At 38.3% G+C, this 70,347-nt stretch overlaps 7 protein-coding genes and 3 non-coding genes across 14 annotated transcripts; 3 read left to right on the plus strand and 7 right to left on the minus strand.

Annotated features, from left to right (window-relative positions):
* Window positions 1-16,010: 16,010 nt before the first annotated feature.
* LOC144709184 (protein EARLY FLOWERING 3-like) lies at window positions 16,011-19,736 on the plus strand. The gene is made up of 4 exons (XM_078582624.1): window positions 16,011-17,060; window positions 17,698-18,296; window positions 18,691-18,742; window positions 18,839-19,736. The coding sequence occupies exons 1-4, from the start codon at window positions 16,833-16,835 to the stop codon at window positions 19,451-19,453; spliced, it is 1,494 nt and encodes a 497-aa protein (XP_078438750.1). The 5' UTR covers window positions 16,011-16,832; the 3' UTR covers window positions 19,454-19,736.
* A 2,548-nt stretch (window positions 19,737-22,284) lies between these two features.
* LOC144709854 (small ribosomal subunit protein eS30z/eS30y/eS30x) lies at window positions 22,285-23,787 on the plus strand. Its single transcript, XM_078583505.1, has 3 exons — window positions 22,285-22,352; window positions 22,461-22,598; window positions 23,591-23,787. The coding sequence occupies exons 1-3, from the start codon at window positions 22,349-22,351 to the stop codon at window positions 23,635-23,637; spliced, it is 189 nt and encodes a 62-aa protein (XP_078439631.1). The 5' UTR covers window positions 22,285-22,348; the 3' UTR covers window positions 23,638-23,787.
* A 5,107-nt stretch (window positions 23,788-28,894) lies between these two features.
* LOC144709165 (IAA-amino acid hydrolase ILR1-like 1) lies at window positions 28,895-40,916 on the plus strand. Its single transcript, XM_078582594.1, has 5 exons — window positions 28,895-29,357; window positions 31,460-31,585; window positions 32,839-33,153; window positions 39,805-39,933; window positions 40,408-40,916. Exons 1-5 carry the CDS (start codon window positions 29,025-29,027, stop codon window positions 40,813-40,815), a joined length of 1,311 nt encoding a protein of 436 aa, XP_078438720.1. The 5' UTR covers window positions 28,895-29,024; the 3' UTR covers window positions 40,816-40,916.
* Window positions 36,741-43,722, minus strand: LOC144709166 (transcription factor IIIB). 4 transcript variants are annotated; one of them, XM_078582595.1, is made up of 5 exons: window positions 43,658-43,722; window positions 43,287-43,461; window positions 42,719-42,829; window positions 41,921-42,150; window positions 36,741-37,017 (listed from the first exon to the last, which is right to left on the minus strand). In XM_078582595.1, the coding sequence occupies exons 2-5, from the start codon at window positions 43,419-43,421 to the stop codon at window positions 37,005-37,007; spliced, it is 489 nt and encodes a 162-aa protein (XP_078438721.1). In that variant the 5' UTR covers window positions 43,422-43,461; window positions 43,658-43,722; the 3' UTR covers window positions 36,741-37,004. The 4 variants fall into 4 exon arrangements, with proteins under 4 accessions (XP_078438721.1, XP_078438722.1, XP_078438724.1 ...); XM_078582596.1 differs by having other exon boundaries at window positions 36,742-37,017; window positions 43,287-43,456; window positions 43,658-43,712; XM_078582598.1 differs by having other exon boundaries at window positions 36,747-37,017; window positions 43,305-43,461.
* A 4,988-nt stretch (window positions 43,723-48,710) lies between these two features.
* Window positions 48,711-50,916, minus strand: LOC144709512 (Ribosomal L28e protein family). The gene is made up of 4 exons (XM_078583087.1): window positions 50,836-50,916; window positions 50,466-50,627; window positions 50,217-50,380; window positions 48,711-49,015 (listed from the first exon to the last, which is right to left on the minus strand). Exons 2-4 carry the CDS (start codon window positions 50,611-50,613, stop codon window positions 48,881-48,883), a joined length of 447 nt encoding a protein of 148 aa, XP_078439213.1. The 5' UTR covers window positions 50,614-50,627; window positions 50,836-50,916; the 3' UTR covers window positions 48,711-48,880.
* LOC144709958 (small nucleolar RNA R24) lies at window positions 49,299-49,390 on the minus strand. Its single transcript, XR_013583172.1, has one exon. It is a non-coding gene; the product is annotated as a small nucleolar RNA R24 (small nucleolar RNA).
* On the minus strand, window positions 49,634-49,725 carry LOC144709957 (small nucleolar RNA R24). Its single transcript, XR_013583171.1, has one exon. It is a non-coding gene; the product is annotated as a small nucleolar RNA R24 (small nucleolar RNA).
* On the minus strand, window positions 49,955-50,043 carry LOC144709959 (small nucleolar RNA R24). The gene has a single exon (XR_013583173.1). It is a non-coding gene; the product is annotated as a small nucleolar RNA R24 (small nucleolar RNA).
* Window positions 50,917-64,283: 13,367 nt separating the features above from the next.
* On the minus strand, window positions 64,284-66,802 carry LOC144709497 (deoxyhypusine synthase-like). Of its 2 annotated transcripts, none has more exons than XM_078583069.1 (8): window positions 66,764-66,802; window positions 66,471-66,684; window positions 66,210-66,377; window positions 65,921-66,139; window positions 65,162-65,248; window positions 64,984-65,092; window positions 64,671-64,906; window positions 64,284-64,596 (listed from the first exon to the last, which is right to left on the minus strand). In XM_078583069.1, the coding sequence occupies exons 1-8, from the start codon at window positions 66,793-66,795 to the stop codon at window positions 64,513-64,515; spliced, it is 1,149 nt and encodes a 382-aa protein (XP_078439195.1). In that variant the 5' UTR covers window positions 66,796-66,802; the 3' UTR covers window positions 64,284-64,512. The 2 variants fall into 2 exon arrangements, with proteins under 2 accessions (XP_078439195.1, XP_078439196.1); XM_078583070.1 differs by having other exon boundaries at window positions 66,580-66,684; window positions 66,764-66,786.
* On the minus strand, window positions 66,645-69,654 carry LOC144709498 (deoxyhypusine synthase-like). Its single transcript, XM_078583071.1, has 8 exons — window positions 69,287-69,654; window positions 69,030-69,140; window positions 68,579-68,797; window positions 68,099-68,185; window positions 67,890-67,995; window positions 67,481-67,720; window positions 66,764-66,858; window positions 66,645-66,684 (listed from the first exon to the last, which is right to left on the minus strand). Exons 1-7 carry the CDS (start codon window positions 69,500-69,502, stop codon window positions 66,848-66,850), a joined length of 990 nt encoding a protein of 329 aa, XP_078439197.1. The 5' UTR covers window positions 69,503-69,654; the 3' UTR covers window positions 66,645-66,684; window positions 66,764-66,847.
* Between the last annotated feature and the right edge of the window lie 693 nt (window positions 69,655-70,347).

A 70,347-nucleotide genomic window follows, 5' to 3' on the forward strand; every position in this document is an offset into this window, starting at 1 on the left:
TATCAATTAGAATATAAATTTCATTATCAACCACATGATTAGAGATCTCAACACATTTTGCTTGTATTACGTTCAACCAAATCTTCTTCAAAGTATTCCTCATCTGATTCTTCACAATTATATGAATATGGTTTAGCAAAACAAATATCCATTTTTATCTTTTTCATTTTTCTTATGAAATAAAATTTCTCAATATCACTACATTCTTCAAACAATCTCGGCAATAAAGAATCAACATCTTGTAAAAAAATTCATAATTTTTTGATAATACTCTCCTTTATCATAAATGTTAATTTCAGGAAATATATTTTTAACCATATTATGAAGTACTCTCATTCCAAAATACATTTATATTTGAATTCCTCATTGTAATTCGTAAAATACTCTATTAAATATTGATCACTTGCATACGAATCATCAAGTTGTGAAATTTTATTTTGAATCGACGCATAATCACTATGCCTACTTTTAGAATATTCATGCATTTGGCTATTATGACAAGATTGAAGATGATGACTATAAGAAGCTTAATGATTTTTAAAATAACTAGGGACATCAATAAATTTTTCTAGAGAGGATTGAAAATCAAAATGGAAAGGTTTGCATAAATGTGGATCAAAATTTCTCTCATATCTCCTCTCATAAATTCATATTTCCTTTAGGAAGATTTGAAATCATAATATGGTATCTAACATAAATTTATAAAAAGACATATAAGAGTTATTTTCAGCATTAGGAAGAAAAAATTTCATACCTGAGAATGATGATTTCCTCCTCCTTGGCATACTTATACCCTTAGAAAATATTAGTATACGTGAAAAAAATCACTAGAAAGAAATAAATCCCTAATGGCCATCGTTCCCCGACAACGGCGCTAATTGATAAAATCAAATTTAGGGGTTTTAATTCATCATTGGTAATTGAGATTATTCAATAAAAATATATTTAACCGTACTTCCTTAAGAATATTTAGTTAGCGATGAGTACGGATCGTCTCCATAGGGAACGATGATTAAGGATTTGTTTTTCTCACTATAGTGATTATCAGTACGAGAATGATAAGTACGAGAACATAATAGGCGCGATAGTGATATCAAAGAAATATAAGTAGAATGATGTGAAGTGTTAGGAGAATAAGATAGAGGGCATGACAGATACAATAGTGATCGAATACGTGAACGGTATGATGGTAAAGATAGAGATGAGATAATGGGGACATAAGTAAGTGAAATGATAAATGAAAAGATGATAAAAAATTATAATTATGATAGTGATGATGTCGTGAGAGAAACAACGTAAGGCGATGACACTTACTTTAGTTCCTTATGTTTTTCCAGGATCATGGCGATTTAGGAGTGGCATTAAGCTCCCCCTCTTCTCTAATACTTCTTCCCACACACCCAAGACACCAAGAACACATTTGATGGATCTCAAAACTCACTATCTTTCAATCAACCCACAAAACTAGGAAGCAAGTTCAAGATGAATTTCACAATGATCCAGGCCTCTATTTGTAGATCAAAGGGTATGGATGGAGAGAGGAGGGGAAGACAAAGCAATGCTGAAAATTTCAGCCCAATCGCTGTTTGAAGTTGAGCTAATCCTAGCCCTTGTTTCCTTCTCTATCCTTGTTAGCGTCCTCGGTTTCCATTTTCGTTAAAACGTCACGTCGCATAATATTTTGCATCTCCTCGCCTTCTGTGCGTGCACTTTTTGGAGTCCACGTGTACCTATGAAAGGAAAAAGAAAAAAGAAAAATAAAGGAGAACTGTTTCTCGAGCCTGTTGTGGCATCACGTCAACGCGCGCCACGTCACCCTCTTTCTTCTTTTTTTTTCTTTTTTTTTAAATCAGTGGACACGAGCGTGCCACATAGCTCGTGCCATTTCAAAGAAAAAGAAAATCAAAAAGTATGTTTTTTGTATTTTTGTGCCTCCGTCTATGCATCATTTATTGCAACATCAGCCCTTTTTTAATTGGGCCACATCACCCTACGCAAAAAAAACTAAAAAAATTTGGGTCAGTCATAAGTGCAATCATCGCTTCACAAATCCCAAAGCAATGAATGCCTCACTAATGATTGGCTGACGCCAATCATTAACCTAGCTAATGATTGGTTGTCACCAACCATTAGTGATCACTACGATTTGTTGACGTTCAACGAATCGAATGACAACACATGGCGGCGCAAATAAAAGGGCTATAAATATAGTTAAAATTTTGTATTAATTAACATAGAAGCCCAAAAATACATATAAATATAAATGTATATATTTGGACTTAGAAAATTCATATATTTCTAAATTTAATGTCAAAAAATTCCAAAAAATCATAATAAGTCTCAAAAATTATATTATTTCAGAATATGTTGTCAGAAAATTCTAAAACAATATAAAAAAAGTTTAGAAAAGTCATAAAATCATTCTAAAAATAGATATAATAATTTTAGGCTTGATAACATGCAAATATGAGTGATTTAATGCAAATAGACATGTAAATGTGATCTTATCAAAGTACTAAATATACATGTTTCAAGCACATGCTACAGGCGACTCTGGCAAGTGGTGGGTGATGGCACAAGTGACAGGCGACATTGGCAGGTGGTGGGCGATGGCGTTGGGCAGCGTGCAACGCTATCATGCGGCGTGAGACGACGGTGTGTGGTGAGCATTAAGTAGTGAGGGTTGGCAAGGATGGAGGCAAAACAGACTTCCATTTTATAAATTACATGTTTTCAAAAAGATGATTTATTTCATCATCCATATGTTGGTCATCAGTTCCTTTTTTCGTGGTGGATGAATGACCAAAAGGGACTGATGACGGAATTGTGATGATGAAACACGAATGGATGAAAAAATGAAAAAACTAAAATGATGTGGACGAATGACTGAATGAAAGTCTATTCAATCACATTCTGTCTATCTGAGAACATCATTTGGCATTCGTCCAATAAGCCTAGACCTTTTATAGGCCACAAAAGGTGCAGGTTCGTTGACTAACTCACATTTAGGGTTAAATTACATCATTGTTCATTTTTGTTTAATCCATAAAATTTATAACCAATAGTCATTAAATAATTCTAGTTAGTGGATATGGATGGTCTCCACAGGGAACAGATATTGGGGTTTTGAACATACCTCTAGATAGTGATTCGGATAGGATGAGAAGGGATACACATAGTCTAAAAGGTAGCATTGTCACTGTTAATGTAGAAGTATTCGGATAGGGAGACATGAATAGAATGGATGTAAATGATGGAGTAAGATGGGAAAAGACATAAGGAGAAGATGTTGGATGTAGGGGATGCGTGAGGAATGAGATGGAGGAAGATAGTTATTTAGTGTTTATTAGGCAAATAGAGGGGAAAACATGGGATGAGATTGTAATGGCATAGATATATTATGTAGGGGGTAAATGAGGATGGATGGGAATGGATGATGGTGGCTGGTGATTATGAAATGGATATGATATACCTAAATGAATGTGTTGAAGATGGATCAATGTAAGGCTAAACTTATATACATATGTTCTGTTAGAATCAAGGCATTTCCTAATGCAAATCAGTCTCCCTACTTCTTGTTTGACCTTCTCCAAGCATTCAAGATTCCAAGAACACCCTTGATGGACCTTCAAAACCTCATTCTCCTTCAATCTGCCTCTCTAGGAGAAAATTAGTTTAAATATGTTTCTTAAAAGATTGGGGGCTCAATTTATATATCCCATTGTACGAATAGATAAAGGAGACAAAGACAAAGTTGGCCTCAATATTCTGTTCAATTAGACTTTTGGATCAACAGATATCAAGCCTGTAAGTTGGATGGTTCATAGGCATTGATTTAATCCAAAGATATCTCTCTCCTCCTTCTCGTCAACACTATAATCTCATTTTTAGGGTTTTTTCTTTCTCATGTTATTAAACGTAATGATTGGCCCAAATTCACCTGCATCATCCACGATTGACAGCTCTTGACGTGACATGTGTTGTTTCTTGAAAGAGATGAAATAAAGGAATAATGGTATATTGACATAATAATAATACTAAATAAAGGGGTGTGTGTGTAATGAAAACATAAGTGTGGTCGGCAAGCCAATCACACATTTTATATATCATTTATGTTCACTAATACAATGTACTCATTAAAAGCATGTGTGATGCTTATAATGAAGTCCGTGAATTCATGATCGGATGTAGTGAATTATGATAAGATTATAATATGCAGATCAATAATCTTTAATCATGTGTTCAAAATATTTTTATTTGAATTATCCTCAAGAAGAACATTGAAGCAACTGAATAGAACTCTCTAGCCTAACTCATATGATGAGCATGGTTGGTCTCGTAGCCATTCGTGTGGAGACGCTATGGATAGATAGTGGGTGTCTTTTAGTAGAAACAGTTCACTGAATTGATATTTATGAATCATTTAATAGTATTATACCAAATTGATAATCAAGTTGATTCAATTCAAGGTTGTGTAAGTGATCCTTAGGCTTGAGACACTACAGAGGTCTTGTGGATGGACGATTGTATTTTGGCTATGGCATATGAGTTCTTTATTGTGGAGTTATAAATAGTTTTCTTAAGCTCTCAATATGAGATCATCTACCCTCAATATATGAGGAGACAAGTCAAGGAAGATGATGCAATGAAGTCCTTGGACAAGGCACTAAAATATCAGAGAAGGGATCTTAAATAATTTTTGAATGCATTAGTACAAACTCTAATGACCAATTATAGCTTGACATTTAACCATACCCAAAGTAATCCTAGGAGAACAAGGTGTAGCTTGGCACCCCATGGGCTAGAGACTCTACCTATCGATTGGGTTAAGTTTATCTGACATTAATGAATCTATATGATGATACAGTTAATTAATTTGGAACACAAATAAAGGTTATTGGGACGTTAGAGTTGTTTACTATATTGATACAGGGGCCTAGAGGGTCATACACAAATGGTCTTTTGGACGTCAAAAGATATACTTCAAGTTTGGAATTTCTTATAAAAAATACCCATTTAGTGCAAATTGGGAAGGCCGTGAACAAGGCCAGAACTATCCAGGGCTCTTCCCTTCCTCTCCCTTCTCCCCTTTGCTTTACTTTGTTCTTGATGTGATTGAAATGACGTAACGACGATGATGGAGTGTAAACGCAATATGTCATGGTGAAGGAGGAGATCTGGTGTGCGATGGACCATATGGATATGTCTAGAGGTGACACACATGAGCAACTCAATATGACTTACTTGACGATCCAAGAAATCATATATATGATTCATGCCCAAGTGATTTGTTTTGTTATTTTAGTGATGTCATTTTGATGCCATCATTAGTCTTCAGTTGTGAATTGTATTACATTTCCATCCAGATCAAGACCCTAAAACCCAACAGTGTGACATGGTGGTGCATCATTGTGTGTTATCTCAGCACTCTTTTGTAAGATCTCCAATTAGTGAGTTACACATCGGCGCCACGTGTACACGTGCGTGCCATGTGTGCCATGATATGTCTTCCGGCAAAGCTATTATTGACTAGTCAAAGGAGAGACTAATATTAAAATAAAGAATATTTAAATTTCTGTTCCTCAATATTTGCATTAAAATTATTGAAAAAAATAATTCCTTTTATTGGGCCACACCATCATTTACAGTAAAAAAAGTTAGCAATAAATACCACTATGGAATTGTTTATCGTGATGCCAGAACAATATCTTTCTAATGATTTAATGAAGCCAATCATAAATGTGTTTTAATGATTCGTTGTTGCATATCATGAACAGCGATCATCTACTAGTCACCGTTCAACACATGGCATGATCAGGTTAAAACTCAAAATTACATAAATAATTCATGTAAAATTTGATATAAAACCTCAAAATATAGAGAATATATATTATCAGACTAAGAACAATCAAAAAATCATATATTAATGGACATAATGTCAAAAAATTCAGGAAAAATCATATTTTGACTCACAAAAATATTTTTTTCTGAATATGATGTCAGAAATACTTTAAATTCACAAAATTAAATATCATTATACAAAATGGATTTAATCAGTTTAGGCTTGATAACATATAAAACCAATTTGTTGTGAATAAACATCTAAATATCATCGTATTAACCTATTAATGTTGTGTGTTATTATTTTTCCACCTATGAAAAGATAACTCAAAATATTGGGGAAAACAACTCTAACAAGATAAAACATAAGATATGAATCCTAATCACATTAGTAGAGATATTTTTGTAGGTTCTTGGGGTCGTAGAATCTGTCAGAAGATATTGTGTGGCTCAAGAAAATCCTGACAGGACAAAACAAAAGATATACAACTCTAAAAAGTTGTATATAAGAGATATTATGTTGATTCATACATAAGATGAATATCTTAGAGGATTCTGTTAGAGGATTTTCTAGGTCTCTAGGTATTTTTCTACCTAAACTGTCAACTTCGAGAAGGATATCCGTCTTGAGCTACCAGTTCCTAATGGACCTTAAAAAGTGGGCTTGAAAAGGAGGGGATCTCTTGCAGCTGAAAGTTGGCTTATTCTTATCACAATTTAAGGATCTAGGGTAAATTTCCTCCACTTATGTTGTTATCTAATTATGAACACCCATTTGTCCTTCTCCATCCTTATAACAAATATATAAATTTATATACATTAATTATCACACTATTTCTATTATTCATCACCATTTCATCTCATCATATTTCTTATCTCATAAATATATCTTTTCATCCCATAATCACCATTTAAAAGGTCATACATGCATACATTAATGCATAAATACTTACATGCATACATAAAACAAAAGTAAAGGGTTGCTGACACAAATTTGCATATGCATTTACAACACTTAAGACGTCCTCATCCATGGATTTTTAGCATATTTTTTTATTATACTTTGACAGTTTTTTTAAGAAAATCAATAATACCTTCGTGGAAAAAGTGGGCATGGAATTTTACATTTATTAAAATAAGAATCTTTCACCAATTGTATTAGTTCAATGATTGCACATAATTTGACTACATATTAGAGGAGAATAATGTGAGTTGTGAGGCCAAAACAAGAGAGAGAGAGAGAGAGAGGGAGAGGGAGAGGGGGAGAGAGAAATAAATAGATTAGATTGATAGATAGAGGGGGAGAGAGGGCTTGTGTGGAAGTGGATCTATCACAACCAATCCCTGAATTTGTTCTAATCCAGAATGGGTCCCTGGATGTTATTCAACAAAGGATAGATAATTATTGAAAAAATCCTATGTTCTGTTCACATTTTCATATGGTTGGACACAACATGGATACGTGTACGAAAACATATAAGTTTGGTAAACCAAAATTTTATATAATTATTAGAAATAAACAAAACTCAATGTAGATGGGAAAGTATCATCCTTCTAACAATTATACGTCTAGGGAGAAATTCCAATGGATTCTCAAAGTTATTACCACATTTAAAATAGAAAATGACATGGGAAAGAACAGAACTTCAACCTGACAAACCACACTTCCCAGTATAAAAAACATACAACACAAAAATTCAAAATTCCTTTTCCACACTAGAAATCCCATCTAGTATCATCACTTATAGGAAAACAATATTTACTATAGCTACCCACTAGTCGGTCAAATTCCTCAGGTAACTTAACTGAAGAAACAAAAACTCTGCAAATAGGTAATGATCTTAGAGAGGTATCAATTTAAGGTTGACCCAAATGCAGTTGGCAAGATCCAGAGATTTAAATCCTTGGACATTCTTCCTGGGAAAACATTTTGAAGTGTTGATGAGTATTTAGAGAGCATCAGATCAGATGAAGAAGAAACCCCAAGTACCATAGGCACCTTATAAAATTCCTGTTAAAACTCTTTGGTAACAACTCAAAATAATTGTTATTTCAATGAACCTACTCAATTAGCATCCAAAAGCCGCTTAGAGGAGAAGAGGCCCCATACACAAATTAATTTATGATAAATAAACTCATCTGTAATAGTAGGTGTATACCTAAGGCAGAAACCCATTAAGTATTACACAAATGATTTTCTAGTATAAGATCAGCATTGTAGGAATTATTGAGCAGATAGCTGGTAGGGAGCGTATTGAAAGATATAGAGTAAATATTGGATTAGATAGTTGTTTGGCATAATTTAATGGAAAGCTATGGCTTTTTTGGACAAATGAGACTAATTTACAAGTTATAGATGAATGCTCCCAAAGTGATATTGCATCAATCCAGAGGCATGGATATTCTATGATGCTTACAATCATATATGCGTCGTATCGCCCTAAGGTGAGAGTAGAATTGTGGGAAAATGTAGTCAGTAAATTTATTAATGTGCCTATACAATGGATGATAGGAGGTAATTATAGGCAAATTTTGCTCTTTTCAATATTATCAGGCATGGGAGATAAAAGAAAAGAGCAGATGTTCCTAACACTCGAGATATGTATGAGTTCAATAATATTATTGTTTAAGCCCCCCGATGAAGGAAACCAATTATCTTGGTGCAATGGTTTTATGGGGATACTTAGGATATATGAGAGGCTTGATCGAATACTAATGAATATTCATATGCATTTGGCATTATGGCAAAGAACAAGAAGAAAACTAAAGGAGAAATTTGTCCAATTGTAACAAAAGGTGCCTCCACAGGTTGACATCTGATCAAACCTAGTAGTAAGTGATCCGCCAAAATCAACCAAAATATTCCTTGATGAATCGGGCAAAAACTTGAACTACTTTCATACAAACTTTTAAAAAATGTAAAGCCAACAGACATCGAAACTGGTGCTATTGCGCTTACACCTCCCAATTTGTCAGGTATACTGCAAAGAATGGCATAGATCTGTAGGAAATACCATTCTGGCACAATATGAGGTGGGGTGGAAATCGGATTAGCAGGTATATAATTTTCGGGATACCCCAAAACATTAGGACCACAAAAAATCCAAATAGAAAAAAAGATAGCAAAAGCTACCCAACCTACTAGATCCTTTACCTAAAAATAAGGGTAAGAAGCTATTTTATCCATCTCCGAATGTACACCGAAATCTTCCAGCATACGACATTAACTATCTTCCAAAAAAAATTTCAGACCATGCCCCAATGATTATCAGATTTCAAAAAGTTCCAACCACAATACGAAAACCACCATTCCAATTTCAGGCTGTAGACTAGACATTAATGAAATTGTCGCTAACAAGTGGGGTACGGTAGGTCATTCTGAGCCCATGGAGAATTTAATTTTAAAACTTATATTTTTAAAAAGGGTGCCGAAGCAATGAAATAAAACAAGCTTTGGAAATATTTACAATGAAAAAGAGAAATTGAAAAACAAAATAGATATGCTGGAAATAGACCTACAAAATTGCTGGGATAAAATTAAGCACACTCTTTGGAACACATTGAAAAATAGTTGGCACTAAGAGAGGAGCAATATGAAATGTTCTTGAAACAAAAGGCAAATCAAAAATGGCTTTTATTAGGGGATAAAAATACGAATTACTTTCATTCCGTCGTAAATGCAAGGCCAAAAGTAGATTACTATAAGCATATTCGTAGAAATTATAACAACCCAAAACAATTGGAAGAAGGTGCGATGGAATTTTATAAACATAGGCTAACATCACAACCTATATGTAGTGATCCTACTTTGTTTGAGGTGATTCCAGGTGACGTGAGTCTAATGGATAATGAAATACTTTGTAGCACACCAACTACATTTGAAATTCTAGACATATTGAAATCAATGAATACCGATAGTGCTCCTGGACTAGATGACTTCGCACCACGATTTTTGATTGATTGCTTGGAAATTATTCAGATAGATGTTTATACTGCAATTCAAGCCTTTTCCACTCGAAGTATTTACCAAGATCATGGAAAGCTACAATCATAGCACTGATTCCCAAAAGTAAGACACTAAATTCCTTCTTTGATCTTATACTCATAAGTTTATGTAATGTTACATATCGAATCATTACAAAGCTGCTCAACCAGAGATTAAATTACTTCAAATATTAATTTCAGCGGAAAAATTTTGTTTTATAAAAGGAAAATCCATTCACGAGAGTGTTAGTTAAGTCCAAGAAGTTACCCAATCCATAAATAATAAAATTCCAGGACAAAATATAATTCTGAAGTTAAAAGAAATTGGTTTTTGTGAATCATGGATTGAGATGATTCATGTGTGTGGAACATAACACATTCTCGGTGCTTGTGGATGGAAATTCTTCCCCATTCTTCCAGGCATCTCGAGGTCTTAGACAAGGAGATCCGATCTCCCCCAGCTTATTCATTTTAGCAGAGGAAATACTTTGTAGATGTATAAAGAACTATATTGTAAATAGACATGTAGGGACTTATTTTACTAATTGCGGAGCTCCAATCTTATCACATGGTTTATTTACAGATGATACAATTATATTTCTAAATGGGAAAAAAACCCTCAAGAACATGATGAAACTACTATAGAGATATGAAATGGTGTCAGGTCAAAAAATAAATAATACTAAAAGTGCATTTTACATGTCTGCAAAAATGCCTACACATAAGAAAACCAAAATTAAATATTATACAAATATCCATGTCGGATTGTTTCCATTTACATAATCATGATACAACTATGTATTTTGATGGACTTCTTATGAAGATTAGATGGAAATTAGAAGGATGGAAGGGTAAAATTTTGTAGAGGACGACTAACATTGATTAAGCGTGTTTTAAATAGTATACCCATTCATGTTCTATCAATTTCTGATATACCACAAAATGTTTCTACATCAATTAACAAGATATTAGCACAGTTTTTTTATGGGCCAATAGTAGAGACCAAAAACACCATCATTGGACATCTTGGTAAAATATTTGGTTTCCTAAAGATGAGAATGCTTTGGGGATTCAAAATCTGGATGAGATTATGAAAGTCTTCGTATGAAAACAGCTTGGCATTTTCATACAAAAGACACCCTTTGGACTAGATTGCTTAGAGTCAAAGTTGGAAGCTGGATTTGAATGACATAAACAGGAGGATGCCTAAAAGAATTCAAAATCTCAAGTCCATATGGCAAGAAATGAATGAGGTTATTCAATGGAAGGTTGGGAAGGGCCAAATCAATGGTTGGTCAACAAATTGGACTTGTTTAGGATACCTAGAGAATTTCCCTGGCACCGCATGTCCAGATCCCCACTTAACTGTACAAAATTTATTACACCAAGATTGGGGAGAATACCTTGGGGATTGTGGTTTTTTAGAGATGATCATTACAGAGATTAGATATAGGAATATTAACCTTGCAAAGGAAAATGACAGCATGATATGGAGTTTTACAATCCACATTATTTTCACAACCAAATCTGCATGGAAATATTTTCATATCAAGAAACCAAAATATTCATTTAACTGACGTAATGCGGAAAATGAAGCTACCTATTAAAATCCAATTTTGATGTGGAGATTGTTAAGGAATACATTAGCGTTGGATACATATGTTAAGAAATTAGGAATTCATACGGCATCCAAATGCTTTTGTTGCCTTAGGAAGCCACAAATTGAGGATCGTGAACATCTATTTTTCAAAGTAGAACGGGCCACACATACTTGGAGATGGGTGCTTAAAGCTTGGGAAATTCCAAACAGGTCAGAATTCTCAATCTTGCATTGGATTCAATATTTCTATAATACTCTAAGAGAGAAATCAAAGCCACTATTCTTAAACGCTATACTTGTGAATTTTTTTTGTGGGAGATATGGAAGAAAAGGAATTCACAAAAGTGGGAAAACACAAATAGAGGATATTGGTCCATCATCGAATCTGTAAAGGTATGGATTAAGACTATGGATGAGATTATCAAACCTTTGAAGGTCACTTCTGAGACACAGATGGTAGGATTACTGAATTGGAATCTTCCCATTGGTCATATCAAGTATATTCATTAAGTTAATTTTATTTATTGGGTTCCACGTATTATGTCCATGTACAATTTAAATGTAGATAGGGCATCCAAAGGTAACCCAGGGGTAAGTCCAGGGTGGGATATTTTACGAGATTGTAGTCATCATATGATTTTTGCTTTCTCACACTATTACTCTTCAAGAACAAATATGGCAGCACAATTTTGGGCTCTTTTAGATGGCATGATCATTTGTGATCAAATGGGAATTGAGCATATTATTGTAGAAACAGATTTGGCAGCTTTACCCCATATGATTAGTAAGCGAGCCTTTAAATCATGGAAATTACAATCGTGGTGGGTCAAAATGATTTCTTATCTTTACAAAAATATTTTGCATTGAACATATATTTTGTGAAGGGAATTCCATAGCTGGTGCCTTAGGTAATCATGCGATTAGACAAGGAAATCAATTTTTTTCAGTTTATTGGAATTACCGCCCAATGTAAGAGGAAGCTATCGTATGTAGAATATGGGGATGCCGTACATAAAGTGTACTAAAATATTGCCCTCTACATTGCTGCTGCATTAACAAGCTTAATCGGACTCAAAACCAGAATACTTGACATACCAAGGTGCTATCGTTTCATGCAAAGATCTTTTTTCTGTGCATATGTTAGATGTCATTATAACATGAATTCTTTATTCAATATACAGAACTATTATATAATTTTCATGATACATTATGATTGAATTACATGTATTATTTTTTCATTATTATGAAGCATCCGAATAATGACATCATCTTGTATTCTCTAATAAACATCTGGTAGTCAACTTCAATGGATGTTTCCTTACTAGCCCTACTGATCAAGTATCCAATTGAAGAGATTTGAGATCATTGGAGTTTTCTCATGAAAGTGTGGAATAAATTGCCTTGTTTTTAAAAGTGGTACACCATTTTCTGTAGTGTTCGCTATATATAGTGTAAGCTTCTACTCATAGAGTTTTTTATTAGGGCAGCTGAAGGCGACCGGGGAAACCAACATATCAGGCTTGAGGGAAAGGGAGTAGCTAGTTGATAAAGAAAAAATGAGCAATATGAAACAAAAAAATAGCATCCAAAAAAAAGAGAGAAATCCCACAAGACAATGAGGTACCAAATAGCATAATGAATGCAGCCAAAGAAAAGAATACAATCAAGCTAATGCATAAATACCTCAGTGAGCCTCTAGCACAATGGCCAATATGCAAGCCATCCAAAAATGTTCAAGCTTATTTCTCAATATTCAGGTTCTCTTTACCTTTAGGCATGGTTGATGCTAACCCTCGTCAACTTCAGTTGTACCTGGAGCTGAATTTGGGGGAACAAGAGTTTACTGCATACAGCTAATTGGTGCATATCATGTTGTATCGCTCGGATTGCAGGTTTCAACTTATATCCATAGTGGCATGATTGATATCCATTTATCTCCATTCACTTCACACTGATTACAAATATCATAGGGCTAGCAGTACGTCTTAAGTAATTTGATTCAAATGGGCAATCACGTCAAATTGGAATAATATTATCATTCTAAAAATCATTATCATTTGCAACATATCATTGCACTAGTTATCAGTATGTTATTAATTGTTTAACATCATACAATAAATATTTCTTATGTATGAAAGATTTTTACCAATTATAAAGTTGTTGGAAGGGCTTCAACAAACTAATCAGTCAAAAATATAGCGAAAGCAACTCATCCCCAACTGCAATAGGTGAACCATGGGAAAATTATTGCGCAAACTGGCATCAAATGAGGAATCCCGTAAACTGTCATTTTAGCTAAATTCATTTCACCAACCCCGGAGAGTATTTGAGTTAATGTAAAACACCCATCTCCTTCTACACTCTTGTCCGCAAGATGGTTGCCCAAAAGGCATTTCATATTCTATAATTAACCGTTCATATCAATGTGAAAAGTAATTTTATATAAAAAAAAGAAGATACATAGACAGACAGACAGACAAACAGATAGATAGATAGATAGATAGATAGATAGATAGATAGATAGATAGATAGACAGATAGATAGCTAGATAGATAGATAGAAAGATAGATATATAGATAGATAGATAGAAATAATGGAAACAATTTATTTAAATGACAAACATTCCATTTTTTTAATGGAAATAATTTATTTCAATGAACAAATTATCATTGGTCCATGAAATTATTATCATGTCAACACTTACCAATCAAATAAAGCCTCAACAATGATCATACCAAAATGCAATCAGATCAGCCAAAACTATGTCAAATGAAGCTTAAAGCTCTGATTAAAACATGACAGATCTATATGATTGAGACTTCAACATATAATATTTTTATAGATCTAGGTGATTGAAATTATGAATGTATTAGCCATAATCTGTCTTCTATATTTCTAAAGTGTCATAGGGAGAGAAGAAGGGAGGGGAGAGATAGGAGGAGAGGAAGAGAGAGAACACAGATAGAGAGGGAGAGAGAGAGAAGAGAGAGAGAACACAGAGAGAGCCAGGGCAAGAAAAAACACAGATAGAGAGGAAGGGGGAGAGAGAGAAGAGAGATAGAGAGGCATGGAGAGGTGTAGAGGCATGGAGATATAGAGAGAGGAGAGAGAGAGAGAGAAAGTGACAGGTAGAGAGATAAGAGAGATGAAGAGGCAAAGAGAGAAGATAGAAGAAAGGGAGGGAGAGAGAGACAGGGATAGCAATAAGAGAGATGAAGATATAGAGAGAGAAAGAGAGAAGATAGAAGAGAGAGAAAGTCAGAAGATAGAAGAGAGAGAAGATAGAAGAGAGGGAAAGACAGAAAATAGAAGAGAGAGAAGATAGAAGATAGAGAAGATAGAGGAGAGAGAATATAGAAGAGAGAGAAAGACAGAAGATAGAAGAGAGAGAAAGACAGAAGATAGAAGAGAGAGAAAGGCAGAAGATAGAAGATAGAGAAGATAGAAGAGAGAGAAAGACAGAAGATAGAAGATAGAGAAGATAGAAGAGAGAGAAAGTCAGAAGATAGAAAAGAGAGAGAAGATAGAAGAGAGAGAAAGAGAGAAGATAGAAAAGTGAGAAAGACAGAAGATAGAGAGTATAGAAGAAAGAGAAAGAGAGAAGATAGAAGAAAGAGAAAGAGAGAAGATAGAAGAGAGAGAAAGAGAGAATATAGAAGAAAGAGAAAGAGAGAATATAGAAGAAAGAGAAAGAGAGAAGATAGAAGAGAGAGAAAGAGAGAATATAGAAGAGAGAGAAAGAGAGAATATAGAAGAAAGAGAAAGAGAGAAGATAGAAGAGAGAAAGAGAGAAGATAGATGAGAGAGAAAGAGAGAAGATAGAAGAGAGAGAAGTGAGATGAAGAGGCAGAGAGAGAAGATAGACGAAAGAGAAAAATAGATGCTGAGTGAGAGAGAAGATGAGTAAAGAGAAAGATAGATTCTGAGCGAGAGAGAAGATAGAAGAAAGAGAAAAATAGATGCGGAGTGAGAGAGAAGATAGAGGAAAGTAAGAGAGAGAGAGCCAGGGAGAGAGAGAATAAGGAGGAAAGTGAGAGAGAGAGAGACAGGGAGAGAGAGGAAGACAGAAGAAAGAGAGGGAGAGTGAGAGAAGATAGAAGAAAGAGAGAAGTCAGGGAGAGAGAAGATAGAAGAAAGAGAAAGAGAGAAGTCAGGGAGAGAGAAGATAGAAGAAAGAGAAAGAGTCAGGGAGAGAGAAAAGATAGAAGAAAGAGAAAGAGATAGAGTCAGGGAGAGAGAAAAGATAGAAGAAAGAGAAAGAGTCAGGGAGAGAGAAAAGATAGAAGAAAGAGAAAGAGATAAGAGTCAGGGAGAGAGAGAAGATAGAAGAAAGAGAAAGAGATAGAGTCAGGGAGAGAGAGAAGATAGAAGAAAGAGAAAGGGATAAGAGTCATGGAGGGAGAAGATAGAAGAGAGAGAGAGAGAGCCAGGGAGAGAGAGATGACAGACGAAATAGAGAGAGAGAAGAGAGATATAGAGAGAGAGGCAGAGGGAGAGAGAGAGAAAGAGAGAAGATAGCAACTCCCTCAAAGTTATTTAGAAATCCTAAAGGTATGAATAAGAGGTCCCTCCCCGGCCCAAACTCCCCCAATTCGCCACCCAATCGGCACCTCCCCTCCGTGGATGGGCATCTCCTTCTCTCTCTAAACTCCCTGCCTTTCTCTCTCTATGACTCGGCAAACCAGACGTGTGGTGTCTAGAGAGACGGCGCGAAGATTGCACTTTACGGAGGGGTCTATCCTTTGCGGCGACCCCACATTTCAGCCCTAAGATATTTCGATCTCCGCTCCCTTCTTTGTTCTTGATTCGATTCACCCATCTCTCCAATCGCGATTTCCCCTTTTGGGTTCTCTTTTAATCCGAATTTCTTGGCGAAATTTTTCTTGGGTTGCGCCGATCCGCTGGAAAAAACGGATATTTTCTCAGTTCTAGCGCGGCGGATGAGCTCGATTTGCTTTACCCACTTCTCCAATCGCGGGTTCTCCTTCTGGGTTTTCTTTTAATCCCAATTTCCTGGCGAAATCTTTCTTGGGTTGCCCCAATCGGCTACAAAAATTGGAGATTTTCTCAGTTCTAGCGCGGAGGATGAGCTCGATTCGGTTCACCCACTTCTCCAATCGCGGTTTCCCCCTCTGGGTTTTCTTTTAATCCCAATTTCCTGGCGAAATCTTTGTTGGGTTGCCCCAATCGGCTACAAAAATTGGAGATTTTCTCAGTTCTAGCGCGGAGGATGAGCTCGATTTGATTCACCCACTTCTCCCATCACGGTTTCTCCTTCTGGGTTTTCCTTTAATCCAAATTTCCTGTTGAAATCTTTCTCGGGTTGCCTCAATCGGCTGCAAAATTTGGAGATTTTCTCAGTTTTAGCGCTGAGGATGAGCTGCTGTAGGAATTAGGGTTTCCGGAGATGATGAAGAGGGGAAGAGAGGAGGAGAAGTTCAGCGGTCCGTTGTTTCCGAGGCTTCATGTTAATGATGCTGACAAAGGGGGGCCTAGAGCACCGCCGAGAAACAAGATGGCTTTATATGAGGAGTTCAGCATCCCTTCCCAGCGATTCAAGCCTGGATCTTCCTCTACTATGCCGTTTGCTTCTCATCATGGTAGCAGCTTGGTCTCTTCAATTTCCTCTAGCCAGGTCAGTGGATTGAAGAACTACGATTATAAAGTCTTTATCTCAGAAAATGAGTTGTGATTGTTTTTACTCTTTCTTTCCAAAAAAAATTGTTTTTATTCTCCTCTTTTGGTGAAATCATTTACTGACTCACGTTCATGAACTTTTGGGGAATAATCTTTATGTACTTCTGATTAAAACTGTAATTTAAGAAATATGCCTGTTTTCATTCTCTGCTTATAGTCAATGCTCGAAAGAGAAACAGTGCGAAAATTTCAGTCGATGAATTTTGGGGGAAAACATTTACAGATTCTTTATATCTCGATATGAACTAGAATTGAAGGACTATTGCTGTTTTCATTCTGCTCTCTAGTTGTAGTCGGAAGAGAAAGAGTTTCGGATGTAAGATCTCTTTTATACTATAGCCCATTCGATGAAACAATTAAGTATTGCATAAGACATGATCAGGATCTCATTTTCTTCGATGTTATCGTTATCCCCTGAAAAAGTAGGATTTATTTTCTGTGATAACCACTCAGAAGAAGCACATTAACTGCCGCGTAAAGAATGATTAAAATGTCATTTTTTATTTTGTAGAACATGTTTAAAATGGTGCAATTATGATTTTACCATCATGATCTAAAACATTTATTTGATTCAGGGTTATGGTCATGAGAGGAGTGGGTCTTCTTCCTTCTACATGCGTTCCCAGATTCCTTCCTCTCTATCCTCTGATAAACTTAAGAAGAAGCCCTTCAAGCCAGTGTCACAAAGGGCAACGAGTGTGGAGTGCAGCTCTCCACTGCCACGTGTCATTCCCACAGAGAAGCAACCTCCCAAAGAGAAATCAGAAGAGGAGCAGTTCCACGTACCCGTCTATTCTCAGCAAAGATCTGAGCTGGCATCTGACCCGGATCGACATGTGGTAGAAGGACCTCGGAGTTCCTGCATCTCCATGAACAAAACCCAGAATGGAGAGGGCATTTCAGATCATGATGCTGGAAATTTGAGTGAAGTAGATCGCGATCTGGGAAGATCTTCTGATGATGCCGAGCCGTGCGATGAAGATAAATGTGGATCGTCCGGGTCGACGGGGAAGACCAGCTCATCAGCCGATGGCACTATGGATCGTGCAGTCGCCGATGATCGATCTGAGAATTGGATGTTGGAATCCGGAGAAGGAAGGGATGTAACTCCTGACAGCGTAGTCGGGTTGATCGGGCCAAAGCATTTTTGGAAAGCCAGGAGGGCCATCATCAAGTAAGTCGCTTTCTTTTGGGTCCTGCTTTAATTTTGATTTATTTCTCTATTTCCATGTTGCTCGCCTTAACATTGAATTACCTCCGATGAAAAATTGGGACTTAGAATTTGTAATTCTTTGAAGACTAGTGAAGAAATTTTGCTCCAACTATTGAGGGCATTTCTCTTCTCTTATTTTTTGTAGGTTTGAAATCAACTACAAAATCATCGAACATGTATTCTGAAAATAGTGTTGCATATCTAAATTTATGAATTATTCCAACCAGAAGAGTCATATCTTACACCAAATGACTGGGTGATAAATTATTTCCCCCCAAAATAAATGTAGAAACAGTAGCTGTCGTGGAGAGTCATTATGCAGAGTCTCTTATTTATCTGTTGTGAATGATTTCAGCCAGCAGAGGGTGTTTGCTTTGCAAGTATTTGAACTGCACAGGTTGATGAACGTGAGCTGTTTTTCCCCAAAAGAATATATATTTATCTTTATGCCCCTGCAAACTCTGCCCAGACCGTTCTGAGCCATCCATTCTCTTTGTGTATAGGTCCAGAAACTGCTCGCCGGATCTCCCAATCTGCTCCTCGAAGATGCCTCATCGTTCCATGGTCCTAAACCTCAACCCACCGAGTCGATAACCCCCCGCGTAGACGAAACAGAGGAACCCACCAAGGTCAGAGACGACGATGAGGAAAAAGACTTGCCGTCTCCATCTCCACCTTCGGACCCACCAAAGTCAGAGGCGAAGCCAGGGCCGTGGTGCATCCACGTGGCGGGTGACCATTGGCTGGTTCCGGTGATGTCGCAGACAGAAGGTCTCGTCTACAAGCCATTCACCGCCGGCAACTCCAACCCGGGCGGGCCGCCTGTCGCCCCGTTATATAATCCTCAGAGCATGGTTCTACCCCCGGGTTACATGCCGCCGTACAATATCCGGCCGCCGCCAGTGGGATCGGTGGCAGAGCAGGGGAGCTTCCTCTCAGGCAGAAACAAGTCGAACCCGAGAGAGAGCGAGCTACAGTCAAGCACAGGAAGCAGCGCCGCAGAGAGCTCGGCCCGGGTCATCAGAGTTGTGCCCCACAACCGGAAGACGGCATCGGCTTCAGCGGTAAGAATCTTCCAGTCTATTCAGAAAGAGAGGCAGGGGTTTGATCCTGCTTAGATCTCCACTTGGTAGCGCTTGTTTGGTATCTTGATTGATCCTCAGGTCTTATGATAGTCTTACTCTCACTTTGATCTTCCCATCATCATCATCATCTGTAAGATACGAATCTTCCGCAGAGTTTTGAATACCCTGCTTTTGTGTTCATGTGATTGATCCATCCGTCATGCAACTGGGGAAACTGATTATTTCTGTACGAGGAAATGATATCCTGCCCAGTGGTTTGTAATTCTGTGAAATATTGATGTCATTTTGCTTAGTCATTGACCATTTTGTTCCATAATGTCATTATGTTTTTCCATTTCTTTATTTATGGTGTCAATAAATAAAGAAATTTAGTGAATCGTCTTGCTAAAGCTGTTGGAATATGGTTTATTCAGACCTTTAGAGGGGTAATTGATTGATGATGAGGAGCATAATTGCTACCATCATTCAAGCTACAATTGACTAGACCTCATACAATTTTCTCTTAATTTAATAAAATCTAGTTCAGCGTATAATCACTTTATGTTTGTGGTGTCGTGCAGCTATTTAAAGGGCGCTGAAACATTTCTTTCATGTTCTTCTCTTTCTAGATTTGATGATATAAAGTCAGAATATCACACTGAAAATATATTTAGTCCGTTGGGCTTGATCATAAGCCAAAATAATGTACTTTTGATTTTAATGATGATATTTTATGCTAGCTCATAACGATGATTCTCACCAGCAACGATTGGAATAATTAAGTTAAACAATTATTTAATCAAATGTCCACTTCATTGTTACTGTTAATTTATTCCTTTAATAGATAATACTTTAAGTACCAAAAAAATGGATAACTGAAAAAAAGACACATTTTTTATATTAATATGTTTATCAGTTCATCTGTACCTATATCTGGACACCATTGTATGGTACCCTGAAGTGACATCCTATGGAGTCCACATGATGATGATATCTGGACTGATGAAATTCATTATAGAACATCCGCCGTATGTTGTATATAGACTTCTAGATCTGTTCTAACTTTTCCAGATATCTGATATCAGATATCAAATTTCAATAGGGTCACAATCCAATAGTGGGATGGATATGTTGGAAAACCTACTCTTATTTTGACGACTAAAGTATAAGTTGGTTGTCCAGACCAATACAAAATGAAGACTGTAGTTTAGTTGATGGTGGAGGTTAAAATCAGCTCAGTTAAATTGACCAGAGTTCCACTGTGATAAACTAATGCATTATTTGTGGTATGACCAACCCTTCTAAACAGACTGAAGTGGATATAATTTGCCAACAATGAACATTAAATGAACAAATGGAGCAAGACAGGCCTTGTAATTTCAATATATTTGCAACAAATACTTATCTAACTATTACCCTCTCCCATCATTTAGATATGTTAGACATTAAATATAGAATAATCCATGCCAGAAAATAGCTATTCAAGCAGAAATTGATTCGATTAATTAAATCATTCAAATGACTTGGGGTCCTTGATAATGCAATGTTCGTAAATATCAAATCAGTACGGAAATCAACATAAAATAAACAAATGGAGCAATGCAGGCCTTACAATGTTTATTACATTTTCGAGAAATATGAACATACCTATTCCCTCCCTCCCACAAAAAAATGATATATAAAATATACATATTGTCAGAATATATATTGTAGAAATTAACTGAAGTAATTGGATTATTCAACCTCAGATAATGCAACACACTGAAAAAGCAAATCAATACCAAACCAGCACAAAATAAACAAATTGACCACTCCGGGCATCGGAATATTCAGTATATTTTCAAGAAATGTGTATATACCTATTCCCAAAATTTTGATAGGTCGACCACGAAATATAATACTTTAAGTAATTAAATTATTGAATTGTGGTGAAGTATGCAACTCTTTTAAATATAGAATCAACTTCAAAATCAACACAAAATAGACGCATTCAGAAATCCAGTCTTTGGAATATTCAAAATACTTGCAAGAAATACGTATATATTCAAAATACTTGCAAGATTTTCCACATGTCAACCATGAAATATAACAATTAAAGCAATTCAATTATTTAACTACGCTGGAGAATACAACACGTTAAAGTTCAAAACTATACCAAAATAAACATAAAATGACCGAATTGAGCAATGCAGGCCTTGAAAATTTTAAAGAAAATACTATATACTTATTTTCCCCCGAAATTTTGATATGTCAACCACGGAATATTATAATTTCACTTATTGAATTATATAACTACGTTGGAGAAGGCAACACTTTTGAAGGTTAAATCAGAACCACAATCAACATAAAAAAACAATATTTGTAAGAAATAAGTATATGCCCATTGCCCCCAGATTATTTTTATGTTTACATGAAATATTATATATACTTTCATGTCATAATATGTCTAGAAAAGTAGAAATTACCTCAAGTAATTGAATTATTCAATTTCTCTGGAAAATGCAACACTTTAAGCTTCAAATCAATATTAAAATAAACATAAATTAAACGAATTGAGCAATCCAGGCCTTGAAATATTCAATATATTTCAAAGAAAATACTAAATACCTATTTTCCCCCAAATTTTTTATACGTTAACATGAAATATTATATACTTCCACGCTAAAATATATCTTCTCAAATTGAAATTATCTCAAACATTCAACAATTTTTAAGATAAAATCAGCCATAAAAAACAACATAAAATAAACGATTTAAGTGACGCATTTCTTGAAAATATTCAATATTCTTTGTAAGGAAAATACCTAGATTTCCATTTTCCCCAATTTTTGGATGTTCTAACAAAAAATATATTTATTATTTTTGCGCTGCATATAAATACGGATAGAAACAGTCGCCGCCTTCAATCTCGAAGAAGCTCTCGGAATAAACCCTAGAATCCAATCCGCCATGGGTGAGTTCATTCTGTACATTCATATGTGAGATTCATAAGTGAGATTTGATGATCAAGAGTTTTTTCTAATTTGCTTATATCGGATTTGTTGAATTGTTCGATATTCAGGGAAGGTGCACGGATCTTTAGCGCGAGCTGGCAAGGTTAGAGGCCAGACGCCGAAGGTGGCCAAGCAGGACAAGAAGAAGAAGCCGCGCGGGAGAGCGCACAAGCGGATGCAGTACAATCGCCGATTCGTCACCGCAGGTATTTTTCTCTCTCGAGTTCTTATTTTATCATTGTTTGTTATTTCTGATTTTGATCTTATTTCACGTTTTGTTTGGTTGAAACTGTATGTATTTGCACCAATCAAGGAATTACCTTTTTCAATTCCAGTGTTCTTTGTTGCTTTAAGATCATGATCTGATTCATGGCATTATTGTATTCGCAATGGAACGCACGGTTTGATTCTGTGTTATTTGCAACAGATTTCCTTTTCTATTTCATCATATTATGTTATCTCAAATTACTGTCCGATCCACGTCATTCTTTTATCCCGAGTGGAAAACAATTTATGTTTGACTGATTGTGTATATTTGCACTAATCGACGGTTTTATTTTTTAATATAATGATTTTTGTTATCTCAGATCATATTGTTTTTGAATAAGAGAGGAAGTTTACCGCAGATTGGTGATCATCCCGAAATCTCAGATCATGATATGATTCAACGAGTGTTTGGTTCCGAGTGCAACTCAGGCTCCATGTTTCATTGATGTTGTATGCATCTACGTTGGTCAACGGTTTTTTTTTACTCTGTTTCTGTATGTTTATCTTGTATTATGATTTGATCCATGACATTCATTTAATCCTATCGGAACACACGATTTACGTGTGATTGATTCGGTATATATCTTCATTCTTCACTGATCAGCGAATTTTGTTTCCTATTTTATCAATATACGTTATCTCAGATCACAATTATCGCCAACGTAACACACGATTATATCTGATCGACGATGTATTTAATTTCCCTCCCATCAATTAATTTTTTTTATTTTATCAATTTATGTAATCTCAGATCATGATCTTATTTGCGGCATTATTTTATTTCTAATGTTAAACACGATTTATGTTTGTTTGATGGCGTATGTACTTGCATCAAACAATGATTTTTTTTAATTTCTAATGAATCATATGATTTATGTTCTATTGAAACTGATAACTTTGTACTGATCATCAATTTTTCTTTTTACTGCAGTTGTCGGATTTGGGAAGAAGAGAGGTCCCAACTCATCAGAGAAGTAGGCGAAATTAGGCATGTTTTTTTGTTTTTCCTTTCTTGATTTTATATTCTATCCTTCGATTATTCAGACGAAGGAAAAAACTAGTTTCGATTAACTTATATGAACCAGAAACTATACCAGCCTTAGTATCATTTGATTTTGTTCCTGATCATTTGGAATTGACTCCTTGACTGGGTGATGACTCAGAAAATCCTGAAATTTTCACGTGTCTCAGTAAAAAACAAATCACTTGCTACAAACTACGTACCAGTATGATCTTGAAGAACATGTTCCGAAGAACTACTTTGAAATAGGGATCTTCGATTGATCAAAATCTTAATATGATTCTATGGTATCGGATTGTTCCCATCATGATCCTGTGATCATGAAGAAAATTTGGATTGATCAAAACTGATTGGTTCAATGTGACGCACCCTTAGTACAGGAACGGTGTAGGAATATGACTTGAGTCCACAAGCTTTGCTCTACTTGAAGTAGCTAAGTTCTGAATTCACAGAACTAGCTTCTCCAACCCTTGAGTCTACAAGGGGTGGTACTTGAATCCACAAGCACACAAGCACTCTCTAACAAAGAGAACACTCAGAGGGGAGAAACAATAGTTTCAACAAGACAATAAATTTTAATGATGCCTCAGTCAGGGGTACATGGGGTCCTTATAAAGGCCACAAGGAGTGCAAGGTCGTCCTTAATGACTGTACCCATGACAAGACAAGTCAAAACATTGAGAAAACAAATTTGATAAGCTAAAACAGAAGATAAGCAGCTTGTCAGGCCTGAGCAGAGATATCTTGCAGATTCTGGGACCTATAGAAGCTGTCATGAGATATTTGTGTGGCTCAAAAAGATCTGATGGGACAAAACAAAAGATTTGCAGATCTGACAAGTTAGAGCAGAGATCTTGGCAAAAGAAGAATCTAGCAGAAGATACGGTCAGAAGATCTTGTTAGAGGAAATTCTGTCAGAGATAATCCTGTCAGAAGATCTTGTCAGAGAAAACCTTGTCAGAGGATTTTAAGGGGCTCTAGGTATATTTCTGCAGATTCTGTCAATTCTAGAAGAATCTCCTTGGGCCACAGTTTGCTAATGGGCCTCAGAAAATGGGCTTCTGGGCTACATCACAATGTCATGTTCTGATGAACTACTTTGAAACAGGGGTGAATGATGGATCAACCAATCAACAACAAGATCAAGATCGGACGTCGTCGGATTGCTCATAACTTTGCTCTTATCATGATCCCGCGATCATGAAGAAAATTTGGATTGATCGAAATTGATTCGTTCAATGTCATGTTCTGATGAACTACTTTGAAACATGGGGTGAGTGATGGATCAACCAATCAACAAGATCAAGATCTGACGTCGTCGGATTGCTCAAAACTTTGCTCTCATCATGATCCCGCGATCATGAAGAAAATTTGGATTGATCGGAATCGATTGGTTCAATGTCATGTTCTGATGAACTACTTTGAAACAAGGGTGAGTGATGGATCAACCAATCAACCAATCAAATTGATTGCTCAAAACTTGGCTCTCATCATGATCCTGTGATCATGAAGAAAATTTGGATTGGTTCAACTACTTTGAAACGAGGGTGGGTGATTGAATCGAAATCTAGATTGGACCAATCAACTAGATCACAATTCGACGTCGTCGGATTGCTCAAAACTTTGCTCTCATCATTATCTCTTAAGGGCAGTTGCATCTTTTTGCTTCTTCATATTCCCTTTAAATAGGTCATTCTCCCCATAGGAGGGTAGCCGGAAAAGTATCTTGTTATTGGAAGCACTCGTCCATTCTCCCCTCTTCATCCTAATCCTGTCTCGTCCTCTCCAATCCCCGTCGCTGTGGCGGCCCATCCTTAGTCGATCCCTGCCTCCTCCGTTCGGCCTCTCCCTCGACCATTCTCGTTCTACTCTTCGTCCCGTGAAGTCTCGCGCCGCTTTCCATCTCGTGTCCCGTGAAGTCCCGTGAAGTCCTGTGAAGTCTCGCTCTCTATCTCGTGTCTAGCCCGGGCTGCATTCCATCTTTATTGAATTGATGGGTTTTCATCTTTAATATTACCTTGAGAGGAACATATAAAAGTTTAGGATTGATCAGTTTAATATCTCTCTTTCTCTCTCCATCTCCACCTTAAGCCCTAAGGGCATTTTTGTCTTTTATCAATCTCTTGTTTGTCCCTTTAAGATATTCAGCCTAGTCTCAGACCTACATTATTCACATGGGATTAGTAGATAATGCGTCTTTCTGTATTTGCATGGTTTGAGCTTGATATAGTTTCTTAAATACAGCTTACTCTTTGTGTTTTATTTTTTTGACATTACAGTTCTCCTTTTGTTAAATAACTGTTCTTCATAAACTAGATTGTTTATGCTAGGAAACGAGTAGAGAAGAAGAAATACCTTAAAAACATGCACACATATCATCCCTTAACACCAAACTTAATATATAAGTGATTAACATTCAAAATGTGTTCTTAATATAGTTATATCCGTCGATTAGATGTATACTGCAATTAGAAGCAGAACTAGCTTGGTAGATTCTTGCATTAACGAGAGTTAATGATTTCTTTTTAAACATTGTCCAAATAGTTTAACCCATTCCAATTTCCATGCACATGAACTTGATTTTGTTCTAAAACATCAAAACATGGGTGGCATTGATTTATAATTTGTGAATTTGTAACTTCATGCTAAGTTCTTGAACTTGATTTGGTTTATTTATTGTAGCAGTGAGAGAGAGATTGAAGTTTATAACATAAAATCCTATTTCACACATTCTAATTTTTCATAAAGATGGTGTATAGTGATCACTAAGAAAGTATGCTTGAAATGAGGAAACATTACTTGTAAAGCTAATTTAATGTTAGTTTTAATTTGTCTGCAAACTTGCAAACATAAGTTAGAAAACAAACTGCTTCAACCTTGTTTTTTATAATACCATTCTTACTATTATCAATTATATCATGTGAATGAAAAATTAGAATGGTTTTAATTGGATTGTATATTCTAAAAATTAGTATAGTTTTGTCAGCAATTGGATTATATAAACCAATTGGATTATAGAATAGTTTTGTCATTAAATCATATGTTAGAAATAGATGGCACTCATGTTTTGGTATTATAGAACTCTCGTACTTCTCACTCAACCGAGTTCTCTGTAAATTTTATCATGTCTGAGAAAATCCCATGCACCTAGGTTTCAAAACCTATTTGTTTAAATTATCAAGGAATTAATGAAATAAATTTTCTTCTTAAGAAGTTTCCTGGTTGGGAGAAACCAACATATTAAATAATTTATTACTTCGTCGTTAAAAAAAAGATGAAATAAGAGAATAGAAAAAATTACGTGTGTGATTTTTCTGATGATTTAACGGATCGAACGGCCAGGATTCAGACACGTAGGAGAAATTCTCTCTCTAAAGAAAAGTCTCCCAGTTCTGCTATCCTTCCTTTTTCTCTCTCTAGAAATTGCTGACAAAGTTCCAAACCAGTAGAGAGAGAGAGTGATGCTACAGTGCGTCTCGTCAGTTGTCACCCATTTCTACTCTCTATCTCTCTCTAGAATTGTGGAATGTGGAGAGGATTAGAAGAGTAAAAGCTTAGAGAGAGAAAGAGAGGGAGAGGACTCAAAACATGAGAGAATGTGGCGTCCACTGTACTGACATGTGGGGGATACTTGAGTTCTCAGACAATCCCTCTATAGGGCTGGCCAAAAAAACACCAAAGGCTAGAGAGAGAAAGGGTGCTCTCTCTCTAGTACTCGCATACAAAACTCAAAGTCTAGAGAGAGAAATGCAAAGTGAGGAGAATGGTCCTCTCTCTAGGGCTGCCAATTAAAACCCAAAGCCTAGAGAGAGAAAATGCAGAGAGAGGGAGAGAGAAACAGAGGAGAGTAATCCTCTCTCTAGGGCTGTCAAACAAAACCCAAAGCCTAGAGAGAGAAGCGGAGAGAGACATAGTAAAGTAATCCTCTCTCTAGGGCTGCCAAACAAAACAGAGCCTAGAGAGAGAAAATGCAGAGAGAGGGAGAGAGAAGCAGAGGAGAGTAATCCTCTCTCTAGGGCTGTCACACAAAACCCAAGGCCTAGAGAGAGAAGTGGAGAGAGACAGAGAAGCATAATCCTCTATATTGGGCTGGCAAGCAAAACCCAAATCCTAGAGAGAGAAATGGGGAGATAGAGGAGAATATAGTCCATTAGTCCTCTTTCTAAGAATTGGAAACAAAACCCAGAGCCTATAAAGAGAGAGAGAGAGAGAAGAATAATCCTCTCTCTAGGACTTGCAAACAAAACCCAAAGCCTAGAGAGAGAAATGGACAGAGAGAGAGAGGAGAATAGTCCTCTTTCTAAGAATCGGAAACAAAACCAGAGCCTATAGAGAGAGAGAGACAGAGAAGAATAATCCTCTCTCTAGAGCTGGCAAACAAAACCCAAAGCCTAGAGAGGGAAATGCAGAGAGAGAGAGGAGAATTATCCTCTCTCCAAGAATAGGAAACAAAAACCAAAACCTAGAGAGAGAAAGAGGAGAAAAGTCCTTGTTAGATTCGCAAACAAAAACAATAACCTAGAGAGAGAGAAAGGAACAGGGAGCGACACGACAGGTACGTAACAAAAGATTGTCTTGTCTCTTCTCTCCTCCCATGTTCTTCACTAAATCCCTCTTTAAAAACAGAGGTGATATAGATTGAGAGATAGAGATAGATGTAGAGAGAGAGAGATAGATAGATAGATAGATAAATAGATAGATAGATAGATGTAGAGAGAGAGACTCTGTCGACCTGGGTTCATTCTCTGTTTCTCTCTCTAGAGGTCAGAGAGAGAAGTAAAGGCCATCCATCTCCCTACAGTCCAGAAGTATCTATCTATCAGAGAGACTGTCCATCTTTCCGGAAGCTGGAAGTAACATCAGAGAGATTGACAGGTACATAGATGGATAGAGAGAGAGATAGCAAGTTCCGTTCTCTCTCTCTCTAGAAGCCATGCATCTCTCTAGAGTCTAGCACTAGCATTATCTATCTATCAGAGAGAGAGATACAGACTGTCCATCTTTCTGGATGCTTGAAACAGCATCAGAGAGATTGACTGGTACTTTCTCTCTCTAGAAGCCATACTTTCTCTCTAGATAGAGAGAGAGAGAGAGAGAGAGAGAGAGCAAGTTCCCTACTTTCTCTCTCTAGAAGCCATTCATCTCTCTAGAGTCTAGCAGTATCTATCTATCAGAGAGAGAGATACAGACTGTCCATCTTTCCGGATGCTGGAAGTAGCATCAGAGAGATTGTCTGGTACTGTGGTACATAGCTAGATAGATAGAGAGAGAGAGAGAGAGGGAGCGATATATATAGAGAGAGAGATAGCAAGTTCCAATCTTTCTCTCTCTAGAAGCCAGCAAAATGGTATCCGGCAAATGGGTCTCAGCGGCGGTGCTTCTCTCCGTGTTCTTCGTCGCAGTTGGATCGGAGGAAGAGATAATTAGCAGATTTCTAGAGAGGGCCAAAGAGAAGGATTTCCTTGAATGGATGGTCGGAGTTAGGAGGAAAATTCATGAAAATCCAGAGCTGGGTTATGAAGAGTTTGAAACCAGCGAGCTAATTAGGGCTGAGCTGGACGCCATGGGCGTCTCCTACAAGCACCCCTTCGCTGTCACCGGCATCGTTGGCTCCGTCGGCACAGGTGGACCGCCACGTGTCGCTCTCCGTGCAGACATGGACGCCCTCGCCGTTCAGGTTCTCCATCAATCTCTTGAATTCTCTCTCTAGTTTGATTTTCTTTTTTTTCCTTGTCGTCTCGAAGAACAGTGAAAGGAATTGATTTGGGTTTTTCTTTTTTTTTGCGTTTTGATTCAATTTAGTGTCATTTGTCGTTTTACACATTCCTCTCTTCTTCTCTTTGATGTTTGATTTTTTTTTTTTTGGTCGTCTCGAAGTACAGTGAGATAAATTGATTTGGGTTTTTCTTTTTTTGCGTTTTGATTCAATTTAGTGTCATTTGTCGTTTTACACATTCCTCTCTTCTTCTCTTTGATGTTTGATTTTTTTTTTTGGGTCGTCTCGAAGTACAGTGAGATGAATTGATTTGGGTTTTTCTTTTTTTGCGTTTTGATTCAATTTAGTGTCATTTGTCGTTTACGCATTCCTCTCTTCTTCCCTTTGATGTTTGATTTTATTTTTTTCTTATGGTATCGAAGAACAGTGTGATGAATTGACTTGGGTTTTCTTCTTTTGCGTTTTGATTCAATTTAGTACCATTTGTCGTTTTATACATTCCTCTTCTCTTTGATGTTTTATTGTCTTTTTTTCTTGTCGTCTCGAAGAACAGTGAGATGAACTGATTTGGTTTTTTTCTTTTTTGGCGTTTTGATTTAGTTTCATTTGTCGTTTACGCATTCCTCTCTTCTTCTCTTTGATGTTTTTTTAAACTTCTTTTCCTGATTCCTAATTCCAAATTTGATCTTGCGGTTTTTGTTATTTGGTTCTTGGTTTAATGGATTTGTTGTTGGGATTCATCGACTTGGACCTTCTCTTATATCCACGAATGGTGAGATTTATTGATTTGGGTTGTCCGGTTGTCTGTTATAATTAGATATTTTTCTTCATCTTACCCTTCTCTTGAATGTTTTTTCCTTTTACTTCTTTTCCTGATTCCTGCATTGGGGTTTTTATTGTTTGGTTCTTACTTCTACATCCTATTTTTAAGGGATCGGTCATTGCGATTTATTGTTCATATCTTTTGCTTATTTCCAAGAATTATGAGGTTCATTGATTTGGGTTTTCTCTTTTTGTCTCCTGATTTCATATTTTTCGTCAGTTTTGATATTTTTCTTTTAATGGAACCCTTTGGTTTTGTTCTTCTCTTTGATGTTTTTTTTTGTTCTTTTCATCATTCCTGTCTTGAGGGTTTTATTGTTTGGTTCTCGGTTCGTAATTCCAACTTTCTATGGATTTGTTGTTGAGATTCATCGACCCAGAACTTCTCTTATCGTCAAGAGCAGTGACATTCATGATTTTGGTTTTCCCATTTTCTGTCGTGTTATAGTATTATTCATTGATTAAGATACTCTTCTTCTTACCGCATATACCTTTCTTTTACTTTTCCTGATTCATGTCTTGGGTTCTTTACTGTTTGATTTTTGGGTCTTAATTTTCATTATTTATTAATTGCTTTTTGAGATTCATCAACTCATACCTTGTCTTATCTTTAGAAACTGTGAGATTAATTGATTATCATTTTGTTTTTTGTCTCCTGATTTGTATTATTCATTGGATTAGATATTCATCCTGTCTTTACGTTTGTCTTATTTCTTTTCCTCATTTCTGCCTTGGGTTTTTTCTTGTTTGGTTCTTGGTTCTTAATTCCTATTTTTAATGGATTGGTTATTGATTCTTATCGACTCAGAACTTCTCTAATCTCCACGAGTAGTGAGTTTCATCGATTTGGGTTTTTTTCTTTTTTTACCTCCTGTTTCAATGTTATTCATCGCTTTAATGCATTGAGGTTTCATAATTTCAGATCTTCTTCTCTCTCAAGTGCCATTGAGATTTCTCCACATTTGTCGATTCTGAGACTAGTATTGATTAATCTTCTTTTCTCTCATTCTAATGACATTGAGATTCATCGACTCTGACCGTCTATCATCACCAAGAACAAAGAAATTCATTTAGTTTGGACTTCATTTTTCTGTTCTTGCTTTAATACTATTGGTCAATCTATAGATGTTCTTCATCTCGTTAATCAATTTGAAGTTGTATGAGTTCAGATCTTCATCTCTCTCTGCTATGATTCTGAGATTTCTTCACATTAATCTTGATGTGGGTTGTTTTTTTTGCAGGAGGGTGTGGAGTGGGAGCACAAGAGCAAGGTCCCTGGGAAGATGCATGCGTGCGGCCATGATGGCCACGTGGCAATGCTTCTCGGTGCTGCAAAGATCCTTCAGGAAAATCACGAGAATCTTCAGGTTAGTCTGTTCATCATCATCATCATCATCATCATCATCATCATCATCGTTGTCAGCATCATGGTCATCACCATCAGCATCAAGGCAACTGACTAATTATTCCATTTTGATGCAAAAACTTGACTTGATGGTATTGTTGATCCTGAGGAAAATAAATATCTTTTCTTAATATCAAAGATTAAATATCAAAGGTCAGTTGGAATGGATGGTTTGCATGGTCGACGTTCTTGTAATCTTTCTTTGACATTTTCATGGATCTTATCTTTCCCAAACGGGCATATTTCTACTATGTTGCTTGCTTGGTCAACGCTCTTGGAACATTTCTTTGACATTTTTCATGGATTTCTTTGCCAGTTTCTCTGACTTATTTTACCCAAATGGGCGTTTTTTCTCACTGTGCATGTATCAATCTACAAAGTTGCTTGGTTATCCAAGCATTTGGCATTTTAATGCCCATGTTAATTTCTCAATACATAATTTCATTTTTGATTTATCTGAATATAATCGCTTGACAATTTAAATCTCTTTTTGATTTATCTGACTACTATTTCTTTTATGTCTCTTTTACTTGAACCCTGCTAAAAGTTTTTTTATGGTTTTAATTTCCTTTTTAAATGATTACTTGAAGGGTATGCCACTCCACTTATTCCTTTCTCCTTCTCTTTCTAAAATCCTCAACCAGGCTTTATAGGACAATTCCTCTTAAGTTTTATAAATTGCTGGTAGGCATATCTCTCACTACCTTCCTCTTTTGTTTTTTTTTAATTTTCAGAAGGTTTTTGAGGCAGTCATCCACTCTCATTTTATGATCTTTGAAATGGTTTTGTTTTATCGATTTTCTTTTGCCATATGTATTCTTTCAAAATGTTATCTCTCCCTCTCTATCTCACCATCATAATGAGAAATCAAGACACATGCATCTATATTGATATGATCCTAAATTCAATTTTATGCGATAAAGTGTATTACAACAGGCACAAGGCATCTCTCCTTTCCCATCCTATTCTCTTCTTTTAGCTTCATTTTGTAAATGATTGAAAACATATTTTCGAGAAATGGCTTGTAAGATATCCATTGTCTCTCTCATTTGTAATCATCATTCTGATACTATCTTGTTCACAGTTGATTTAAAAAGAATATAGGTGATGATTCAGACAAGTGAAATATTGATCTTGCATATTCATTATTTTTGCCATAAAATTTCACTTTTTTTAAAGAGCAGTACAACTTACATGACTAGAATGGCCATGCAGGGGACTGTACTACTGGTCTTCCAACCGGCAGAGGAAGGGGGTGGCGGCGCGAAGAAGATGATAGAGGAGGGGGCAGTGGATGACGTGGAGGCCATATTCGGGTGCCACCTGGATGGGGAATATCCGATAGGGACAGTGTCGTCAAGAGCGGGACCCATCATGGCGGCAAGCGGGTTCTTCGAGGCCGTAATCAGCGGAAAAGGCGGCCACGCCGCCATTCCCCAGCACACCATTGATCCCATTCTCGCCGCCTCCAATGTCATCGTCAGCCTCCAGCACCTCGTCTCTCGCGAGGCAGATCCTTTAGATTCTCAGGTGAATCTCCTCATCCTGGTTTCTATTAGTAATCCCTATTAGTTTTTTTAGTATGTGTCAGCTCTTGGGTGATCGGAAGAGAGAATGAGAGGCAGGGTGGCGGGAGGAATCCCGCCACCCTGGGAGCGGGGGAATGAAAAACCTAGAAAAATAACTGGAATTGCTCAATGTCATTCATGTTCTATCTGCCTTAAATAGGGGGATAGAGTTTTACACTTTTACACAAAACCCCTTGAGAAACTAGGGAAAGACATTTTAACCCTGTGACAAACAATGTCCAGATCGCTCACGGTCGAGCTTCTTCAGCAGAGATTCGTCGGCTAGGGTTTTGGAAAGAAAAAAGACTTACTTCCTTAATTCGTTCCCATAATCTTATGGGTACACAGAGGGCCCCACTTACTGGGCCTGAGACACTTATACATAGAAAGTACTTAAAAAGAAATACAAATAAGATAAAATAAAAGGAACATAAAGAAAACATATGGGCTGGACAAGGTCCCTTGCTGACACCCCCGCTCAAGCTGGTGAACAGATGCTTTTGATCCCAAGCTTGCTCCGTATGCGATCAAACAGTGCTCTCGTCAGTCCTTTGGTGAAAACGTCTGCAACTTGATTAGCAAATTTAACTTGTTTAATCAGAACACGACCCTAGTCGATCTTCTCCCTAATCCAATGCTTGTTTAGCTCAATGTGCTTTGTTCTGTCACAACCCTAGAACAGGGTTGTGGGCAATATCAATTGCTGCTTTACTGTCACAATACCAAACCATAGGTTCCTTTTGCTCCAGCCCAAGTTCAGTAAGAATGTTTCTAATCCACAATGTCTCACTGATACCTTTCACCAATGCTTTATATTCTGCTTCAGCGCTGGATAATGAAATTTACGGTTGCTTCTTACTCCTCCAGGTTATCAAATTTCCTCCCAGAAATGAGCAATATCCTAATGTTGACCTCCTGTCTATCAGTGATCTTCCCAGTCAGCATCTTTGTATATTTCAGTATCTGCTCCTCCATGACATTGATACAAAATTTCATGGCCTGCTGACCCCTTCAAATACGCCACTACTTTATAAGTCTTCTAAGTGAGATTTATTGGGATTGTCCATAAATCTACTCAATAGCCCAACTGGGAATGCTATATCAGGTCGGGTATAATTGAGATAGATCAATTTTCCAATCAGTCTTTGGTATTGCCCTTTGTTAACAGACAGTTCTTCACATAAACCCAATTTCACATTGGGATCAATGGGTACATAGGACAGATTACACCCCCCCATTCTGGTCTCTTTTAGAAGATCAAGAATATACTTATGTTGTGATATAAATATCCCATTTGAAGAATGTTAGATATAAGATGTATTTTTCTATGGGCTAATTAGTGTGGGGCCCACTACCTGGATTAAATCGAGCTTATAACGACTAGTAAAACTAGCTGTTAGAGACGGTTAAACTAGCTGTTATTCTACCTGTATAAATATCTACTTTGTGTAATAAAAAATTACCTTTTCTCCTTTCAATCCTGCTTCCTCTGTCTACCTAATCATCTCTCTCTCTCACCCTCGCCACAAGGTAGATAGGCTGAATCGACAGAGGAAGAAGCAGGATTGAAAGGAGAAAAGGTAATTTTTTATTACACAAAGTAGGTATTTATGCAGGTAGAGTAACAGCTAGTTTAACCGTCTCTAATGGCTAGTTTTACTAGCCGTTATAAGCCCAATTTAAATCGGGGAGTGGGCCCCACACTAATTAGCCCGTAGAAAAATACATCTAACAAAGAATACACCACCTCAATTCCAAGAAAATATCTCAGTCTTCTGAGTGCTTTTATTTCAAAGAGTTTTGATAGTTTGGCACTTAAGGCTCTATTCTCAACTTCATCGTCCTCTGTGATAATTATATCATCCACATAAACAAGTAATATTGAGATTGTTTGTGACTTGGAGTGTTTCACAAACAGTGTGTGATCACCGTTGCTCTGTTTGTATCCCATATTGATCAAGCTACATGAGAATTTGCCGAACCAAGCTCTTGGGGACTGTTTAAGTCCATACAGGGCTTTCTTCAACTTGCATACCTTTTTTCCTGATTCTGTCTTATAATATCCAGGTGGTAGCTCTATATAAATCTCCTCATTCAAATCATCATGCAGGAATGCATTCTTTACATCATACTGTCATAACCCTAATTAAAATTAGCTGCCAATGCAATAAGAATACATACCGTATTGAGTTTGGCAACTGGCGCAAAGGTCTCTCCGTAGTCTATTCCATAGGCTTGTGTGTACCCTTTGGCGACAAGTCTTGCTTTATATCTCTGTAGAGTCTCATCAACTTGATATTTCACGGTGAATACCCATATACAACCTACAGGACATTTAACAAGTGGAGCATCAACAATATCCCAGGTGTTATTTCTTATTAGTGTTTCCATCTCAATATCCATAGCCTTCTTCCAGTTCATCTCTTTAAGTGCTTCATCATATGTTCTTGGAATAGACACGGAATTAAGAGCTGTAATAAAAGATTTATACGTACATCCCAAATGTTGATAGCTTACCACATTGGAAAGTGGATATTTGTTTCCTTCTGAGTACACTGCCTTTTCCTTTTCCTTAGAGCAGTAGGCCATCCACTATCATCTTCTTCCACCTCAGCTGATCTATCAAGAGTGTTGATTGCTTCCCTCTGTGAAAGTTCTTCAACTTCACCCTTTCATTCTCATCAACTTCACTTGATGATTCTTCCTGATCATATTCTGTCCTTGGGAGTCTTTTATCTCCAAAGTCAGATATGATTTGAGGCTTGTCCAAGGCACTAGACAGGTGGCTCACGAATTTCTTCATTCAGGTTCTCCTGTGTTTTGAAGAAACTCACACTTTCATGAAATGTAACATCCGCCGATATCAGCATTCTCCTTGAAGACGGAGCATAACATTATACCCCTTTTGAGAATGAGAATAACCCAGAAACACACATTTCACAGCTCGAGGACTGAATTTATCTCTCAGATTATGAATATGTACAAATGCTGTACAGCCAAATATCCTTGGAGTCATATCAGTCTTCAACCGGGCATGTGGATAAAATTTTATCATCAGATTTACGGGACTTTCGTAGTCCAAAGATTTTGATGGTAATCTATTAATTATATGCATGGCTGTCAAGACAACTTCCCCCTAGAAACTCTTGGGCACTTCATAATGTAAGAGCAATGACCGAGCCATTGTAGTTACATGACCTATCCTCCTTTCTGCTACCCCATTCTGCTGTGGAGTATACACACAGGACGATTCATGTACTACATCCTCCTCAGCAAATAGAGATGACAGGGTCTTGTTGAAAAAGTCTTTGGCATTTTCCGACCTTAGTCGCTTGGTAGAGATACCAAATTGATTCTTCACCATACGAAAGAAATTGCCAATTACTTCAGCAACCTCAGGTTTGGATTTCAATAAATAAACCCATGTTAGCCTGGTACAATCTTCTACAACTATAAGATACCACCTTGCTCCCGTCACTGTTGTAGTTGATGATGGCCCCCAAACATCACAATGAACGAGATAAAAAGGTTCTGTACTTCGTTCTCCTTTCCCAGGAAAGGGCACGCGCTTATGTTTCACATATTGACATGTATCGCACAAGACATGAGAAGAATTTATTTTCTTAAAGAACACCGGAAATAGGAGTTTCAAAAGTTCAAATGACGGATGTCCAAGACGATACTGCATCAGCTTAATATGCTCCAACTGACTGCTACACTCCAGCTCCCGAGCATCACAGTTGGATGTATAGGCTTCCTCAACGCGGTCGTTCAGGTACACCAGCCCATTCTTCTCCTTAAAAGGTGAAGTCCTCAGGTTTTTGGCCTTGCCATAAACAAAACATCCATCAGACATCATTATAAAAGTAATATGTAAATCTTTAACAAGTTTTTGAGGAGATATGAGCTGTTCCCGAAGTCCTGGGACATGTAAGACTTGCTTAATAATACCCAGATTAGTAATATTAACATCGCCTATCCCAGAAATCAGCAACATCTCTCCTGCAGTAAACACTCGTCTACTTCCTTCATAAGGAGCATAATTATGAAACTTCCTATAGCAGGGAGTCATATGATCCGTGGCACCTGCATCAATAATCCAGTCGGAGTAAATATTAGAGTAATAAGTTGTCTCACCCACACGGGCCATAGATGTAGAGCTGATCATAGTCTTCAGCTTGTCAAATTCCTCCTTCAATTTATCATATTCTTCAATCTGAACCGTTCTGACACAGTCTGCTTGTCATTCCCCAGCACTTGAGTCTGCTTCTTTAGCATCTGTAGCATGAGCTTGGAGAGGCCTGAGGTGTGGGTTTAAAATCCAATAGTGTTCCCTTGTATGATTTCTCCTCTTACAATATGAGCAGTGAAGGTTGGACTTATATTTGCCACCTTGACCCTTCTGACTTTGAGTATCTTCCCCTGGTTTCTTGTCATATTTGTCACTTGCACCTTCACGTCCAGACAATGCTCCCTTTGCTTGCTTCGTCTTTACCAAGAATCTCGCTCCAGCTTCATCTTTCCCACCACCTGGAACTAACTTGATGCGGCTTTCTTCATTAAGTACAATCTGAATTGTTTCTTCCAAGTTGGGTACATGTTTACGATTGAGAATCTGACTCTGTAAACTCTCATATTCAGTCCCATCAGGAATCTGAACATACAATCTTGTAGGGTTGACTGCCACTCCTCAGGATTTTTGATTGGTCTGCAATGGTCAATTGCTAGCAACAGAGTTTGAAGTTCTTTTGCGTATTCTGCAACTGACATCTCACCCTGCACCAGCGTAGTTGCCTTAGTAACCAGCTCAAATATTCTCCAGGTGTGGCTCTTTCTCACATTACTCTTCTGAAGATGATCCCAAATTTTCTTCGTCGTCTTCAGATATAGATATTTCCGGAATCGATCTCCAGCCATACTGCTCAGCAACCACTGACGTACATTTGCATCTTCACGTTTCCAGGCTTTATATCTCGGGTTACTCAAGTCGACCTCATGCGTAAGGTGATCATCAAGTCCCCTGCTCTCAAGAATCATCTCAACATATTCGCTCCAATCAAGTAGATTGAAGCCATTGAATTTGACTGTCTCCAGCACAATAGGAAAGGTTACCTGGTTCAAGATCTCTCGTCCAGCTTCAGTAGTCTGAACGATAACCTCTTGGTTTGCTTCCTCTGCCATATTTGAGACTCAATCGAATTTATGTGGTTAGCCTCCTAAATCGGAAGCACGTATTGCCAGTGGAGCCTTGAATGGCTTTCTGCCACTCAGCCGTGGAATATTTCCACCACAGGTACTCGACAGAGCTTCGCTTTTGACTTCTGTCGTAGTTTGACTCTTCTCCAGCGTTGGAAGATCAACAACAGATGAAGACGATCCCGCTGAAGAGCTCCCTCATCGTTGCGGGAACTAGGAGAGAAGCAGAAGAGAGATTTCTCCTCTGGGCGTCCTACGCCTGGAGCTCTGATTCCATGTGAGAAACAATGTCCAGATAGCTCACGGTCAAGCTTCCTCAACAGAGATTCGTCGGCTAGGGTTTTGCAGAGAAAAAAGACTTACTTCCTTAATTCCTTCCCATAGTCTTATGTGTACACAGTGGGCCCCACTTACTGGGCCAGAGACACTTATACATAGAAAGTACTTAAATAGAAATACAAATAAGATAAAATAAAAGGAACATAAAGAAAATATATCGACTTGACAAGGTCCCTTGCTGACAAACCCTGCAATTTAACAGTATGTCTTAGGGTTTGCTGCCAATAATGATGATGACAATGACCTTGATGACTCGTCATCCTCATCCTCATCCAGTTTCCAAGAGCCGTCATTGTTATCATCATCCTTCAGTAGATGAATCACTCTGTTCTCGTTATCGTTCGTCAAAGCGGTGATAGAGTTTTACACTTTTACACAAACCCCCCTGAGAAACTAGGGAAAGACATTTTAACCCTACAATCTAACACTATGTCTTAGGGTTTGCTGCCAACAATGATGATGACGATGACCTTGATGACTCGTCAGCGTCATCCTCATCCAGTTTCCAAGAGCCGTCATTGTTATCATCATCCTTCAGTTGATGAATCACTCTGTTCTCGTTATCGTTTGTCAAAGCGCTGATACGGATGACGAGGAGGATTCTGCTGTCTGCCAACCTAAGTTAGGCATCAATAGTGATGATGATCAGTGGATGATGGCGATGGTGATAACAATGATGAATCATCATTAGTTCTCTGTTTTCCAAGAGCTGTCATCGTCATTATCTGGTTGATGTTGAATCATCATTATCAGCGTCATTCAGCCGAACATAAACATGGATGACGATGACAATGTTGAATTTGGCTTCATCATGCTTATGAGTGTGACAATTTGGACATGCTCATCGATATGAATACGAACATGAATGGGATGAGTATAAATTTGTATTTGAATGTTTATCTGAATCTAAAGATGAATATAAATTTGACTAAGAATGTAACTGAGCATGTTATATGAACATTGACATGAAAGTTATTACGGGTATGAATCGGTACATGGACATGGAGATGAACATGATCATGTTCAACCTCGAGGATGAAGAAAAGTATGCGTTTATCGATGATTTTTAATTTTGAAGGTGGTGACCGTGGCCAAATTTCAAGGAGGGGATGCATTTAATGTCATCCCGGATTCTGTTACCATCGGTGGCACCTTCCGCGCTTTCTCTAAGAAGAGTTTTCACATGCTCAAACAGCGCATTGAGGAGGTATTTGCATCAACACAAATATAATAATCATGACCATTTTCTTCTTCTGAAGTTTATACACCCGTTTCATTATTATCATTTATAGTGTCCTGCTTAATCACAACCATTCATAATATCATTGTAAAAAGGTATTTTCCTCCATCATTAATGACCGATGACATGATCATTATTGATTTCCAACTTGATCACTGGAATACCATTCCACGATAATAACATTTATCATCATAATCCTCTTCTTGTTCTACATATTATCATCATGATCATCATACCTTCTTCTCTTCTAGTTCTACATATCATGATCATGGTCATCATCTTTTTCTTCTTCTCTTCTTCATATGATCATCTCTGTCATCCTCTTCCTAAGCATCATCTTCAAGTTACACAAATCATCATCGTCATCGTCATCATGATTGCCACCATACTTATCCTTATCTTCTTCATCATTATGATATCATTAATCTGGGGGGCTGCCAGGTGATTAAGGGTCAGGCAGCAGTACAGAGGTGCAGTGCCACTGTTAACTTCATGGAAAATGATCGGCCCGCTTTCCTGCCGATGGTCAACAGCCAGGCGCTGCACCGCCACTTCACCACGGTCGGCAGTCAACTACTCGGCGCTGACCACGTGCTTGACCGGCCCCCGGTCATGGGCGCCGAGGACTTTGCTTTCTTCTCTGAGGTCATGCCAGCCGCCTTCTACTACTTTGTTGGCATGCGCAATGCCTCCTCGACAGCGGCACGGCCCCAGGCCCACTCGCCTCTGTTCAGAATCAACGAGGACGCTCTTCCTTACGGGGTCGCCATCCAGGCAGCCCTCGCTGCACATTACCTTGGTGGCGCCGCCACTCGCCCGCTGACGGAATTGACTCATGATGAGTTATGAGGACCAGTTTTGCTCGGTTATTGTCACCGGTTGACTCCTGACGACGGTGGAGATTGCCTGGGATCTTGATTATCTGGAATTAGATGAAAATCTTCTTTCTCCGTTCAATGGCAAAGTAACCTGGCTTTTGTAAGGTGAATTACAAGGTCCTTTCACGATCAGGATGAACAGGCTTGGTGGGATGGTTGACCAAGTTGAGTTAAGTGAGGTCAACTCTTTGTTGAAAAAGTCTTTGGTGATTACACGGATAATCCACAAAAAAAGACAGGGTTGACCCATTATGAGAAATCCAAAAGAATTCACACCGTTCTGATTGAATAGTCTTTCTCTCATTAGAAAAATAACCGCAGGTGAAGTGGAATCTACAATTTGTTGAAAAAGGTAAACATTGATTATGTAGATAATCCACTATGTAGACAATAACATGATGATTGAGGAAGCAAATGAGAAATTCAACCAAAGTCGCACCTTTTTGGATAAACAGTCTCTCATTAGAAAAATCACGGCATGTGAAGTGTTGGCGACTCACTGAGTCCACTACGGTCAATGGGTCGATGATGAACTCGACGCCCTAGTTCGAACCACTTTGAATAACTAGCTGAATCTCTTATTAGAGCACTTTCAACCCATGTAGGACGAGAAATTCATTTAGTCGAACTCGAGCCATCAATTCTTTTTGAATCTTCGGTTGATAACCAATCAAAAAAGAGGGATTCCAGCGGTCAACAATAACTCCTTCCGCATCATAGTATTATAAAAGGCTAATTACGTCATAAATTTCAAAATTAGATTCAACCCAGGTTCTATCAGCCAGATACAATCAACGTGGAAAGGTGGAGGAAGAGAGAGACAGAGAGAGAGAGAGAGAGAGAGAGAGAGAGAGAGAGAGAGAGGTGTGGTTCCATTTAATTTCAGGCGATGAAGAACATTGAACAGAAGTGAATCTAGACCAGTAATTGTTACAACTCAAAACTCATAACTAAGAGAGTTGTGCAGTTTGATTTATACTCGTGCGATGAATCGCATTAAATAGAAGCGTTAAAAATCAAAATGGCCCAGCAATTTTGATTATTCATAAAAATATAAACAAAAAATTTCGGATCACCTGCTTTGATCATCCTCCCTGGGAGCTGAGGATTCCGATTTTTTATGGTTTTTCTCAGTTAACTCACGGAGGTCAACCACCTTCTCTTGCTCCAATTTCTTTAGAAAGGCCTCTTGATGCATGGCTCTCAGCATTTCCTTGGCGCTCTTCTCCTCCTTCTCCAGCTGCATGTTCATGATGATCTTCGCGTTCTTGTCCAACGGTTTCAGGTACTCCTCTATTGCAGCTTCCTGCAGGTCCAAACACCCATAAAATTTCAAATCAATAGATTAAGACTATATTTTCAAAAATAAATCTCTATTACTTTTGTGTTGTGGATGGAATCAACCAGAGTGTTTTATCTGAAACTTATATTTAAGCATAAATGAATGGAAAATTCATGGGACATGTGAATAATATTTCGGTTACTCCTCTATAGGAGCATTCTGCAGGCCCAGATACCGCAAAATTTTCAAATTAACGCAGTTGGGCTATCTCTATTTTTTAACAACATTATAACTCGTCGCCCAGTCCGATGAAATCACCTTGATTATTTTATACGAAACTTATATAATATCATAAGCGAATGGAAATTTCATGCGAGATGAGAAAAATGTTGCAGTCACTCCTCTATGCCAGCATCTTGCAAGCCCGGATACGGTAAAATTTTCAAAATAATACAGTAAGGCTATCTCTCTTTTTTTGAAATTTATAACTCTATCGCCGGGTTCGATTTAAACACCTTGTCTATTTTTCATGCAACCTATATAGTTGTATGGATGAATGCTAGTGAAAAAGAAAGAAACCGAGTTCACTTACAGTTTCCTCGAATTGGCGGAGAACTGTTTGCATCTCGTCGACCATGCGGCGGACTTCTGACAGAATTACTTGTTCAGGGATCCTTTTTAAACCTTCTCTCTTTGCTTGAGCCTGACCCCATGAAGAGAAGTGAAGGCACAAATGTAATCATGGAAATTTCATTAATTTACACCCATGGAAATATATATAACTTTTGGGATTAAAGGCATAAAAGGAAAATCTCCCACAAATTTAAAATAACAAGAGATTGGGATTCCTGAAGATATTGTGAACGCATGGATGACAATTTTTTCCCAATCTTATTTTAAACTGTGTTTAATTTTCGTCAGAAAATTACGAGAACGAAAATTTACAAAAACATAAAACTTGGACGTTCAGTTCTTGAAAATACATCAAAAGAGAAGTGAATAAGAAATATATGCTCAGAAAAAGAAAACAATAGCAAAAGAAAGAACATATACCCTAATTGTGATGTCTTAAAATCGTCATGAGATTGTTCCTGATTAACTGTGCTTCCCGAATTCGTCCATTGAAAAATTCCCATAAAAGATCATGTAAGAACAAGTACCAATGGATCGTACCGCACCTCCTCTATCTGCTTCTGGAGCATCAACCTATGCGCCCTGATTTTTCTTTCTTCATATCCGGTAATAACTCGCGCGATAAATAGTGCTCTTCTTCCGAACTCCAAAATCTTGTTCATGATCAATCGTAAATCCCTCGAGAACGCGGCGACCACTGCGCTACACAGAAAATTGATTAACTCAGACGAGATCGAACTAGAAACAGTAAGATTTAACAAGAAAAAATTAAACGAAAACAGCCATAACAGTAAACTACTTCTGAGAACTAAGTCAAAGAGAAAACCTCACCGATCGAAGAAAAAACACAAATTTCGGAACCGCAAACAAACATTCAATTAAATCGCATTAAACTTACCGCAATTCTCTTGAACTGGATTGAATCGATTAGTTAGAGATTCTCGCTGATTTGAGAATTTCACTCCCCCCCCCCTTCAAGAACTATATATATATAGTTTTAAAAAACTAGTGGGAGAAGCCCAACTGGCCCAATAAGAATCCCTTTAAAAGGCCCAATAAAACGCCCAATTAATTGCTCTGATGCAGGACTAAATTTGACAAATTCTCTTCCCAATTATATTATTTTCTTATTGAAGGAAATTTCCACAGAATTATCACCCTTCTCTAAATGTGTTGAAAATTTGTTTTGAACTTTATAGATTTTTGGCCGTGCCGGAGAATTTTTTCGACCAATCGAGACAGGCAATCTTGCTCCATGGATTGCCTCTAATGGCAGTGTAATGGCTTCAGCGAGAAGAAAAAATTTCATTTGCTGCTCGAACACATGGACGACAAAGAAAGTAGCTTGTTCTCGAAGCAGGAAGCCCTGATGATGTTTTGTCATTTATTGGGGACAACCGTAACACATTATTCTCATCAATAAACCTTAAATGTGTGGTTAAGCCAAATCACACATTGCATATCTTGTTTGATGCATATTAATAGAACATATTCATTATAGTGTACGTGTGATGCTTATAATAAAGTCAAAGAATTATCGTACTTAGTGAATTATGATGAGATCATAACACAGAGATCACTAGTCTTTGAGCTTATGTTCTGAATATTCCTATTCAAAGGATATTCGAGAAGGACATCAAAGTGTCTGAATAGAGTAACACTATCTAGCCTCACTCATATGATGTGTATGGTCGGTCCCGTAGTAATCAGTGTGGAGACACTAAGGATAGATAGTGGATGCCTTTAATAGAAAGATTTCACTAAATTAAACAAGGCAAGGAATAGTATTATACAAAACTTTTAATCATGTCGATTCATGTCATAGTTGTGGAAGTGGTCCTGAGACCTAAGACACTCGTACACAGAGGCCTATGTGCTAATTGTTAAGGACACGTCCGTATACTTGGACTCGGAGTCTGGAAGCGTGGACACCACACATATCACGGGTGGTGACACCCGACATTAATCTTTAATGCCAGTGCCCACTAGGTGTTCGTGCTTGTCGCTGCGCAAGTTCGGCGGATCATGGCTAGGCCATGTGCGCAGGCCATAGGCGCTGCGCGTGCTCGGGCCGTGCAAGCGGGGCGACAAAGGTGCGAGCACTGCGTAGAGGGACTACGCAGGCCGCGCATGTTGCGTGTGTGTGGGGGGGGGGAGGGGAGACAGGCCGCGCATTCTGCCAGGAGACTAAGGCATTGACGCAGAGAATGACGAGACAGCTACCGGGCGTGGGACATAAATTCGGGTAGTGCTGCAACGTGCAGCACCAAGGCTGGGGGTACTTAGCACAGCTATGCTAATGCGGACTGAGCATGGAGGTGTCATCGTAGGTGCTAGTGGCACGTGGAGCTTGAAGGCTAAGACAGACTTGTGGGTGCACCAGGAGCATAACCCACGGGCACGAGGTGCCCGACCTGAGGGCACGCTTGTAGCGGCTGCAAGTGCGCACGTAGGGCTGCGGGCCTCAAGGCGCAAGAACGCCACTACCCAGGCTCGCATTACGCCTCATCGCGTTACTTCGTTAACGGCTATGGCCTGCGATGTAATCTTGTTCCTTAAAATGCAATGTCCCAAGCTCTTAGGTCTACCTTATCTCCTTAACCTCCAAACAATCTAAAGTTGTTCCAAGAGACTTTTGGTGCACAAGCAAAGGCTGCTCAGTGTTTTTTCCCAAGCGTTGAGACTGGGAACCGTTCGATACGAGCATTGTTCCTACCTCCGGATTTGACCGCGTGACACTATGGTTTAAAGTTCATAATCGCAGAGTTATAAACAATCTTAGTTCAAATTGCATCAAGAAGTTCATAAAGACAATTTAGTGGTCAAGAAATGAATACACGTCCTAGGTATAAGAGGAGACAGCTCAAGGCATACAATGGGATGAAGTCCTTGGCCAAGATAGTGAAATGTTATAGAATAGTTCTCTAGTAATTTTTCGAACGCATCATTACTAACTTGGATGACCGATTAGGGTTTGACAGTTGACCAAACCGTAAGTTGTTCTAGGAATCAAGTGGATGATAGACTATATGTACATGCTAATTGATGACAGACAGGTTCCATGTGTGCGTCAATACACAATTATTTGTATCATCTATATCACGAGGTGTAGCATGGCACCCCACGGGCTAGAAACTCAAACTATCGATTGGATTAAATCAATCTGACATTATTTAATATATATGCTGATATATTTAATTAACTTGGAAAGCCGATAAATGTTATCAGGCTGCTTGAGTCATGAACTAGAATGATATGTGAGCATAGAGAGTGACATAAAAATGGTCTATTACACGTCGGAATACATACCTTAAGTTTGGGGGGGGGGGGGTTTACGAAAACATACCCACTTGGAATCAATAGGTGAAGGGCTCGAACGAAATTCACCTAGGCCATAATTGTTCGAGGCACTTCACCTTGTATTCCCTTCTCTCTATTCCCGACATGATTGGGATGGTGTAATGACGATGACTGAGCGTGAACAGAGATTATCAGATTGAAGGAGGAGATTGGACGTGCCATGGATCGCATAGAATTTTCTATAGAATGTACACATGAGCTGCTTGACATGACTCACACGAGGATCCTAGGAGTCATGTATGCAATCCGTAATCAGATGATTCGTTTCAATATTTTAGTGATGTCATTTTGATTGTGTTATCTGTCTTCTACTATGAATCGTTCCAAGTTTTCATTCATATCAAGTTCCTAAAACCCAACAGAATGCCTTGACATATGGCAAGTCAATTATATCAATAACAACATTATTATCATGAAATCCAAAATCATTTTAGATGGAGTAGCTTAGAACTTTGGTAGTTCTAAAAGGACGTTTGGTTTTAGGCATTATGTTGCATTTGTTTTAAGAGATATCATGAAAAAAATTATGTTGTATCAACATAGAGACTTTAAATTTGTTTAGTTACTTGTATTTAGCAATCGATGAGGCCATTGAGGTTTTGAAGACATTATTTAAATGGAAATATTATTATTTTGTGTTCAATGGTCATTTCATATTCTTTAAGTTATATTTAGACTTGTCGGGCAAATGACGAATTATCATCAGCTCCATCCATTTCGATCATCGTGTGGAGAAATGGACTAATGATTACTCATTTGTCATCATTCATCAGTCATCCATCACAAATAGCAGATGACTCATGATAAAAATGATGGAAATGATGATGAGGATCGACAATGCAGATGATGGGGACAAGGAACATTGACAATGCAGATGATGATCGCAGCAGACGGAGCCAACTAGCATGGACGATGTGGATGATGCTTGTTGACTATGCGATTGATAACCGTTGAGGATGCCGATGATGACCATTGAGGACGCAGATGACAGGGACCACAATTGTGGACAACACATGACTACTATCGACGACGGTGACAAAGTTGTGACGAGAACAGGACGAGGACCAACAATGATGGGAATGGCAATCATCAATGAGGAAGACAACCAACAATGATGAGGATGATGACCAATGAAGATGACGTTGATGACAAAAATGATGGGGATGATGACCAATGAAGATGACGTTGATGACAAAAATGATGGGGATGATGACCAATGATGGGGAAGATGTCCAACGACGACGAGACGATGACCACCTATGACTTTGATGATGACAACAACAACGAGGACTACCGACGATCATGGGAAGATGACCAACTATGACGAACGACGACGACAATAATGGGGACAATGTCTGATGGCAATAGGACAACGACCAACACCAGGGGGACAATCACAGCCGATGATAGGGACGATGCCCGTCGATGATCGCTGATGAGGGGGATGATGACCATGGAGGACAAAGAAAAAGACCATGTACGATGTCAATTAGACATGGTTGTTCTGTTCCGATCATTTGAAACGAACAAAAAATTCACACAAAAGAACTGCACAGGGCCTTGTTCTTTGTTTTGTTCTTTTTTATTTTCAAATCCGAACAAATAAGAACAAAATTCGCACAAAGCAAACAAAAGAACCACACGTGTCTGTGCAATGTTCTGTTTGAATTTATTTTTGTTCTGTTCGGAAAACGGAACAGAACCAGCAATTCACACAAAAAGAACCGAACGACCACGTCTAGGTGTGTATGACAACTGTCATTGACACAGAATAATTGTTGTTGAAGATGGGGATTGACAGCCGTCATGGACATGGATGAAGAACAAGACAGACTATTTTTATCTCTCGCGCTCTCTCTCCATTTCTTTCTCACTCTTACTCTCCCGCGCTCTCTCTCTCTCCTACTCTCACATCCACACTTTCTTTTTTCTCTCTCTATCTCTCGTCATTGCTCTCTCTACCTCATTCTTGCTTGCTCACTCTACCTCGCTCCTAGCGGACTTTCCCTCTCTTGCTCACTCATTCTTGCTTGCTCTCTCGCTCCATCTCTACCCTGTCTTGCTCTCTCTCCCTCTCCCTCCTGTTCTCTCACTGCCTTTCTCTCTCTGTCTAGTGTGTGCTCTTCTTGTTTGCTCTTGCTGTCACTCTCTCTCTACCTCTCTCTCACTCTCCCTCTGTAGAGCTTTCTCTCTCCTAACTCTTATCTTGTGGACTCTTCTCAATCACTATCTTTCTCTTGCCATGACTATCAATCACTATCAATCACTAGCAATCACACCCATGAGTTATTGACAGCACGTGAATATAGCTCTTTTTTATGTGCTCCATGGTGTTCTTTCAAGTCCTTCATAATACCCCTATCCATTAGGTCAAACACACTACTCAAGACCTCTTTCTATTGTGCACAATGGTCATTTTGTAATTTTTAATTACCGAGTTATCCCAACCCATTAAGTCATACATCCGAAACTGACAGACTGATAATTTGGAAAAATTACGAGTTATGTCGTATTCACTTGTCCTTGAACCAAAATGTAAAAGAAGCTTCATGGCTTGAACAATAAAATGATCCCCAACCTGGCTCCAAGAATGCTCTAATTTTCCATAAACACCATAAATGGTATAAATGGAAATGTATGGAAGAAAATAAAAGGAACCAGGTTCTGACAAAATTCCATTCCAGAAAAAGCAAGAAAAAAGAAAGATAAATTGGAAATTCACATCCTACAAGGATTAAAAGAAGGAAGATGAACAGAAAACTTAGTGCTTGACTTTGAGAGCCTGCCTGTTCTTCTTCTTGGGCCCTGACTTGGCCACCTTAAGGCTCCTGTGGACAGCACTCAGCCTGGCAAGAGCTGCCTTCTTCAGATCAGGCCTGTAGTGGTTCTCTGCCACCTATCATAAATAAAACCCATGAACTTAGTCAAAGGTTTTCTTAATCTATGAAAAATGAAATTAAGTTTCAAGGAAGTTAATGAGCATTTTATATCTAGATGGTACATCAGGGAAAGTCGGGAAAACCCATCAAAATAAACAATTATTGCTGAATTGAACCTATTTACACATTTGAAAATAATATATACCATCTCTGTACATCCGCAAAACTTTATCTATTATAGAAAATAAGTCTTCAAGTTGTTGGCACAAGATTGGTGAATCGAGTCACTAACGAAAAATATAAGCTCAGAAGCCAAGCGTAACAAGAAAATTTCATCGAGGACCGTCCATCAAGGAAGATCATCTTACATGTTAGAGCCTCATCACCGCGTATAAAAATCAATAATGCTTTGGAAGAGATAGAATATGACAGGTTATGGTAATTCTAGACATCCAACATCGTTAAAGGGGAATTTAGACCATTAGACTACTGAACAAACTTAGGAAAAGACTGTAGTAAAAAATTCAACAAAATTAATCGAGGCATTATTATACTAATCTGGCTCTTCATCACAAAATGGTGGACAGGATTTATTAAAGCACAAGATAGGTGAATCGAGAAATGAACGAAAAAGACTAGCTCAGAAGCCAAGCGTAACAAGTAAATTTCATCGAAGACCATCCATCAAGGAAGATCATCTTACATGTTAGAGCCTCATCACCGCGTGTACAAACCAATGGTACTTATGTAAAAGTTTATTATACCACTTGACCCAACACAGCTCAATTGTATGTAAAAGAAAATATAGGTGACAAAAGTTTATTCTACCCGACATTGTTCAAAAATATATTTAACAAGTTTTCCGAGATTTGGAGTGTCCTCATAAATTTAACATATTACTATAAAGTTATTCATTCTGGTATTTGAAAATAAATAGCAAAATTATGGTCAAAAGATTAGCTCATAAGCCAAGCGTAACAAGTACATTTCATCGAGGACCATCCAAAAGGATGAACATCTTACATTAAAGGCGCATCACCGCAAATGTAAATATATTATTAAGCGTTATGGATTTCAAATTAACATTTGGGTGTCAGAAAAACACAGGGAAAATCGATACGTATACGAGAGAAAACATAGCGTAAAGTTATTTAATGAATACAAGAGAGGGAACAACTAAATTTTTTTCTAAATTTACTGCAAAGAATAAAATCTAACCTGGTTAACAACTGCCTTCGCCATCTTGGCGAATTCCTTCTTCAAGACTGATCTGTTGTACAGATTGGAGGGGTTGGATTGCTTCTTCGTCTTCGAAGTCGCAAGAACGACAGAAAGATCTTTACCCTCTGGCTGGACAGAGACGGTCTTCTTGTTTGCCAGCCCTAAAATAATAAGCAACAGATGATTAAGTCTCAAGCAATAGGCATTTCAAGCCCCTAAATTGTAGATGTTAGAAGAGTAATCTACCAGAGTATTTGTACGAATTGAGATTGTACAGGTTGTTGCTCTCCTTACTGAACTGCACTTTAGCAGTCCCGTTACCGAACTGCTTCACGAGGAAGGCATTGTTCCTCTTCACAATCTCCCAAACGAGCTCCCCCGGAATGCTGGCCATCTCAAGCTGCAAACCTATCAAACCCAGGATCGAGATAAGATCAAAGGTCGAGAAATACTCGCGAAACCATCAAAGCGAGCCGAAATCAGAGATCTTTCGGATTAAAGCGAGAAAATTAGATTCAAAAATTGGAAAAATAAGGAGAATCGCGAGGATTACAAATCAAGATATTCAATAATACGATGAAATAAACGACTAACAAGAAAGATCGTCTTCGTTTACCTCTTGGACAGGCCGAGATTGAAGCCTACGATCTCTGCACTTGACGGAGCGGCTCTAGCGAAGAAGAACGAGAGAGTATTTATAGGACGGATGAAGAAACCCTAACTGGGCTTTTAAAGGGTATCATAAAAAAGTAACATAAAACCCCTCAAAGAATAATATTTGGTGAAATACATCCTTCAGATGGCTCAGCCTTGGTGAAATCATGAGTTTTTTTTAAAAAAATTAGTTCTACTATTTTTAGCGAAATATTTAGTGAGTTATGATACAATGGATTGGGTTTTCATATTGAGTTCTACTTAATAAGTGATCAAGAAGATTTTTTGTGATACTCTTAGAATCATGTGGATTTTAAACACCTTGAGAAATCTGAAGTTTTGGATTGAAGTTATTTGGATTGAATTTATGTGTAAAAAAATAAATTATGGGTGTCCATGTGCTATTCATGTAAGTTATATCTCTTACTCTGTATCTTTTTTTTCTCACTACCTATATATCTATGCAGCTATGTATCTGCCATTTTTAAAAGAAAATTTGCTCCGATATCAGCTATGTATATATATCTTTTGTCTGCTTGGAAATTCTGACAGTGGTTTACATCAAGAGGAGTACAATATAAAGCCTTGGAAATATCAATTTTAAGATTCTCTCTCTCTCGTGTAATTTCCAGAACTTAGCAGAGTACCATATCGACTCCACATCACATTGATTTGATTACATGAACTTGATCTCTACCTTAGATCCAGGTCCCTTATTGGCCTAATTTAGTAAGTGACTTTCCGAATGCAAAGTGATGAATAGCTCCAAAATTCTTTCCTTTACAAATGGTTATGTTCAGTAGTGGGTCTTTCTCAGGTTTAGCTCATGCATTGGGTTCCCCCATGGACACTGTGTCAAGCCAATCACATTGTTTCATCATCTTTAATTTTGTGGGAATAAATATGTATTCATCTTTATTCTAGTGTAATGTTTATAATGGAGTCCCTGAATACATGTAATGACTTGGAAATTATTATGAGATCATAATATATGATCGCAAGTCTTTAAACATGTACTTTAACTTTTCTGTTTGATAGGATATAAAAAAATCACATTATTTGATCCTACTCATATGCTACAAGTAGTTGATCATGTGTCCTTAGTCGCCATTTGGGGAAATATTTCTTTGAATTTATCTGCACAAATCTGTGAATGGTATTATACAATAACATTAGTCAACTTGATTCATGTAACATTTGTATAAGTGGTCCTTACACTTGAGCCACCAAAGGCATATGTGGATGTACATATATGTTTTAACTAAAATTTGCGAGTACATAATTATTAGATTTAAATAAGTCTTAGCTCGAATACAGCAAGAAATATATGAGAGTGAGTGAGCAGTCAATATGGGCGGGCCGTTCACCCTCTGAATATGAGGATGATTACTTAAGGAAGACTATCAAGATGGTTTTTTGTTTTGTTTTCACAATATATTTTCCAACCTGCTATCTCAATGCAAGGGATTTCCTTGGGGATACAACGATTCACATAGTCAGTGGTGAGACCTTTTCCTTCGCATAATCTACTACGACCAAACATAATTCTTTGTGACCCGCTCATCTCCTCTCCTCTCCTCTCCTAAAGTCGCCCCTCCAGTTATTATTCTCTCAAATGCTGAACCAGCTTGACTTTCGTAAAAGAATGTTCTGAAAGAAATCGTTAGCTGAGCAAAGTCAGGTTGCACATTGAGAGACTTCCCCAGTCAACATAGAGAAGGTAACACGAAGTGTTATTAAGTTGAGCAATTAAAAATTCTTAACCTTCCTTCACAGTTGGTGTTCCATATTCGAATTAATAGCCATTGCTTCTTTCAGATGCTGAATATTTGGTTCAGCATGAATGGACCTTATTTTGACTTCTTTGCAGTTCTTGCATGACTTGTGAAGAGTCATACTCCGAAGCAGTGTGAATAGCATTGAAAAAGCTTTCGTGTGGTGGGTTTATTTCATTGATTAGCATCACCTTATGAGATGGGAGAGCAGAAAGCCAAACATAGTACTCTTCGGAGAAGGTTCTGAAATCTCTAAGCTGACTATCTAGAGAGAAAAAATCATTCAAAATGGAACTCAAGATAAGGAGGATCAAGTGCAACATGGAATTGATGCACAATTAGTTTTTCTGAACCTACTTTACTAATAACCTTTGGATTATTTGATGTGTTGTTAATTATAATGATTCCAATTGTTTCACAAGTATGATGGTTTTATTGGGGATAATTAATTTTTTAGCCGAGGGTAGGGGCTTTAGAAAAACTTACACTTTTCAAGGATTTGATTAGTGCACATTGTGAAAATATTAAAACAAATTTCATTTTTTCTCAAATCTAGTTGATTTCATATTATTTTAATCAATGCATGTAATATTCACTATTATATGTGAGCATTAGATATAATCATGTTCAACATCTTGTTCTTGAAAACATAACTATATGATAGAATCCTCACGTACATTAAGGATAATTCATGGGAAGAGCAACTCTAAGTGCATGCAAGGGGGTTTTAAGGTTTACAAACCCATAAATCTAAGCAATCATTAAGCTCATACTATACCATTTTCAAAAAATTATACTTTTCAGCCTCTGATTCACCTATCTGTAACATGCGCTGATTACTTCGTACACAGAAATCCTTTCGTTTCTGTAGCAAGGTGTAGCATTTATCATCCTTTTGGACACTTAATATTTATTGATATTGGGAGTCCCTTGATCCACGAAGGGATAAAAAACCTCTTCAGGTGAATAAGCTACCAATCTAATAATGATAGCACATGGGTAGGATGGGCACCATTTTGAGTGAGTGAGTAAGTTTATGTGTTTACATGCTGCAAAAAATCCGTAATTAACTCTACAATAGCCATAAATAATGCATGATGACTAGGACTGACACGGGTAGGATAGGCTAACGCAACTATGGACAGACAAAACAGACCACAAATCAACACGATTGATTTCAAACATTTAAATACAGGGAAAATGTTGATGGTGCAGCCCCTTTCCTCGATCAAGGGCGGGAGGACAGTCTTACAACCATCGCGGTGAAAACAAAGCTCCAAATCTACTATCTTGAACGGTTGATCACAAGAAGATTCAAACATATTCAACTAGGTCTGACAGTAGTGGAAAAATAGACGAGAAACACTTGACGAGAAACACCAACACCAAAGAGGGAAGAATGTACCTTTGGCACAAGAGAAGTGCGAAAAGGAGATACAGGAAATTCTCGACGCGTCGTTGGCAGGGCCGAGTGACGTGCACTTCAACAGGGTGTCACGGATCCAACTACACAGTCAGTTGGGGGGGTGTCAAGGGGGGAGTAGCCCCCTTGCGGTGTTCGGGGAAGCGCCCCGAAACCTAAACGTTGGGCGCAATGACCAGTGGCTGCGCAGGCGACCTTGGGGCACGAGGTTGCACGCGATGGCCAAGCGACAGGCAACAGTGCTGGCGGTTGCAAGTGGCAGCAGAGCGGGCAGGGGTGGCACTCGGTGCTCAGGTGGGTGGTCGTGCGTGTGGCGGGCGCGGGCAAGCGAACTTGCGTGCGGCAGACACTGGCAGACATGTGCGCTGGGGGGAGGGGCGACGATGATGGTCAGAGAATTCCCCTCTCAACGGCAGTGACAGTGACGAGAGGTGGCAGTGGCGAGAGGTGGCGATAGCGAGAGGCAGCGGCGACGGCAGCATAGAAGGGACTAGGGCAAATTCTCTTGGAAGAAGAAAAACTTCAATTCCAAAAGAAAAATCACCAAGTAGTCCATTACAGTATTGGCCAATATATAGGCCTAGGAGGAAAGATAAAACATAAGGTAAGTGTAAAATTCAAATCCAATTTTACATGACGCTAGGATCCTGGTTCAGAAGTTGACGTTGGCGATGTGTCATGACACGAGATGTCTTGTGCAGTAGTGGTGTCACATCTGGTGGTAGTGCGAGGTCGTGTGCGCCATCAATAAATCATCTCCATTTTTTTCTAGATCATCTAATCCCCATTCTCATTAGGCAAGTGTAAAGTTGAAGTTTTATGATTTTAGTTGAATATTTTTTAAAAAAGAAGAAACATCTTTTGAAAAAAGTTAAAAAAGGGAAAGAAGAGTTTGTATGGGAAGTTACCTCCTGCGCGTTTTACTCAATTGTATTTATAGCCATTATGTATAGAAAAGATGATAGTTTTTATACTTTTTGTGCTCCTCTCGTCCACTCTTCATCGTGCAAGGGGGATATCCACTATTGATTTGGATATGGTAAATTATTTTATGATATTTTCACCATTACCATGCCATTCCACTAAGCCATATTTGTAGGTTATTTAACTATACATTTTATTCATGTTTTACCTCTCTCAAGGTCGAGCCATTTGACATTAAAAATTAAAATTTAGAAACTTTAATTTTTTTAGGAGTTAAGCAGATGAACAAGGAAGCAAAGAGACGGAAGCAAATATCAGAAGAATCAAATTTTCCTAATTTGACTTTTTAAGTGAAACTAGTGATTCCTATAAAAGAATCCATGTTGTCTAATTTTTTTATTTTAGGGTGGCGTGGGTTTTAAAAAAGTTGAATTAGAAAAAAATGGAAAAAAATAATTAAAAATACCTTAGTAAATCAAAATGTATGAAAACTGGAAGTTACATTATTTATTTCAAAATTGTAATCATTTTATGGCCAAAAAGCAAAAAAATATAGGCGTGGGGCCGGGGAAACATCAGACGGGGATGCACTAATTTGGAGGTGTTCCAACCAACCATCACAGTTACTTGTGAGCGGGGTCCATCACACCAATGTGGAGGGCCCAACACATCTCCTGTGTGGCATATGGCGACCCATAGATGGCTAAGAGCAGTTATTCGTAAGAATATTCATTATATGCCCTTATATGCTTCCAATAATTTAAAAAATTCCAATAAGAACATGAGTCATTGCAAAACGATCTAACAATAAAGACCTGTTCAAAGAGGTAAGTACTATGGATCCCAAAATGTATAGGATGTGGCCTCTCCAATGATACCACATAACATCGTCTTAACTGTCCATATGAACCTATTTAAGTTTTTTCTCTCTTCATAGTAGAGTACTCGAGAAACCCTTGATCGCTCAAGCGCGAAGTGATGTTTCTTTGGTCAATAATAGAAATATTTGCGTTGTTAACTTGGCGACCATTTTATTGGTGCAAACATTTTGTCAATCCATCAAAGGAAGAAGGAGAATCATTTCCAACATGAAAAAATGTTCCAAAGGCATAGAATGAGCTGATTAACAATGTAAAAATTGGTGGATATAATGTGTCCATCAATCCAAATCATAACTCCATGTTTTATTTAAGTTCATTGAATAAAATATTATGTTCATTATTATTCAAGTGTGATGTTTATAATGAAGTCTATGAATATGTGCAATGACATAGTGAATGTTCTAAGTTATATGAAAGGCTACTAAGTTTGAACGTATAGTGAACAAGTCAAATCACAAATTTAGGATTTCAATTTTCTATGACATGATGATTAATATAAGCTCCAACACTGTTCAAATATTTTTGTGCATTTGACCTCATTTGATTAGTTTAATGAAAATTTCAAATTTCTTATTTCTACCTTCGGTATTTAAGGCCAAATTTATTGTTGATTTCATGAAGAGTATATACAAGAAGATATTACTATCCAATTTTTATATCTTTAGTAAAATGATGTATTAAACACAACAGCAATCTCCAGATTTTTTAAGACTGAAATGGTTGGCATAACGTCTAGTTTTGCTCTTAACACTAGAGAGGTTTTTAGAACTTGTGGTTAAACGGTAACTATACTCATTTGAAATTCAAAGGGTTATCATTTCATACTGTTCAATAATAATCAACACATATTAATAAATTACCATTATTCCCTTTCGGATCTCTAAGTCCAAATATACACTTTTGAGCCCTAATTTCAATTACATTACATACATGTTTTTTTACTAGCCATATTTGCATGCTATCATATTTAAATGGACATAAATGACTTGAACTATAGTTTTATGATTGTTTTTAATTTTTTAGTATTTTTTACATGACACTCAACTTGAGTGCATTGAAGAATTATTTTTTGCAGGGCGTAAAATACTTGGCTAGAGGTTGTTAAGGGTTGTAATATTTTTTTAAAATTTGTGACCATTATATAGCCAAGATATAATTTTTAGAACTGAAATAATGTGTTTTACGATTTATTTTAGTATTTTAAAAATGTATTTTTAATGAATTTTGTGGTATCCACGTTATTCGTCCAAAAATTCAGGCGAATGATTGGATGCATCAAATGAGCACTTTATTGGCTCATTATGGCATCGCAATGGGCGATGTCATAATGAAAAAATCATTATCTCAAAAAACAACATGGCGTGGGCGGCGAGGAAAAAGGTACACTGTGTTTTTTATTTTATTCGGATTTTTCGTGCAATAAGTGCATGCGGAGAATTGATCTCCACTTGCATTTATGAAATAAGAATATTCCACATAATCAATGAACACAGAATTGATTTGCCGCAGGCCTTGATTGCACGTGGTCATCGATTCCGCACGCATTGATTTTAAGAAAACAAAAACGAAAATATTTGTCTTTTCTAACTTTTTTATAGATAAGTGGAATAGGCAACGTGGTGCCTTCCGAGGCGCTCAAAAAGCATCACAATTCGACAATGATTGCGCCCTTTGGAAGCATGAAAAAATGTGGCAACGCGTAATTCGAGTGTGGAGAAAACAAAAGGTGTTGGTGAATCAGAAAATGCCATTTTTTATTGCGCGGAGGAAGATAAAAGAAATCCAACAGCTAGGATTAATTGCCAGTAAAATGGCGATATCTTGAGTTCGAGCCGTCAGATTGCAATCAAATTTTGAGGGTCGGTTTTTCTTTTCATCCTCTATGATCCATACGGTTGATTATAAATCAGAGGTTGGGAAGAAAGGGAAATGGTCCGAGGAAGCTCTCCCAAAAGAAATTGGCCATGAAGGACACATGTGCTGCTTCTGAAGTTGACATATCTTGGTTCAAGCATCAAAGTTGTAAGTTTCTTCTTCACTATTGGAACTTCTTCTTGAACGATTTCAAAATTCCAAGGCATGGGCGAAATATGCCCTTGGAGATGATTTTAATGGTGATTAGCACTCCTATATGAATTTGATTCAAGATCTGACTTTTAATTCTTAGTTCTACATTGATTTTCATCTCAATATGCATCTTAGATCCCTAGATTAGAGTTAACTTTCATCTGTAATTCATTTCCCCCGATTTTTTCTTTTTTCTCTCTCTAGGTTAATTCATGCATTTTCTCTCTCGAGATCTAGAAATTGATTGTTTGAAAATTAAATTCAACATTTATGAAACCTAAATCCAAAATTTGATTAAAAATTTTGTCCATTTTCAAGCCCAATTTCAAATCCCATTTCTTGCTTATAATTCCCAATTTTAATACATAAAAAATTGTGTTGATAAATCTTGATAATCCAAATTAATCTGATTCAATAATCAAAATTATCCTATCTAGAGTGTCTTGACTGAAAATATTAAGATCACTATTAGGCTTTTGCTTAATTTTGATTAATTACAAAACAAACTTAAACACAATTATGGCTCTTAAATAAAAAAGTAAATTCATTTGAATAAGGATAAAAATTCTTTCAAAGTACCTCCCTGTGGTTCGACCCCTTTCGCATCCTAAACATTCTATATCTTTAAAAAGGAAATTCTATAAATTTATTGTATAAGCTTAAATCAAAATGACACTTCTAATTTGCATTTAACAACATCAAATTTAGGCTTATCACCCTTCGGCTTGCCCTTTGAAAAGTGTAGTAAAAAGCTAGAGATATCTTTTACTTCATGAAGCAATTTTCAAGCAGTTTTTCAGCATTTCTGATAAAGGATATATGTTGATAACATCTATCCGTGTCCATAGAACATAAAATTATGTTTTTTTGGTGCAGGGTGAGTCAAGATTCGAAGGAAAGAATGCTGGCCTCCAAATTTGCAAGTTCTCAACCCTTGTGATAAGTTTGAAATCTTTAGCATTAATTTTAGATTAAAGACCTATATGTTTTTGAACTTTGATGCATAGAAATCAGGTGGTTGACTAATAATGTGGAAATATTAACCTCTTGAGATCGATTCAATTTTATTTTGAATATTTTGTATGAGATAACAGTTGTTTGTAATTTTGTTCCAGAACCAAATTATTTGGAATCATTTTGTTATATTTAGGGAATGAAGGAAACATTTTAGTTTTAATCACCAAAGGTCAAACACAAATAAAAATTTTTTATCCAAAGAGATACATGGAGAAGAAGATGATTAGAGGAAAGAGCGACCCAAAACATGGAGGTATTGCTGCACGGAAGTCATAAATACATTAGCAAATATTTATCTCTGAACTAATAAATTTCTAATCTAAAAAATATTCCTTCTGAAATACATGAAATTAGGCCTTGTCTTGAATAATACTCAAAGAGATTGATTATATAATGAGTGCCGTTGGGAAGAAATCCATTATGTTCCAAAATGTATTATTCTTGTTAGAATTTTGTGGTCAGTCAGGTTAAGGTTTTGGGGGCCATAAGAAGAAGGGTTTGGGGTTCATAAGAAGAAAGCTTTAGGGGCCAAAGTTGAGAAGGCTTTAGGGGCTTAGTTGAAGTAGGACAAAAATCATCATTTAGTGGAAGTCTTTTAGAGGTCTCGGATGAAAGAGCTTCACCAGCTTGTTGCCTTTTTTGTATCCTTGTTCAGTCCTATTTTCAGGAAAAAATAACTTCCTCCCATTTCCTCTACCTCATTTTCTTTAAAGAAAAATTGATGGCACATAGCAGCCAGAGTCCCCAAAGACATATTCAGAGATGCAGCCATCGTCATCAGTGCCACCGCCAGTTTGTGTTCAACCTGAGCGGCACGCCAGGCGACCGTGAGGGCACCCAGGTTCAAATATCCTGGGTGAAGAGTGTGTCGTATTTGTTCGAGTTCTCTTGGTATCATTCTGTTTTCTAGTGTTTGTGTTTTAGTCTGTGTTTTCTTGTGCGTGTGCCCTTAATTCCGTTTGTGATGGGGGGGAGACCTAGCCGTTTGGATCCCTCCCCCCTACCCTTTATGTTCCCTCATTTTGTTGTAATGGGGGTCCATCTTATAAGGGCCCCCCTTAACGGACTATCTCCTCTCCCCCCCTTCTTATGAACCTCCTAGGGCCCATTTACCTCTTCTTTATAAGGGAAGGATGGCGCCCTTGGATAAGGAGACTCGTTTTTTTGAATTGTGTTGTTGTTTTGAGAAGCACAGGTCTCACCCATCCCCTAGAAGGAGGATGAAGAAGGCTGAAGGGAGGACTGTGCGAGACAGGATGGACGTTCCAAGAGAGTACTAGTTGGGTAACGCTGACCCGCCCCTCGGCGCTCTGTCAGAGATCAACGACCGTTCACCCTTGGCGGTGAAAATGACCAAGCCGGGAATAGACGACCGCCAGTATTTGCAGTGCAATGGGGCCTCATCAGGGGCTGACAACCGCGGTCGGCAGCTCTAGGCGCACTCGGACTGCATCAAGGATTGAGGATCACTCTCTAGGGGTGGGATAATCGGTCCACGCCTGGAGCTGACGACCGCCCCCATCTGACGTGCACGGTTCTGAAATAAAACTTTAATGACAAATCCGGTCCGATGGCTGTTCTCCACTAACCACAAGGATATAGGTACTCTATATTTCATCTTCGGTGCCGTGTCAAGGGTCGATGACTGCCCTCCCCTAGTGATACAATTCATCTGTGCCAGGATCCGACGACCTGGCTCCCCACCCGGTCGTGGGCGCATCTGACCAACCACACATAGTTTGACCACCGTGTCGTAGGGGTTGTCTCCAAAGGAGGCTTTTGCCCGAGATGTCCACCCTCCATTTCCAGTCTGCTGATGTTGTGATTAGTGCCAGGCAAACTATTGGCTGGCGACGCCGAGTCCCACCGACTGTGGAAGCCATTAGCTGCTCACTTGGGGAGGGGCTTACTCTCTTAGAGCTGAAGCCCCATCTCCGCCACCCTCTCTACCGATGTCCTCCTTATCTGGAGCAGTGACGCCCGTTGAGTCGTTATTAGTGCCAGACTTGCCCGATGTTGCACCGCATCATCGTAGCTCCCCCTTTCATACCGACTTCCGACTGCGCGCTCCAGTCCGAGGCCTATCGAGCTACGTGGGCCCCCTTCTCTGGCATCTCTCACTTTTTGACTCCACTTGCAATCACACCGGCAGCATTCAACGCAGGGATTCATTGATGAGCACTAGCCGACGAGGTACGCCGTCTTCGCTTGCCTGTTATATTATCTTCTGCAATATAATTTTGATTGCCTCCACTGCGCTTGGCATAGATATATGTGAGAGGAAAATTGAGAGACAACTATGAGAACGTGAGCGTCTTACTGGTATAGGCCGAGCCCGTTCGTTATGTGCTAGCGCCTATGGATTGATTCCGTTGGGCGCCGTAGTCGCCTTCCTACGAGGCTTGAGATTCTACCGTCACTGTCACCCGGCAACCCCTTCGGAGCTCGGAGCTTGGCATCTCCATCGAGTCAGGGCCTGAAAGTATGATCCCTATGACACATTCATTTGCAATGTAGTTACATCACCCGTTAGGGTTTTATCAGTCGGATGACGGCTCCGTCGCCGTTTGACATCATTTTCTAGGTACAGAGCAATTGACTCGGTACCGACCAGACGATGTCCTGGACGACGTCTGGCATAAAAGATTCTATGTTGCTTAAGAGGAAAAATATAATATGGCTAGAGAACCTAATACAAACCAACCCCGCGCCCATGTTAAATCTTAGCCAGTTAAACTAACATTTGCATTATATTATCATATCGAAACATCTATCAAATTGTATAAACTCTCAATCCACTTGTCAAGAATGAAAAAATTTCGACTCACCTAAGCCTTTATCGTAAACTAAGATGGGAACATTCAACACCACATATTTCCAATGTATTTTGCCATGGGTATTTTTGTATAATATACGAGTAACCCTCTAGATTTCTTCATCTTGTTTTTTCCAAAGTAAGGGCCTTATTTTAAAAAAATCACCACATTGTCAATATTTGGATTCAATGAATCCAAAACTGATTCTTTAGTCTGATCATGCAACCCTTATTTCTGTATTCATTTACATTGACAATTTTCATATCAGAGGATCTGAAAAGAAGGGAGTTCAAACTATTCTTAAGCTTCTTAATATTTTTATTTGTAACTTGAAATCTAAGCAATTATGTTTATCTTCTTGGCATTGAACTAGTTCCTCACAAAATTAGTTAAAATTTATCTAAATACATTGCATTTTTTACTAAATGCCACTACATGGGTGATTGCAAACCACTATCAACTTCATGCTCCATCTTTTTATTATTTAATTAATTCTTGAATTACAGTTAAATCAACTGATTTCCTATGGCATTGTTAGAATGCTTCTCATTAATAAATGTTCTAACACTTTGCTCAATGCCAGTAGCATTGCGGATTGGTATGAAGGTTGATTTAAGATAAATGCTGAGACTTTGTTGACAAGCGAAGCGATCCTCGAGGCCTCCACACCGAGGGCACAACAAGCGAAGCAATAATCGAGGCCTCCGTGCCGAGGTCACCCGCGGTTTTAAGTTTAGAGACAAGCCAGAAATAACGCTGTACAGCGAAGTGCTACTTGAGACCGAAGGGTTAAGGGTAGTTGTACCCCGTTCAAAGACAGGTGCTGGCATTTTCTTTCACCGCTTAGTCAAGCGTATCCCAAAAGAGAAGCGCAGAACTAAGCGACCAAAGAAAGAAAATATGTTCGACCCGAGGAGACCGAGGGATGCGGGGTCGGAGTTATGGAGTTATGGAGTTATGGAGTCAGAGTTCTGGAGTTTTGGAGTTTGCAGTCCAACAAGAACGCTAGAGAGAAGCAACACTCAAGGCCCATAGGCCGAGGGGACCTGGAGTTACGGGTTCAGAAAAGAGGTTTGCAGTTTAGAGTTCTGGAGTGTTGGAGTTTCCGGAGTTCTGGAGATCAACAAGAAAAACTGTCGAACACGCTAGAGCGAAGCAACACTCGAGGCCTTCAGGCCGAGGGCACCTGGAGTTCCCGGTTTAAGAAATGCATGAATTCGGGAGTTCTGGAGTTTGGAGTTTTTGATTTCTGGCGAGGGAGCGGTTCTCGAAAGCACATGAATTTCAGGAGTTTTGGTGTTCTGTTTACGAGTTTCGGATGCAGCCAAGTAGATCTAGAAGCCACTAACCAGGACAAGGAGATCCCAGTTTGCTTTTCAAGAAGTTCTGGAAGTTTTGGATTTCTAAGTGTGACTTCAGCTTGAGAAACTGACTTGAGACTTTCTCAAATTCAGGACGGGAGTTGCATTTCAACAAAAACAGCAATTTCAGGTTTAGGGTTAAGCAGCAAGGAAAACTCGATTTGCGATTTCTGATTGTTATCCGAGGGGAAGTCGGAATACAGCAAAGAGAAAAGGAGAAGATTTCAAAATGCAAGTGCTTGGCTTGGTTTCAGGCTCATGATTTTGACTTGGAGAGGTTGCCCGACGTGACCTGAGCGAATAACAGTTTGGATGAGAGCGTATACTTGAGGCGATGGTGAATTGAAATCGTGGTTTTAGAGTAGAGCGAGCCAAGGGCCCAAGTGCTGGAATGGCAAGTTCTGGATTGGGCAAGGCATTTACTTGCATGCGAGTGCGCACGACGCGCAATGGTGAAACCCGCCTTAAAACTAACATTTTCGACCCCAAACGATGTTTGTATCATCAAAGCCAAAAACTCCGGTTTTAGACATGGAGTGCTATTGCGCATTAAGCATCCACAAACAACCCACCAACATGTACCTTCTCTACCTGTAAGTAAATCTGATATCCTGGAGTTCCAAGAAAAAGCAAGAATTTGTAAGATTAAGCACCAAGCATGAATAAAAAGCACCGGCAAATGCTGCAACAGAACTGTTGTGGATACAATCACTCCAGAAAATCACATGAGCAAGTGATCTCTTCCTTCCCTCTGTGATAACATCAAGGCAGCCTATTAGCAATCTCCCTTGTGTTTCGTGCATGGTCAAAATATCTGGAAGTTGTTTTCTAATTTTTCAGGAAACAAGTGGCTTTTCAGTAACTTCAAATTTACTTGGTTACCAGATAAGTTCAACATTTTTCCTTAAATGAACTTGCAGGGGGGGAAATAAGACACTCATAAAGTCTGACCTGAAGTGATCTCACTCACACCAAGAAGCCCAATGATCAAGCATAAGTGCAGCTGATTTTCCCCAATTACTGTCCAGAATGCTTATAAACTTGTATGATGGAAATCCCCCAGTAAGTTTAGTATGTGCCATCGGTATAAATCAAATGTTACAATGATATATCTATAAATTTAAATCATATAATAACATCAAGATGGATTCAAGATTATCTCACCTTTCTTTTGTATTTTTTCATCCTCTTCTTTCTTGAATTCTTCAAAGAGAGAAGATAAATAGAGAGAGAGATGTGACAAATGAGGGGCGACAGAGAGAGAGAGATATGGAAAAAGAGGGAAAGAGAGAGAAAAAGGAAAAGGAGAATCACAAGCCAGTGAAAATAATCAGCCGGGCAAATGCCACGAGGATAGCAGGTGCTGACATGGACCTCAGCACACCTCTCCACGGCCGATGCTCTTCGCAAACGTCGCTGCAACCAGCAATGGAAACGCAATGGTTGCATCACAGTGGACCTGCATGGTCAAACAAAACAAGGCACGGTCAATGCTGACCTGTAGGACAACATAAATGTGCTTGGCTCTCATGCCTTAATGGGCCTTGCGGATCCTCTGATCTTCCCCCAGGACACGGCCTCGTCAGGGTGGGCCCCAGAGTCGCTGCCGTCAAACTCCTCCCCCGTGTTGATATACGTGGCAAAATCAGCGCCATTCCTCATCATATTTGCGTTGCACACATGGTGCTTTGCCAGTCCACCACCAAGGATAATCATCCCAGTCTTTCGCGGCGTGGCCCGTGTAGCCTCCAAATATATCCCCTTTATATCTGCCACCGAATTTCCAAGGAATCATTCAATTAAAATTAGATCGAATAGTTACAGGAGAATTAAAATTCAAGTTAACCTTGAACAATGTCGATGGCCAGTCCACGATCTTTGCCCAGACAATGGGAGCGCAACATGTCGCCCAGGGCACCATCAGTCAATGCGGGGCAGAACACAGGGATGGCATTCTGCATGCAGGTCTGAGGGATCAGAGCATTGACCAAAAAGGTAAACAGAAAAGTCAACTACAAAAAAACCTTTGATGCCCAGTAGAGATAGGAACTCGGGTCGTTGACTTCCTTCCCGAGGCGGGCAGCCACCTTCGACGGCGACCAAACAACACCCTGCACACACAAATGACAATAATTAAGAGAATTTGAATGATTTTAAATATTGATGGTACTAAATATAGCGTTGACAGTGATCCCGATGATGATACGACGATGAGAAAAATATGTTACTAATATGATGATAATGATATTAATAGTGATGATGATAGTGATAGTTATTATAACAATGATAATGGTAAGAAGGATGATGATCATGAAGATGATGGCAATGATAGCACTAATAATGACTATGAAAATGATACAATAATAATGATGGTGATTTTTTTCTGAAACATAATAATGATGGTGATGATAACAACACTTTCTTAAAAGAACAATTATGATGACAGCAATAATAGTGATAGTGATAACAATCAAAGTAAGAATGATGATAATGACAATAACATTAATGATGGTCATGACAACTGTATAGTGAAATTGATGATGATGATGAAATAATAGTAATAATGGGGATAATGACGATGATAGTGGTAATGGTAATGGTAAGAATGCTGATGATAGTAATGACACCGGTGATGTTAACAATAATAATGACACTGATGTGTAACAAAGGGAATGATAACAGCGAATACAGATATTGTGTTGCATGATCCTGTCAGTGAAAAAACTATAATGAGGATGATGATGATCATGATCATGATGAGGAATGAAGGGACATTGATTTGCCTCATTTTGCTGCTCTTCCAGCATGCGATCAAGAATGGGAAGAATCCAATCTTTGAATTTCCAGAGATTGGTATCAGCAACCAGTAAATTTCCAATTCGGGAAAATCCTTTCGAGCGCAGGTAATCCCCAGGAAGGGAAAAATCGCCTCTGAAGGTTGGCATGAGGCATTTAATGAGGTCCTCAGCTATGCCGCCTGCTGTCGTTACCAATACATCCACCTGTATCCAAATAAATAATCATTCATCTCTCTTTCGACATATCTCTCTCTAAAAAATATATTCTTCTTACCATTCTGTGCTCTGCAAGAAAGCGAATCGTATCTCTTACACCAGAAGAGATGAGATTGGAAGTGACGCCCAAGAAAATCTTGCACTTGACAGTCTCTCTAAAAGCCAGACTCCATTCATCTTCCGGACAGCCAATGTCGATATCCTCATGAGAGAGCCTCCAATCAATCTTTCATGAAACCCCAAAAATTAAAGTATTTATGAGTACATTTAGAAATAAAAATGAAAACGAGAACATTATTTTAAGTCAAATGAATGGAACCATCTGATTAACGACGTCAATGGCGTCGCTGAGATTTGATGCCTGGAACCCAGTGGACCCAAAAGATTTGATCAGATCAGCGAGATCGACGCCACAGTTGAAATCATACCCATCCACTTTCACAAGTTTCATTCCGTCTAAATCTTCTGATCGCCTAAATAAGCATGGGTTGATAGACGCCTCAACTTTTTTTGCCTCACTTTCCTCCAAAACCCTAAATTTAGATTGATCGCGATCACACAGATTGTACATAAGCAAATCAATGACCAAAGTTATGATTATAAGCATTGCACCTTTGTAATGTGCCTGCATAGGCGGTTTTCATCACCCTCCCAGCAAAAGTTGCGGCAACAAGCAGAGGGAAAGCGATTGTTGCATCACAGAAAACCTAATCAATTCAGGGAAAGATCACAAGAACAGTTGCATTTAGCAGAATAATGGAAAAGAACACCACACTAGAGTTCTGAGACTTCATTGAATAGACCAGATTGAGATTGGATTGACGAGTTCCATTCGTCAAACTGCCTTGATAATTGATCAACTCTGCTCGATTGAGGTCTGGCCAACAAATCCAATCAAGATGGACGGATGAATAGATTGCTCAGATCCTGATTGCTTGAATGGATCAACCTGAACTATAATTTGCCAAATGGATTGATCCTGATTGATAAAATGGATCAATCTGAACTTGAGTTTTTTTTTTTTGAAGAAACAATCTGATCTCGAGTTTGCCAAAGGGATTGATCCTGAACAATAAAATGGATCAATCTGAACTAGAGAAACACAGAGAAAGAGAGAGCAGGAAGCACATCTATGTAGAAATTTTTTTGTTCTTTTTTGATATATCAAAATGATCCTTCAAAATCCTTATTTATTTGAATCAATCAATCAATCACTATGATCAGATCAATAACCGTCGTGGCGAAATTCATCAATTGAATCATATCGATCTATTTGATTGATCGTTATAATGCCTAACTCATGATATAAAGTGTGGTCCTAAAATTTACCTACTTTTATGTACTTTGCTGTGGTTTTTATTCTCCCCCACGAGATGGCCTCATCAGGATGCGCTCCAGAATCACTCCCATCAAATTCTTGTCCCGTGTTTATAAAAACAGCATAGTCAGCGCCACCGCATATTGCATTCACTTGACAAATATGATGCTTGGGGAGTCCTCCCCCCAGGAGTATCATTCCAGTCATTCTATGATTTAGGCTGGTGGCCTCAGAAGATATCTTTATAACATCTGAAAATAGAAGACATTGAACTTAATTCTTGAAATCTCAAATTTGGGGCTTAAACTTCTATGGTTAAGATTGGTGGAGCGGGCATACATATTCATAACATCTGAAAATGAAAAATAATGCACATAATTGTTACATAAAATCTCAAAGCTGTGACATTTAATGTGATACCTTCAACAATGTCGATAATCAACCCAGGACTGCGGATTGAATGGAAGCCCAGCATGTCTCCCAGCGAGCCATCCGTCAGCGCTGGACAGAAGACCGGTATGTTGTTCTGGGTAAATTTCACGAAGAAATAAACGTGCTAATAAATCTAAGAAAGATAAATGCGATGGGAAACATATGCCAGATTCAGAGAATACTTTTTAACATTTTACCTTGAATGCCCAGTATAAATAGGAATCTGTATTGTTTATTTCCTTTCCAAGACGTGAGATCACTTTTGATGGTGTCCAACGCACATTCTGCAACAGGGAATTTCAGTTACTACATAGCAGAAATTCTCGATTGTCATATTTTACCATACTTCAATGTCAAAACTAGCAGATATACACGAAAGATTCTAAGGAAGCATAATCCCATATTAAAGAAAATGGTCATAACCATTAAAAAATTAATCAAACGGCACAGTAAAAATGTTTCAATTCGGATATTTCTTCGTATTTCTATGAGAAAAATATTCTATGTAGATGCATTAGACTTGAGAGTGTGTTTCCACCAAAAAAGTTAAACTTTAGAGAGTGTTTCAGGTTAACTAAACCGGGTAAAAAGAGAGAACACTAATGGAAAAAATAATGATCAATTTTACATTATAGAGATAGATAACGCGACGAATTAAACAATTTCAGAAATTTAACCTCAGTGCTCTGCTCCAAAAGCATTTGATCGAAAATGGGCATAATCCAATCTTCAAATTTGCAGTAGTTGTTATTTGGGACAAGCAAGTTCCCAATCCTGTTGAGCCCTTTCGAGCGTAAATAAGCTCCAGAGAGGGCAAAGTCACCCTTGTACGTGGGCCCAAGACATTTTATTAGGTCCTCCTCTATACCACCTGCCGTTGTAACAAGCACATCTACCTGTAAAAATAAGGTTAATTAAAAGAAAGGCGATAAATCTTAATTTTTAATTTTTAATTGACACAAGCAGATGGTTCCTTGAAAGACAGAAGGAACTCAAAAAGAGCAATCCCGTCTTTCAGTTTTCTTTCTTTCTGTTTGCTCTCCACATAAACCAGATAAAAGAACTTCTTATTCAATCAAAATTAAGATTAAACCACGCAGAAACCAGTGAGAGCCATTCATTTCTCACCATTTTGTGCTCCACTAGAAATCGAATTGTCTCTCTAATCCCAGACGAGACGAGATTTGACGTGAAACCCAGAAATATCTTGCATCTTGAGTGGGTTGGCGTCGACGATAACTTCAAGAAAATCAAGCCAAAACGAGGAGATCACACAAGATATCAGAGAATCAAAATGTAATAATTAAAAAACCAACTTCTTATCAGGGTTTTGCTTGGCATGTAGCGAATAGTAATCTGAGATCATCATAAAAAAATAAGAGTACCATTTGATTGACAATGTCGACAGCGTCCCCCAAGTTGGACGCTTGGAACCCAGTCGAACGGAAGGATTTAAGCAGCTCGACGAGATCCAGTCCACGGTTGAAGTCGAAGCCGGATACCTTCAGTATTCTCGCCTCGTCCAGATCTTCCGACTGCTTGAAGACGGATGAGCGGGCCGCCTCAAGCGTTGGCTCTTCTTCTACTCTTCGAACATCCATGGCAGAAGTTTGGGAACAAGAGCAAAACCCAGAAACGAGAATGAAATCAGCTTCAAAAACCGGCCTTTTGAAAGACCCGGGATTTGAAAATGCTTCATATCGATGAAGAACTCAAAACGATTCGCAGTGAAAGACATAATGAAGAACTCAAAATATCGAAATAAATGGCCGCGCCGATCACATGTGTGATTTCTTGGATCATTGACCGATGGCAGCTGGTTCAAGACGTGGACGTGAAGCCAGCCGTCATCCGTCACGTCCCACATCATGGTGACGGTAACGTGATGGATGATGTGATGGTGACGGTGACGAAATTAGTGGCCCGTGACGATGACGGTGACAGTGACGGATGACAAACTGGGCATGACGGTGATGGAGGGCCTCAGACAAGTGCGTCGGACAGATGACGTCCGTGATGGATTTTTAAAAATGACCACAAAAGCTTTAAAAATATTAGATTTAAGCTTTTTGACGACCGAGAATTCGCCACGTGGTGTCGCTAACTCAATTTCTTGGCATTTTGCAGAAAAGTCCTTGCATTAATTCGCGCGTGCAAAAGGGTGTCGTCCAAAGATAATTGGAGATATTCCCCTCCAATTCTCTATCTTCCGGATGGTTCTTTTTCTTGTCACAAAAGTTTCGTCACGTCACCATCTCGTCACATGTCCTAGGAATTAAGAAAAAACCATCGCATTTGCGTCACCGTCATGGTTTGCGTCACCCTCCGTCACGGATCGTCATCCGCCTTGTCATGTCCAGAGCATCACGTCTCGAACGTGCCGTTGTCTAAGTTGAGCTGCTCATATCTGCAGCCTCTTGACGTATCCACTCGGTCCACGTCACAT

Source organism: Wolffia australiana, chromosome 11 (genome assembly GCF_029677425.1).
Source record: "Wolffia australiana isolate 7733 chromosome 11, ASM2967742v1".
Classification (NCBI taxonomy): Eukaryota; Viridiplantae; Streptophyta; class Magnoliopsida; order Alismatales; family Araceae; genus Wolffia; species Wolffia australiana.

Coding starts and splice junctions, on each gene's coding strand:
- LOC144709497 (XM_078583069.1), bottom strand. CDS start 66,795: ATGAAAACCGCCTATGCAGGCACATTACAAAG. Junction 65,249..65,920: donor TGGAAGAGCAGCAAAATGAG/GCAAATCAATGT, acceptor TTGTGTGTGCAG/GGTGTTGTTTGGTCGCCGTC. Junction 65,093..65,161: donor ATCTCTACTGGGCATCAAAG/GTTTTTTTGTAG, acceptor ACCTGCATGCAG/AATGCCATCCCTGTGTTCTG.
- LOC144709165 (XM_078582594.1), top strand. CDS start 29,025: ATGGTATCCGGCAAATGGGTCTCAGCGGCGGTGCTTCTCTCCGTGTTC. Junction 31,586..32,838: donor AAAATCACGAGAATCTTCAG/GTTAGTCTGTTC, acceptor ATGGCCATGCAG/GGGACTGTACTACTGGTCTT. Junction 39,934..40,407: donor TCAAACAGCGCATTGAGGAG/GTATTTGCATCA, acceptor GGGGGCTGCCAG/GTGATTAAGGGTCAGGCAGC.
- LOC144709498 (XM_078583071.1), bottom strand. CDS start 69,502: ATGGATGTTCGAAGAGTAGAAGAAGAGCCAACGCTTGAGGCGGCCCGC. Junction 69,141..69,286: donor TCGACATTGTCAATCAAATG/GTACTCTTATTT, acceptor ATTTTCTTGAAG/TTATCGTCGACGCCAACCCA. Junction 67,721..67,889: donor GATTATCGACATTGTTGAAG/GTATCACATTAA, acceptor TTCTATTTTCAG/ATGTTATAAAGATATCTTCT.
- LOC144709854 (XM_078583505.1), top strand. Junction 22,599..23,590: donor TCGCCGATTCGTCACCGCAG/GTATTTTTCTCT, acceptor TTTTTACTGCAG/TTGTCGGATTTGGGAAGAAG.
- LOC144709184 (XM_078582624.1), top strand. CDS start 16,833: ATGATGAAGAGGGGAAGAGAGGAGGAGAAGTTCAGCGGTCCGTTGTTT. Junction 17,061..17,697: donor CTTCAATTTCCTCTAGCCAG/GTCAGTGGATTG, acceptor TATTTGATTCAG/GGTTATGGTCATGAGAGGAG. Junction 18,743..18,838: donor AACTGCACAGGTTGATGAAC/GTGAGCTGTTTT, acceptor CTTTGTGTATAG/GTCCAGAAACTGCTCGCCGG.
- LOC144709512 (XM_078583087.1), bottom strand. CDS start 50,613: ATGGCCAGCATTCCGGGGGAGCTCGTTTGGGAGATTGTGAAGAGGAAC. Junction 50,381..50,465: donor CAATTCGTACAAATACTCTG/GTAGATTACTCT, acceptor TTATTATTTTAG/GGCTGGCAAACAAGAAGACC. Junction 49,016..50,216: donor CGAAGGCAGTTGTTAACCAG/GTTAGATTTTAT, acceptor TATTTATGATAG/GTGGCAGAGAACCACTACAG.
- LOC144709166 (XM_078582595.1), bottom strand. CDS start 43,421: ATGAACAAGATTTTGGAGTTCGGAAGAAGAGCACTATTTATCGCGCGA. Junction 42,830..43,286: donor AGGTGCGGTACGATCCATTG/GTACTTGTTCTT, acceptor TCATGGGGTCAG/GCTCAAGCAAAGAGAGAAGG. Junction 42,151..42,718: donor TCCGCCAATTCGAGGAAACT/GTAAGTGAACTC, acceptor TTGGACCTGCAG/GAAGCTGCAATAGAGGAGTA.